This window comes from Schistocerca gregaria, chromosome 4 (genome assembly GCF_023897955.1).
Source record: "Schistocerca gregaria isolate iqSchGreg1 chromosome 4, iqSchGreg1.2, whole genome shotgun sequence".
Classification (NCBI taxonomy): Eukaryota; Metazoa; Arthropoda; class Insecta; order Orthoptera; family Acrididae; genus Schistocerca; species Schistocerca gregaria.
The window spans coordinates 515,955,241-516,027,329 of NC_064923.1; the positions used below are offsets into that span (position 1 = coordinate 515,955,241).

Here is a 72,089-nt window from a genome sequence, read left to right on the forward strand (position 1 = left end):
ACCATAACCAGTTGAAGCCTCTTCCTGATTGTATGCAGTAGGCATACCAAATTTAGTGAATGCTGAGTACCACGTCTCAACCGCTATTCCAAGTACGAACCCGGGCTGGAGAGTAATGCTTCCTAATTTCTTTCAAGAACACTCTTAAAGCATTTTTTAAAGTTTTTAACGTCCTACACCTTTATTCTTCCTTTCAACATATTTATTTCTCATCATAGTCGCACTGGCGACAAAAAAATTTCTCCCAAAGAGAGACCAGTTTGCTGATGCCGTCACCGCAGAATGTATGATTATGTTGACGTAGTCACAACCTCAACTCTGCTGTCGTCACTTCATAATATCAAAGTGAAGTCCTCGACTAGTGTTCTTTAAGGTATAGAAACAGAAAAAATTCGGATGGGTTCCAAGTTGGTACTACGTGCAAGAAGATCGATGACAGTGAATCCAAGGCGTAGAACTGTTGCAGATGTCGCAGCGTTCGTGTGTGGTCTGCCATTATCATGATGAAGGGAAGGGTGCTCCACTTTAGAATTAACTCTATGTCTACAAAACTCGATTACAGCACACTACGTATCATGCACCGACATAGTTACGTTACCCACCGCCATGTTACACGTTGCAATTCGTAGCCACCTAGGGGTAGAGGGCTGTAAATATGTAGACACGGAGAATGCATGTGCTGAATGTTAATTACTTTTGTTTTATTTAAAAATCTTCAGGAGATTTCACATAATAATTAGGAGACATTACACTTCAGCAGGCCCTCCTAGTTTCAGACATTTTCCATCAGATTCCTATTGAGTGTTTTATCGGAAAAGTTGAGGATGGATAGGGTGCCTGAGTGTTCGTGGAGCCAGGAACGTACGCTTGCAGTACTGTACCATGGCTGTTGTCATCTTGGAAATCGGTAGAATCCAAAGTGTACACAACAGGAAGATTTGGAATAATTGACACTGGACTATAGAAAAATAAGTAACTGAATAAACCAAAATGAGATGGACTACGAGGCTCCAGAAGCAAAATCTGGTAAATGAAAGGGGGCAACAAATGTAGCATAATGGACGTTGTTGCCTGCTGCAATACTGACACTACAGTGTCACATGGAAATTATGTATCAGACGGTGACAACCTGATCAGCAGTATTTAAAAAATAAAAAAATCTGTTTCCTTCACGTCTTTTCCAAGTAGTGTGGTTTCATGAAATACTTGCAGCTAAGTTACCCCCGTTCTGCTTTGTTCTCATGGCTGTATGACTGAAATAGCTAGCGTTTACTCATTCGGGAGGACGACTGTTCAAACCCGCATCCGGCCATCCTGATTTAGGTTTTCCGCGATGTCCTTAAATCGCTTAGGGCAAATGCCGGGATGGTTAATTTGATAGGGCATGGCCGACTTCCTACCACATCCTTCCCTAACCCGATGGGACCCATGACCTCGATGTTTGGTCCCCTCCCCCAAAATCAGATGACCTCGATGTTTGGTCCCCTTCCCCAAAATCAATCAACTTGGCCCGCCTTTACCTGCAGTTCTAGCAAGCTCAATTCGGAACGGAATTTTTTGTTTCTCGTTTACGTTATACAACAAAAATCTAGTGGCACAGCCCATAATGATATGAGTTCGCTTATAAACAATATTGCCTGTGGCACACTGTGTAATAGAGAGAGCAACGAGCAACGAGAACGGTGGAAGTGTACAGGTTGGCAAGAGAGAGCCAACTGAGACGGCTGCCCCTTAGGAACAACAGAATGGAAACCAACACTAGACACGACAAGAACGTGCTTCAGTGCAGGTGCCAGGTCATTCCTTGCGAACTCTAAGAATTAGATTTTGCAGTGCCTGTGTTACTCTGAATTACGATGAAATGTTCCTTTGGACTTGAATCGTAATTCGAAGTAATGTAGGCACTGAAATATCGTATTTATCCCCCGACATCGGGCAAGCGATTTTCAAGTTAAATGTCCGGGGAATATACATAATGGATGTACGAGTACAGATTCTAGACACATGGTTGACGACGTACGGAAGTTTTGGTCTGACCGTGAATAGTTTTCGGATAGGCTAATGGTAAGGCGATCGCTCGTGATAAGCGGAAAATCCGATTTCGAGTCCCGGTCCGGCACGAGTTTTCATTGTTTCATTCCATTCTACAGCTGATGGTTGTCCATATTCGAAATTTCGAATACATTCAATTCATAGACCATACAGGGTAATTCAGCTAGCCCTATGGCTCTCATTTTTTGCAAACCACAATCTTATATATAAATTTCAAAAACCACGAACGAGATTTTCATATTACCTCACTCGCTTCGCGCAACTTATTGGTCTTACAGAAAAAAATGAGCAGGACCTTTTAAGCAGGAAATTGGATGTAGTTAAATTTTGTCCAGAATACGTATTCCCTAAAGGCCGCAGTTTTCGAGTTGTTCAAGACAAATGTACACAAGTGACGTTCAAACGGACCCCTATCCCACACTCAGCCCCCACAGTTCAGAACGTCTAGTACGTTGTTCATGGCACGCCATCATAACACTGTCGAAAAATTTGTTACCGCATTAGGCTTCTGCGGTCTTCAGTGACTGGCGTTATTATGGCACCGACTTAATTGAGCTCTAACAAATTGTAAAATTGACTTTAGTGTAAATTTTAACTCGTGCGCGACCGCTACGGTCGCAGGTTCGAATCCTGCCTCGGGCATGGATGTGTGTGATGTCCTTAGGTTAGTTATGTTTCAGTAGTTCTAAGTATAGAGGACTGATAACCTCAGATGTTAAGTCCCATAGTGCTCAGAGCCATTTGAACCATTTTTTTAACTCGCAATTTTATGAAAATTAAGGTCATAAAATAAATAATTACATCATTATATTTGCCAGGCATTCTAATTACAAAAGTATTTTTACTTTAATTACACTGACGGGCACGTTTCATAATGTTATCTATACTGATGGCGTAGTATTCCGATCAACAGAGACCAAAAAGGTCAAATACTGCGAATAGTTGCGATTTTAGTCTTTCTCGGCGTATTCCACTGATGAATTCTTCTCGGATCACTTCACCAGAAGATGGTGGGTACGGAACTGATTGAAACGTAGCAACAAGACGACGACACCATTCGGCTGATAATCCGAGAATAATTCATCATTGAGATTATTCCTGTAGTCGGAAATTGTTGCACAGTGGTAGGAAGGGGATTACCACAAAAATATACTAGAAATCCTGACCGGTGAGGGATTAATGTTGGTGTGGCGTTGGAGGTGTGTTTGAAGCTCATTTTTATACGTTTTTCTTGAATAACTCAAAAACCATGATCGCCAGCGAAAACATATCGCAGTAAATATTTTAACTACATTAAATTTCCCTCAAAAAGGGTCCTGTTCGTTGTTTTACGTAGAACGAATAATTTGCAAGTTGTGAGCGAGAGAATACGAAAATCTCGCATGCGGCTGTGTATAATACTGGGGGTTGGATAAAACGAAAGCGGTAGGGGCAACTGAATCAATGTGTATTAATTACGCAGAGATGAAAAAGTTACCACAAAAGGGAAAGAGACTGTGGCGGGCAATTAAGATTAGTTATCCGATATTCATGATGCGTGCGAAGTGAATCATAACATGAATTAGTTAGTTAAAATAACATGGGGTCTATAACTGACTGGGCTATAGGCAGCACATTCGTGGCGCTCCCGGCAGCAGGAAATGTTTTGTCGCGAATGCCGTAGGGCAGCGGTCGGAGGCCACGAGATGGGCGGCAGGAGACCGCAGGAGGGGATCGAGAGGTGCGGCGAGCGAGGCGGGCTGAAAGACAGCAGGTAATTAGATCCCGCGGCGAGGCGCTGGGAATTAAATCTCTGGCGGCTGCGGGCCGCGCCGTGCCCCGTGACCGACATGCTGCGCCCGGAATTAGCCGGACTGCGCTCTGGGGCCGGCCCGGCCCGGCCCTCTAATCGAGTTACCAGGGGGCAAAACGGCGGTCGCGCACCACGCGGTCCCCGCTCCTCCGCGAGAGCCGAGCACAAGCCACGGCGGCTCACCCACTGTCTGGGCTTGTCCTCGCATCGGCAGTAATTCATCCGCTCTTTACAGATATCGTACAAGATCTTCCAAGTCACGTCTTGATAACCCGTTCGAGAACCCCTTCCTCCATGAGATGCACAGTGCTGTAGACATAGGCCCTTTGGCTGATGTCGTGTTCATCGACTTCGGGAAGCCAAAACTGTCGTTTAGTTGAAAAAGAAATTAGAAGCTTCACCGTGTATCGGGACAGGTCGGTAAAATGTAAATGTCGTGTGACTAGGGTCTCCCGCCGGTTAGACCGTTCGCCGGGTGCAAGTCTTTTGATTTGACGCCACTTCGGCGACTTGCACGTTGATGGGGATGAAATGATGATGATTAGGACAATACAACACCTCTGTCCCTGAGAACAGAAAATCTCCGACCCAGCCGGGAATCGAACCCAGTTTTTTTTTTTTTTTTTTTTTTTTTTTTTTGGAAGATCTCATTTTACTCTACAAATTGTTCAAATGGTCCGAGCACTACATGACTTAACTTCTGAGGTCATCAGTCCCGTAGAACTTAGTAGAACTTAAAACTACTTAAACGTAACTAACCTAAAGGGCATCACACACATCCATGCCCGAGGCAGGATTTCAACCTGCGACCGTAGCGGTCGCTTGGTTCCAGACTGCAGCGCGTAGAACCGGCCGGCTTTGCTCTACATTCATCGTTGGATTTGCTCAGGGCGGACTTCTGATGACACCCGTTCAGGCTCTGCGTTGATCTGTTCACTCAGTTTTTTTATTACAGAGGGTAGCTAGCCCTCCGACCGAGCACGCTGAGCTACCGTGCCGGCATCCCTTAGGATTGACATTCTGTCACGCTGATCACACAGCGACCTGGGGCCGACATCAGGTCGGTGACTGAAGGGAAGACCTCAACACAACACAATCGACATAAGTACACGTAATTTCAGGAGTACTCTAACGAAGTGTGTTAATTCACTTACTGTTCACAATACAGAGTGTTAAGTTTTTCTGAGGGCAGTGTGCTGAACACCATTACACCAGTGTTCGCTTCATGTGCAGACTATTAATTCTATTAGAAATAGTATGTTTTTAGGTTGGTTAGTACTTCTAAGTACCTGTGGCAAGAGCAAGCTATTAATACCTGTTTTCCCATGGGCAGCAGGTAGGGTACTGAAGTGTCGATGCGTGGACGCAAAACAGTCACTCTTGGCAGGCAGGCGTAGTCCAGTTACTGATGCAGCTACGACCGTGTGGAAAAAGTTAAGTAGTAAATTGTGTTACTTTTTTCATGGCTGACTGTAAGCACTGTGGGATGTAACATCTGAGGTCATCAGTCCCCTACACTTAGAACTACTTAAACCTAACTAACCTAAGCGCATCACACACATCCATGCCCGAGGCAGGATTCGAGTCTGCGACCTTAACAGCAGCGTGGTTCCGGAATGAAGCGCCTAGAACCACTCGGCCACAGCGGCCGGCGACGTGTTTGCTGGGAGACTGCTAGACACAAAGAAAAAGCGACTAACATATTGAAGTGGCAACTTGTAAACGTACCAATGGTAACAATATCTGCACTTGCACCCCTAACATCCTGTTTATATAAATGTCGAGTTAATATACTCGGGCCGGCCGTCGGGGCCGAGCGGTTCTAGGGGTTTCAGTCTGGGACCACGCGACCACTACGGTCGCAGGTTCGAATCCTGCCTCGAGAATGGATGTGTGTGATGTCCTTAGGTTAGTTAGGTTTAAGTAGTTCTAAGTTCTAGGGCACAGATGACCTCAGATGTTAGGTCCCATAGTTCTCAAAGCCATTTGAACCAATATATTGGGAAGTTCCATCAGTCTGTTCCTAGATTACGCCGTTGTCAGTGAGGAGATCATAAGACAGTAACAAACTGCAGGAAGACCTCTAGAATGAAATTTTCACTCTACAGCGGAGTGTGCGCTGATATGAATCTTCCTGGCAGATTAAAACTGTGTGCCGGACCGAGAAGACCTGCAGATCATTAGTGAATGGGGTAGGGACTGACAGTTCAGCCTGAACGTAAATAAATGAAAGTAATGTCGACGCATAGTGAAAGAAATTCGCAAAAGGACAATTACGCTAATGGCGAGAAATTGCCTGAAAAAGGAAAATTTATGCATTCAGCAATTTCACGTTCATTATTAGTTTTATTTAGACGGAACCGGATATAAGTAACAAATGTTCATCGCCGTTGATCTGCATATTGCGCTGTAAAGAGGCAATTGAGATGTGATGTTCCAGAAGAACGTTGACAGTTAATTGAAGTGATAGAGAAAAGAATGAGGAATCTTTCCTAATAAATGGCGATGAAGCTAATATATAGGAAACATTATCGAAAGAAAGGGGCATGGTGATAAGACGTCTGTTAAGACTTAATGCTAGAGGTAACTCTTTAGTTTAACAATACCGTTTCTTTGATAAACGTGAAACGACAAAGAGCCATTGGAAATTTTATTGCCATCAAATGTCTAGGAAAAGCTTTAAATTGTTGAAATTCTTATTTATGCAGTGACTGAATCACACTCTTAGTTTCGGGTAGTATCCGCATTTGTTTCCGTCGTTTCCTGAAAACAAGAGTGTCATTATACCGAGGCGAAGGGCCCACCAAAACCAATGATTTATCTTCTGCAAATAGTAAGATTAGGTTCTGGATGTAACACTGAAAATTATTCTTCCCCATGTTTCCAAATTTTGCTACGTCGATTACAAGGTTTTTGCAAGTAAATAGTTCTTTTCTGTAATTTTTGCTCCTGACTTGGCATGGTGTTCCTGAAAACAGATATGAACCTGGAGAAGCAGTAATCCAATGATGCATGTCACTTGCATTGTTATATAAGACTGACTACCTTTTTTTCACTTTAAATCATAAATTGTGGTCTGCATGCATTTCTTACAAGAAACCTGAATGGTTCGCTTTATACACAACATTTTGGGAGATAACAAGAGATTTCAGCATCACATTAGCTATAAATTTCATTATAGTACTACCTAATGAAGAAGTAAACGTGGAAATTTCGTGACTTCGTTTCTGAACAATTTACTGAATCTGTTGAAAGATTGAAGAACCTAGAAACCACTAATGTTCGCATCACTTCAGTTCAGATCGCCCATTCTTGTAGATCTCTCCTCAGTAACAGTGCACTGACTCTTAGAAGCAGTTCTAAATATTTCGAATAGTTTTCCTCTAACACTTTTGTGACTTTCATTTTGGCACATATTTAGTACTTCAAGTAAATTTTTCTTCCATTTACACAATTCATATTCAGATTTTACGAAATGGCTGTTCAAGTTTAAGTATTACCTTTCTTCTGCGTTGAACTAAGAAATTTACAGGTTTTTCTTTGTCACTGAAAAATATTAATGTACATGTTTTCTTTGGGCTAGCAAAATAGTCTATCTTTGATCTAGACTTTAACTAACTAGAACGTCGTCGTTCAAACCATAATCCTCGAAATTTTCAGAGTTATTTCCTGTTTCTTCTTATGTTTCTGCAATTTCAACGAGACGTCGACATCATTCAAATGAATGTTTAGGAAGTTAATTAATCAGTAACATTTTTTAGAAGTAAGTGGTTTCAATTGTATACCATGTCCTTTACATTTTATCTGTGCTAGGTTGGAAAAATTTTTTGGATTCCATATTCCTGTGAAACTCTTGAACATGCACAGAGACAGATGTTATTAGCAGGCACATATGAAAATATCACAAAGGAAATTAATTTCGTTTTACCTCCATTGTTAACACTCAAAGACACCGCAGTGGCACCTGCTAGTTCTTATGAATATCTAAAAGTTGTTAAAAGTTGCAGATTCGAGCGAACTCACAGCTTTACTTCTGCCAGTACCTCGTCTCCTACCTTCCAAACTTTTCAGAAGCTCTCCTGCGAACCTTGCAGGAGCGACGTGGGTTAGCCACAGCCTGGGGGATGTTTCCAGAATGAAATTTTCACTCTGCAGCGGAGTGTGCGCTGATATGAAACTTCCTGGCAGATTAGAAATGTGTGCCCAACCGAGACTCGAACTCTGGACCTTTGCCTTTCGCGGGCAAGTGCTCTACCAACTTGCCCGAGAAAGGCAAAGGTCCCGAGTTCGAGTCTCGGTCGGGCACACAGTTTTAATCTGCCAGGAAGTTTCACTTGCCTTGTGTCTTAGCAGCTAATATGATGACATTGTGTTTCTTTCGGCGTGTTCTTCTTATATAAAATGTTTCAGAGCAGGTTTCGACTTGTCGAATCGTATTGTTTCCCTTGAACATCGGAGAGGCGACTACTTACAAAGTAGATGGAATTTGTCGATAATGCTGCAAAGAAAACAGTTTTGCTTTTTGCTGTAATTTCCATTTTATTAGTGATGGGAGCTTGGAAACAAATGTTGCCCTGGTAATAGGAAAAGCCGATGCCAGACTGAAATTTATAGCAAATACCTCAAGAAAATGTAACTGATAGACGAAAGAAGTGGCTTACAAACAACTGTTCGCACGATCCTTGATTGCTGCTTATAAGTCTGGGACTTTTTATCATGTTGGATTAATACAAGAGTTACACAAGGTCCAACGAGGAACGCTGCAGTTCGTCACGGGATCGTTTAACTGGCGCGAGAGCATTACAAACTTTCTCAATAAATTCCAGTGGCAGACGCTACAGGAGGGTAAATATCCATCGTAGAGAGGTTTGCTACTGAACTTCCGAGAGAGTACCTACCGCGAAGAATCGAACAACCTATTAATTTTACCCAAGCACGTTTCGCGAAATAACCACAACGAGAATATTCGAGAAATTAGAGCTAACACGATCTACCAACAATAATTCTTATTACGCACCATTCGCAAATGGAACAGGGGGGTCAGTTAGCGCTACCAGAAGAACACACCACCACGCATCGGCAGGTGGCTTTTAGAGTATAGATGTAGATGATTGAGACGAATGAATCTCTCTCTCTCCAGTGGAATGTCGTAGATCATTAGCCTTCTGAATCGTTTGACGTGGCTTAACACCACTTGCTCTCACATACCAACCTCTGTAATCCAGAATGACACTCACACCCAACGTCCTCGGTTATTTGCTGCACGAATAGAATTCCAGTGCGATTAGTGAGAGCACCTAAACTGAGTACCACGAAGCAGACGAAGTGTTTAAATTATGCTACCTTGGAAGCAAAATAACACATGACGGACCAAGCAAAAGCAATGACGAGAGAAATGTGCGGTAAATACTGACGAGACGGAGAGACAGGATGGCAGGAAATTTCTGAGGACAATATGATGCTAGAGGAAGCTTCAGAGGGAGAAAAACGTAGGAGAAGAGTGAGATTTTAATGTGTCCATCACATAAATGAGGATGTTGAATTCGAGGACCTCTTCATTTCTATTTTCTTCCAGAGCATTGCTCCAAATGTACATTCATACATGTTTCTTCATCAGACTAAGGCGTCTGATAGTATACCTTTATTAGTGACGTTGCGTTCTCGCTTCCCGAGCACGGGGTCCCGTGTTCGATTCCCGGCGGGCTCAGGGATTTTCACCTGCCTCGAGATGACTGGGTGTTTGTGTTGTCCTCATCATTTCATCATCATCCAGGAAAGTAGCGAAATTGGGCTGAGCAAAGGTTGGGAAATTGTACGGCCACTGATAACCGCGCAGTTGAGAGGCCCACATCAACTTCATCATCTTTGTATAGTGACGAATGCAGTTCTTTTTTGTGCTAGTACGATTCTTTCATCCTCTGCGTTATTTTACTTTCGAGGATAGAATCCATTCCATTACATGGTTCCTATTTTCAATAGTACGTTAATTACTAATCTTATATCTGATTCTCATCACTATTGTCGTCTTTTTTTATTGCTGTCACTTCGTATCCTGTGCTCATTTGATTTTTCATTCAGACTAAAGGGTCCCCTAATTCTTTCTTACTTTTACTGGCAATAGCAATGTCATCAGCCTGTCTTAGCACCTGTATCCTTTCATTCTGAAATTATGTCTTATTTCTAAAGCTAATAGCTTGCCGGCCGCTGTGGCCGAAACGTTCTACGCGCTTCAGTCCGGACCCACCGTGCTGTTACGGTCGCAGTTTCGAATCCTGCCTCGGGCATGGATGTGTGTGACGTCCTTAGGTTAGTTAGGTTTAAGTAATTATAAGTCTAGGGAACTGAAGACCTCAGATGCTAATTCCCATAGCGCTTAGATCTATTTGAACGAATTTAATTTATATTTCCTACTGTGCTTCTTCAGTGTTCTGGTAGAAAATTGAAGTAGAAAGGAGAATGCTTCTTTTATCTGGTCGCTTCCCTGTTACTCTTTCTGTCGTATGATTCCCTCTCAGTCGATGTACGTATTGTTTATTACCCATTTTTCTCTATAGCTTATTGTACATTACTTTTACTGCTCGACTGATAAAACTTATGAAGATGATTTTTCTTACGAAGAAGGCTTTTCGTAAGTTTTCTCTTATCAAGCAGAATGTCATAAATGTCTCTCTTGGATATTTATCTTTCCAAAAGACAAATTGAGAGCCTTCTGATAGCTACTCACTTTCTTTTTCCGTACTTCTGTTTATTATTCGTGTCAGCAACTTGGATCAAAGAACTGCTTAACTGGTTCTGCTATATTTCAGGCATTTATCTGCCAATCTTCCTCTATCTCGTCGAATTTATTCGCTACGTACAAAATATGTCGATTCACACCATTATAAAGAACTCGAGAATAAGGCAGAGTGCATGTGCTTTCAAACTTTCAACAGATTTCAGCTGTGTATCTGCCCAGGACATAAATCCAGAACCTTGCATTTCGAGAGCAATGCTAGGATACAGCAGTCTTCAGAGTCTCATTTCTGCCTGCCGTCACCGCACGATCCATCTGCATTATTACTAAAAAGTAAATAATAAGTTCTAAGTCATTGGAATCTGTACTTTGGCGTTTCTTCGATGGGCAATCAAACTCTGGCGTATCACCACCCAGAATGAGCAAATGGGTTTCCACGAGCAAGGCACCTAACGGTGAACCCAAGGAGTGGCTGAAAAAAGGTTTCACGGCATATACTGTCTCAGCTGGTCACAGAAAAGAGGTCATTGTAGTAACACACCAACAATTACAATCAAACTTGGTAAAAGATAAATAGTAGCTTGAGGTGAGAGCAGACGACACAGGAAAACAATAATACTAAAACGTGGTAGATAAAGTAGGCACCATGGTGGATAGCCACTGTGCAAGTGACTAGCGCTTTATTTGCAGAACAATCCATCTGCCCATGATTTTGTATCTAACCTCCAGCACACACGCGGTACAGCTCTAGAAGTGGAAACAGCTACTTTTAGTTGAGATTTATAATGCAGATGTGGTCGATTGAAAATTTATCATTTGTGCGGAGTGATACGCTATAGCAGTGTTCGAACTTGTTTCTGCCACCTATCCTGAGCCACATTTTTGTATCCTCTACAATTTGTGAGATGTCTGCGCATTGACTTACTACGAGACGTATTTTTACGTTGCAGCGTTATTAAATAGTCTGTTCATTAATCCAATATGCATATCAAACTAGTGCATCATGTCAAATCACTAATGCTGTTTGAAAACTGGAATGCTAATGATTGCAAATCTAATGTAACTCTGTCATTTCCTTTTGGTGCGTTGAAAAAGCCCGGTAATTATGTCAGCCTTGGGGCCTTTACCTGTGTGGTGAAACGAAGAGTCGCCAGTGGGAACCACACGCGTTGTAAAGATGTTTCTGCGGAAAGACAGAGTCTCGAGCAGGTGGAACCCACGGGATAGCGGTCTGGCTGCCGAGCATAGTAGAAGCAACTACCGGGCGCGACGAGTCCGTCGTAAGGATTCATTGTGTGCAAAGTGAAACGGATAACTTTCAACAGACGTAAAAATCTAAAAGACAGTTGAAAACACATGGTCCCAAGCATGGGACCAGCCGTTATGTCCAGAGGAGGCAATCTGAAATTGTTCAAATATTAGTAACGACTTCTCGAAATGACTTACAGAAATTATTTTGGTGACATGGAACGGTTCCCACAGGGGTATACGTGGACACCTTCGCAATGGACTTAAGTACAAATCTGCTTTTTGGTGGGAGAGACTTCCTGCGTTTTTTCTCATGACAAGGCAGAAATATACTTCATTGGTAAACACGTCCAAATTAGTAACAGTAGGGATTTTATTTGGTGTTTATTAAATTAACATTCATCAGAACTCTCAAGGTCTGTTGCAATTGTCCATCTAGAATCCAACGCTGGCGAAACGAGCTAAGTTTTTTTGAGGAGAATCTGGAGACACTTCTCCTTAGGGCGACGAAAGGAGCACTTCCCGTAAGGATTGCGTAGAAGATACTTACTCCACGACTTGAGGCAGTATGTTTCGTCTTAGGGCTGTGGATATGTCTCTGACTGATAGCATAACTCCAATTCCGATGCTGAACTTCGAGTTCTCAGCCGTTTTTAGCTCTCGTACATCTTAAGAGTGGTAAGCAAGGCAGTTAGTGGCATCCACCGAAACGAGGTGAAAGCGAAGTCATTTAATTTGCATCAGGGTTTAGTTTCACTGGTCTAATTCTCCCAGCCTTCTAGCTGCAACTTACGAAAGAGTACTCTTTTCCGGGACCTTTTCTTTAACTCATTAACTTTTTACGTAACCATACCCGCAATTATATCATTCTATCATGTATCCACTCTCCTACGTAAGGATATGGTACGTTACTTTGGTCTCCTGCCTACTTAATGATTGGTTGCATTCTTGTTCCGTTGATAAAACGTTTTTGATGTCTATTGGTGGTAAAACAGATTGAGCCCTTTGTTTCCTTTTTTAGTTTGATGAATCCCATTATCAATATGTCCGTGTGAGTTGGGTACTCATTATTTCATGCTTAATTGGGCCACGCGTACTAATTCGTTGCGTGACTTTACTTTGTTTTAATTCGCGTGATCTCATGGGGAACGGTCTATGTCTTGTCGCTGGTGTTAGAATCCATAGCATCTCAGGGGTATGCTACACTCCTGGAAATGGAAAAAAGAACACATTGACACTGGTGTGTCAGACCCACCATATTTGCTCCGGACACTGCGAGAGGGCTGTACAAGCAATGATCACACGCACGGCACAGCGGACACACCAGGAACCGCGGTGTTGGCCGTCGAATGGCGCTACCTGCGCAGCATTTGTGCACCGCCGCCGTCAGTGTCAGCCAGTTTGCCGTGGCATACGGAGCTCCATCGCAGTCTTTAACACTGGTAGCATGCCGCGACAGCGTGGACGTGAACCGTATGTGCAGTTGACGGACTTTGAGCGAGGGCGTATAGTGGGCATGCGGGAGGCCGGGTGGACGTACCGCCGAATTGCTCAACACGTGGGGCGTGAGGACTCCACAGTACATCGATGTTGTCGCCAGTGGTCGGCGGAAGGTGCACGTGCCCGTCGACCTGGGACCGGACCGCAGCGACGCACGGATGCACGCCAAGACCGTAGGATCCTACGCAGTGCCGCAGGGGACCGCACCGCCACTTCCCAGCAAATTAGGGACACTGTTGCTCCTGGGGTATCGGCGAGGACCATTCGCAACCATCTCCATGAAGCTGGGCTACGGTCCCGCACACCGTTAGGCCGTCTTCCGCTCACGCCCCAACATCGTGCAGCCCGCCTCCAGTGGTGTCGCGACAGGCGTGAATGGAGGGACGAATGGAGACGTGTCGTCTTCAGCGATGAGAGTCGCTTCTGCATTGGTGCCAATGATGGTCGTATGCGTGTTTGGCGCCGTGCAGGTAAGCGCCACAATCAGGACTGCATACGACCGAGGCACACAGGGCCAACACGCGGCATCATGGAGTGGGGAGCGATCTCCTACACTGGCCGTACACCTCTGGTGATCGTCGAGGGGACACTGAATAGTGCACGGTACATCCAAACCGTCATCGAACCCATCGTTCTACCATTTCTAGACCGGCAAGGGAACTTGCTGTTCCAACAGGACAATTCACGTCCGCATGTATCCCGTGCCACCCTACGTGCTCTAGAAGGTGTAAGTCAACTACCCTGGCCAGCAAGATCTCCCCCATTGAGCATGTTTGGGACTGGATGAAGCGTCGTCTCACGCGGTCTGCACGTCCAGCACGAACGCTGGTCCAACTGAGGCGCCAGGTGGAAATGGCATGGCAAGCCGTTCCACAGGACTACATCCAGCATCTCTACGATCGTCTCCATGGGAGAATAGCAGCCTGCATTGCTGCGAAAGGTGGATATACACTGTAGTAGTGCCGACATTGTGCATGCTCTGTTGCCTGTGTCTATGTGCCTGTGGTTCTGTCAGTGTGATCATGTGATGTATCTGACCCCAGGAATGTGTCAATAAAGTTTCCTCTTCCTGGGACAATGAATTCACGGTGTTCTTATTTCAATTTCCAGGAGTGTATTTGCTCAACCGACACCTCACTGTTTTGTGACCAGCAAGCTACTAGACATGAGATCTTATGTAATGATGTGATATTAAAACTTTATCACTGTTACAATAAAAAAATGTTATTTTATGTGATTACATATTTAAGTTGAGTGTTTATCCTCATGATTACCCGGTTGTGGTATAGCTGTAATTGTCGTATCTGTGGGCATCTTTCTCTCGTTACCTCTCAGCCGAAGCTTAGATAGGCCAACCGACACGTAATGAGATGGTCTCACGCAGCAGGTCCACCCGACGAATGCCACGCGCATTTCTCCCGTACCAGCTGAATGGACGCGATAAGAGCAGACCGTTTCACGTAGCTGGATAGCTCAGTCTGTGACAGCATTTTTCATGAAAGATCACCACTTGGTTCAAGTCCCAGCCCCCCTCAAAAATTTTAATCGCCAAACCAAGTCTGACACAAAACGAGGTAATGGCAGGGAAAATACAAAAGAAATATGAGTAACAGGGAACACACTGTTTATTACGTTGAAGGACGGAGATCGTAAGGCCTATAAGCAAAGATTAACAGATAGTAATGACCGTAAGAAGGACAGGCTGAAGCTGAGATCTATTCGCACTGCAAACAACGTAGTCGCTTTGGAGACTGAAACCAAAATGACTCCAAGCGGATGTTCTAAGAAGCAAGCACATTCGCGAATTTTAAGTGCGAGGCAAGCTACATGATTCTCCCTTTGTTGGTTTTATACCTTGTTTTAAAATGCGTGACTAAAAACGATATTCTACAAACATCGTTTTTATTAGGGGATTTGGCAGACGCGTTAGAAAATGATGTTTTCTTACAGGAAGCTTGAACTAAGGTTCCATGCCGCACCCAGAAGTAAAGAGACTGTGCAAACTCTAACAGATTTTCCAAGAGTATGTGTAACTCTTCTCGGTCTACCCAAGGTCTCAATGCGTTGCAGATTACAGACGATTTCGTAGTGACAAGGATCTGTAAATGCTGCGTCTTGATCTTACAACAAAATGTTGTGCAACTGAGGGAGAGCTGTACTCTCAGTGAGATGAAGTTGATAACGAGAGACATAGCTGGAAGCACATAAAGAATGATTTCAAACGTATTTCTTGTTCGAGAAGAGTTGAAAAGTGTTGTCGGCCAAGTACGAACTGTGGTAAGTACAATTTATTGCTGGAAGGGGATATTGCTTGAAATGAAACCATCTAACTCTTCTACAATGATAACAGAAGCGACTGGAGAAGCACAAGTTACTGAATGCGACAGTTCTTTTAAATCTAGAAGAAACGTAACCGCAAATCGTTTTGTATTTGACTGTGGAGCTGGCGCCACAGTGTCGCGTGGTGAGAGCAGTTGGGTCTAAGACACCATAAAAAGACCGTAGAAACATACAAGTTTATAACACCACTAAATCCATCATGTCAAATTAGGTAAGAAAATATATTCCCCGGGGCACTGCTTCGGTGTCAGTTAATGGACTTGAAACTATGCTCAATTTTGTTTGTGTAGACCGGAACCACATTTTTCGCACCAAGAACATATGGATTAAAAAAAAAGATAGACTTTCGGAAACATACCGATGTATAGCACATAAGTGAGCAGTAAGAAGAATTGTTAAAAACAAGAAAAAATTTCGTGAAAGGATCTGGATCTTTTAATCCTGCTAAAGAGTAACCGCCATGGCAAAAAGGTGCGTCGGAATTTGGAGTGAGATGTATTTCTGCTAAATTCTACTTCCACTGACGACCACTGCAGGCCAGGTTTCAAAACCTCATGAATTTCATCACAACTCAAGAAGACTTGAGATAGAGAAGCAGGCACGTCTTGAAAGATCTTGATCTTGATGTCACCCCATACGTGACTTAATTGTCCAGCTGCATGGCCCACGAAATGTTTACAGTAAAATGGATTCAAATCTAGTTTTGTATAATCTTATTCATCTCGTGCCCCACAACTGATTTATGTTAAAATTAATAAGAACGTCTACAGAGGTACTAGGGTGAGGACACATAAAACCACACACACACACACACACACACATAAGACCACGCAGACACCCAAAAGCACTCTTCAGCGGACACAGCAAGAAATGATTTTAGGTATGATTTAAACGTGCTTTGCTACTTGTCAGACGTTTTATGGTATTCGGGAAATGGTCAGAAATTTTTGTTACTGAAACGCCTTTCTGAACCACTGAAAAAGAAGCGTCATAATTTCCTGTAGTGTTGTAGGTATGGATATTACTAGGTTTCTCAAATTGTGATGGGTTATTAATGACGAAGAGATGAATGTATTGTGACTTTACAGCTAAAATACCCATTTCGTGAAAGCACATACATGACGACCGCAGGTGAACACCACACATTAACCTTACCACTCGCTTTCGTGCAATGAGTACTTTCTATGTAAGTTGCGAGTTACCCATAAAATTATTCCGTAAGACATTGTCAAAAATTCAAAATAGGACAAGAGATCAATTCTTATATTTCCAAGACTAGCAATTATACGAAGAGCGTAAGAATCTGAAATTAATTGTTTGAGAAGCTCAGTAATATATTTATTCCAATTCAAGTTTCCATAAATATGTACACCCCAAAGTTTGTAGCACTCTACCGTATCTTCCGACATTCTCTTATATAAGGAGTAGGAATGGAATCAAGAGTCGACCCTGCGGGACTTCCTTTACGATTTCTCCCTCGTCACTAAAATTCTTTATCCATCCAACATGTTTTAAGCTACTCAGCACAAATGTATACATTCTGTTTGTTAAATATGATTCAAAACAGATGAGCAGCACTTCGGATTGTTTTATATGATTAGTCCTCGGCATATTAGGGAATTTAGAATTTCAAAAGGGCTTGAAATTTCCGGAAAGCGTTTTACACAGTGCCGTATTGCACACTGTTAACCAAGGTCCCATGCCGAATGTTGATCAGGGACGATTGTATCCTCAAGAGTGCCCCAGGGAAATGCGATAGGACCTTTGTTGTTGTCATGTAGACTACATAAACGGTCTGACCGAAAATGAGCTAAATACACGGGGGCCCCTGCTGGTGATGTAGCATACCAGACTGTAGTCTGTGGCTATGTGACAAGGCGGATAAATTTTACATTTTGTTTGAAGAACGGTAGGGTGTTCTAACTGTAGAAAAACGTAAGATAACACAAATGAGTTGGGACCATAATCCTTTAGAGTTCGGATATGTCTGTTAAAAATGTTGGCGTAATGTTGCAAAATGAGACGAAATGAAACGACCAGGTGAGATATGTGGTGGAAAGGCTGAATGGTTGACTTCAGTTCATTGAGAGGAATCTAGGAAAGTGTAGTACGTCTATAAAGAAAACAGTGTACAGAGAACTTACGGAACTCATTCCTAAGTATTGTTTGATTTGTGGTACCCTGAATTTATCGGATTAATCCAAAACATCGGACAAATTCAGGGCCATGCTGCTACATTAATTATCGGTAGGTTCAGTCAACTCGAGAGTATCACGAGAAAGCTCCTTGAAGTAAAACTGGAATCGCTGGAGAGGAGAAGGCACTCTTCTCGCGAAACACTATCACAGAAAGTTTATACAACTGCCACTTGCAGCTGACTACAGAACGATCCTACTGCCAACAATATAAATCTCAAGTAAGTACCGCAAATGCTAGAGAAGATAAATTAGGCTGGGGTCGTAGCATACAGACAGTCGTTTCCGCTTCGCTCCATTTCCGAGTAGAACACATATAAGGTGCCTGCTGTGTTTTTTATGTTTGCTGAAATGGAGTAATCTGATCATAAACTAGTATTTCTGGTTGAAAATAGCCATAAATGTCACATAATACCGTTAATATATGATTTCCGTTGCTCGTTTAACCCATCCACTGATGGTGGTGTCATACCCCATACGTACAATGGCTACATCCCCGTAATTAAAGTAGTACAGTACAGTATGATCTTACTGGAGACAAGCACAATATTTAGCTGTACCTAGTATATTTCTTTATCTACTGCCTGATACATCTGAAAATGATCTGGGAAGGTTAAAGTAAGAGAGTGAATTCAAACCTTTGGATTTATTAACATTTCCTTTTACATGAGGGAAATTTGAACTACGTAACAAGCAATGTTCTTACATGCTGCTACCCCTTATGAAATGAAGAACTGACCATAACTTAACAAACATGATCAGCACGGAGAAAGGCGGGGGGGGGGGGGGGGGTTGAAACAAGGGAATGAATTTTATAAGCGTGACCGCGATCCAACGTGCTGCAAGCGAATTACGTATTTCTGAGGGCAGAGAAGAAGAGGGAATGTTCACCGATTTGCGCAGGACAAGAGCAGAGCAGAGAGAGAGAAAAACGAATGGCAGTTACAGTTATTGAAAGAAGAGAACGAACGTACTGTTCATCCTAAAACAGGGTGGTGTACAGAATTTAGCTTACGACGCCCTTGGAAAAACATTCAGTAATTCGGAAAGATATTGGTACAAAGCTCTGATTTCTGACCTAACTACAGTACGGCAGCAAGAAGAGGCATTAGGTCTCACCATCATTGCCACGTGGAACAGCTGCACAGGGTGTTCCCACTGGCCAGCAGAATCTCCATCACGCCCAAACTGCAGCTCTTCCCGTCTTCAACCGACGCCGATTCGCTTCTCAACACCCCCTGGAGTACGTACTTTTCAGGTGTACAAACTAGCCAATCAAGGGCCTAGCTTCCGAGCGCAATACGACGGCCCAATAGGCTCGCGTCAAAAAGCGTGCGCAACGGACCCCTTGTTCGCCCGTTTTAACTGACAGATTGTCTCGAAAAGTCTTCAGGCTTCTACCGCGAACTTCCAGCAACGAATGGAACACTCCCCCACGAATTAGGAGCCTAAGATAGTTCCACACAGAAGGCTGGGGCCTTCGGCCACCATTTTTCTCCTTTTCCTTCTACATCTACATCTACATATATACTCCGCAAGCCACCGTGCTGGGCGTGGCGGAGGGGTACCGTGTACCATTAGTAGCCACTTCCTTTTCTGTTCCACTCGCAAAAGCGAGGGAAAAACGACTGTTTATATGCCTCCGTATGATCCCTAATTTCTTGTATCTTGTCTTCGTGGTCCCTATACGCAGTGGATATTGGATATTGGGTGCAGTAGAATAGTTTGGAAATCAGGCACAAATGGCGGTCCTCTAAATTTTCTCAAATTTTCTCCAAATGAACATCGCCTTCCTTCCAGGGATTCCCATTTAAGCTTCCAAACCATCTGTATAACACTTGTGATCCAGAATGAGATTTTCACTCTGCAGCGGAGTGTGCGCTGATATGAAACTTCCTGACAGATTAAAACTGTGTGCCCGACCGAGACTCGAACTCGGGACCTTTGCCTTTCGCGGGCAAGTGCTCTACCAACTGAGCTACCGAAGCACGACTCACGTCCGGTACTCACAGCTTTACTTCTGCCAGTATCCGTCTCCTACCTTCCAAACTTTACAGAAGCTCTTCTGCGAACCTTGCAGAACTAGCACTCCTGAAAGAAAGGATATTGCGGAGACATGGCTTAGCACTGGTAGAGCACTTGCCCGCGAAAGGCAAAGGTCCCGAGTTCGAGTCTCGGTCGGGCACACAGTTTTAATCTGTCAGGAAGTTTCATATCAGCGCACACTCCGCTGCAGAGTGAAAATCTCATTCTGGAAACATCCCCCAGGCTGTGGCTAAGCCATGTCTCCGCAATATCCTTTCTTTCAGGAGTGCTAGTTCTGCAAGGTTCGCAGAAGAGCTTCTGTAAAGTTTGGAAGGTAGGAGACGGATACTGGCTGAAGTAAAGCTGTGAGTACCGGACGTGAGTCGTGCTTCGGTAGCTCAGTTGGTAGAGCACTTGCCCGCGAAAGGCAAAGGTCCCGAGTTCGAGTCTCGGTCGGGCACACAGTTTTAATCTGTCAGGAAGTTTCATATCAGCGCACACTCCGCTGCAGAGTGAAAATCTCATTCTGGAAACATCCCCCAGGCTGTGGCTAAGCAATGTCTCCGCAATATCCTTTCTTTCAGGAGTGCTAGTTCTGCAAGGTTCGCAGAAGAGCTTCTGTAAAGTTTGGAAGGTAGGAGACGGATACTGGCAGAAGTAAAGCTGTGAGTACCGGACGTGAGTCGTGCTTCGGTAGCTCAGTTGGTAGAGCACTTGCCCGCGAAAGGCAAAGGTCCCGAGTTCGAGTCTCGGTCGGGCACACAGTTTTAATCTGTCAGGAAGTTTCATATCAGCGCACACTCCGCTGCAGAGTGAAAATCTCATTCTGGAAACATCCCCCAGGCTGTGGCTAAGCAATGTCTCCGCAATATCCTTTCTTTCAGGAGTGCTAGTTCTGCAAGGTTCGCAGAAGAGCTTCTGTAAAGTTTGGAAGGTAGGAGACGGATACTGGCAGAAGTAAAGCTGTGAGTACCGGACGTGAGTCGTGCTTCGGTAGCTCAGTTGGTAGAGCACTTGCCCGCGAAAGGCAAAGGTCCCGAGTTCGAGTCTCGGTCGGGCACACAGTTTTAATCTGTCAGGAAGTTTCATATCAGCGCACACTCCGCTGCAGAGTGAAAGTCTCATTCTGGAAACATCCCCCAGGCTGTGGCTAAGCCATGTCTCCGCAATATCCTTTCTTTCAGGAGTGCTAGTTCTGCAAGGTTCGCAGAAGAGCTTCTGTAAAGTTTGGAAGGTAGGAGACGGATACTGGCAGAAGTAAAGCTGTGAGTACCGGACGTGAGTCGTGCTTCGGTAGCTCAGTTGGTAGAGCACTTGCCCGCGAAAGGCAAAGGTCCCGAGTTCGAGTCTCGGTCGGGCACACAGTTTTAATCTGTCAGGAAGTTTCATATCAGCGCACACTCCGCTGCAGAGTGAAAATCTCATTCTGGAAACATCCCCCAGGCTGTGGCTAAGCAATGTCTCCGCAATATCCTTTCTTTCAGGAGTGCTAGTTCTGCAAGGTTCGCAGAAGAGCTTCTGTAAAGTTTGGAAGGTAGGAGACGGATACTGGCAGAAGTAAAGCTGTGAGTACCGGACGTGAGTCGTGCTTCGGTAGCTCAGTTGGTAGAGCACTTGCCCGCGAAAGGCAAAGGTCCCGAGTTCGAGTCTCGGTCGGGCACACAGTTTTAATCTGTCAGGAAGTTTCATATCAGCGCACACTCCGCTGCAGAGTGAAAATCTCATTCTGGAAACATCCCCCAGGCTGTGGCTAAGCCATGTCTCCGCAATATCCTTTCTTTCAGGAGTGCTAGTTCTGCAAGGTTCGCAGAAGAGCTTCTGTAAAGTTTGGAAGGTAGGAGACGGATACTGGCAGAAGTAAAGCTGTGAGTACCGGACGTGAGTCGTGCTTCGGTAGCTCAGTTGGTAGAGCACTTGCCCGCGAAAGGCAAAGGTCCCGAGTTCGAGTCTCGGTCGGGCACACAGTTTTAATCTGTCAGGAAGTTTCAACACTTGTGATGTTCATAGCTACTGGTAACGAATCTAGCACCCCGCTTCTAAATTGCTTCGATGTCTTCCTTCAATTAGATCTGGTATGGATCCCAAAAGCGCAAGCAGTATTCGAATAGGTCGCACCAGCGGATAAGCGGTCTCCCTTACAGGTGAACCACGCTTATCTAAAAATCCTCTCAACAGGCCGAAGTCGACCTTTGGCCTTCTCTGCCACAGTTCACACATGCTCGTTTCACCTCATGTCGCTTCCAACGTTACTCCCAGATACTTAATCGATTGATTGTGTCAATCAGGACCGTTGAAATACCTTATCCGAACATTACAGGTCTGTTCTTCTTTCTTATACGCATTACCTTACATTTTCTCCGTTTAGAGCTAGTTGCCATTGATCAAATCAACTAGAAATTTTGTCGTCCTCGACGGCAGGTATTCATCAGACTCAAGGTATCGTCAGGAGTACACCAGGGAAGTATGATAGTACCGCACAAATGATTTGGTGCAAAGGATACTGTGCCAAACGTTTTCCGAAAATCTACGGACATGGAATCTTGCGTTGCCCTTCATTCATACTTCGCAGCGTATCATACGAGAAAAGGACAAGTTGAGCTTCACACGGACGATCCTTTCTAAAACTATTGTGATTCGTAGACATACGCTTCTTAGACTCGAGAAAGTCTAATATTTATTCCAACTGAGAACATGTCGAACGATTCTGCAGCAAACCGTTAGGGGTAATGGACTATAATTTCAATTTTCTCTCTGTAATTGTCCTACGTATTCCAACGTTCAGATCCCTATTTGTAAGTTCGGAAAGAGCAAACAGTTCACTTCAGTCCACAGCCAAATTAACCAAATTAACAGAATGGATTTCACAAAAGACACGGAATATTCATGAAATACATGCTGCTGATTATAAAGGTAAAGCCAGGATTAAATGAAGCACACACCCCTCAGATTCGTTTCTATAGGCAATGGTCCGAGCAGAAGATGATTAAAAATGATAAAGATGGAGTTTGAAAGTGATAAAACACGTAATTAGTTTATAGGATATACTCTGATGAAAGATGTAGTGAAATAAACGTCTTTCACAGAAAAGGAAATGACTAACATCATACATGTCAATCGGCGCAGTATTTATGCAAACGCAGATACACTGAAGTGCCAACGAAACTGGTATAGGCATGCGTATTGAAATACAGAGATATGTAAACAGGCTATACACGGCGCTACGGTTGGCAACGCCTACGCAAGATGACAAGTTCAAAAATGGTTCAAATGGCTCTGAGCACTATGGGACTTAACTTCTGAGGTCATCAGTCCCCTAGAACTTACAGCTACTTAAACCTAACTAACCTAAAGACATCACACACATCCATGCCCGACGCAGGATTCGAACCTGCGACCGTAGCGGTCGTGCGGTTCCAGACTGAAGCGGCTAGAACCGCTCGGCTAGCCCGGCCGGCTAAGACAACAAGTGTCTAGCGCAGTTGTTAGATCGGTTACTGCTGCTACACTGGCAGGTTTTCAAGAATTCAGTGAGTTTGAACGTCGTGTTCCATTGGACACAACATCTCCGGCGTACCTATGAAGTGGAGATTTTGCCGTCCAACCATTTCAGGAGTATGCCCCGAATTTCAGGGTACCGGAGATACTTCATATTTCCGACAACGCTGCGAACGGAAAAGATCCTGCGAGGACGGGACCGACGACTCAAGAGAATCGTTCAACGGGACGGAAGTGCAAGTCTTCCGCAAATTGCTGCAAATTTTGATGCTGGTCCATCAACAAATGTCAGCGTGCGAAAAATCCAACAAACATCATCGCTATGGGTTATCGGAATAAAAGGCCCACGGGTGTATCCTTCATGGACACAAAGCTTTACGCCTCACCTGGGCCGTCAACACCGACGTTAGACTCTTGATGACTGCAAACATATTGCGTGGTCGGACGAGTCTCGTTTCAAACTGCATCGAGCGGATGAAAGTGTACGGATATGGAGAGAAACTCATGGTTCCATGGATCCTGCATGTCAGCAGGGTACTAAGGCCGTGTGCAGTTAAATGGTTCAAATGGCTCTGAGCACTATGGGACGTAACTGGTGAGGTCATCAGTCTCCTAGAACTTAGAATTACTTAAACCTAACTAACGTCACACACATCCACGCCCGAGGCAGGATTCGAACATGCGACCGTAGCGATCGCACAGTTCCAGACTGTAGCGCCTAGAACCTCTCGGCCACCCCGGCCGGCTTGTGTGCAGTCAGAATGATACGGTACCGCTTACACGTCTATATACGTCTCTGACAGTGACACGTAGGTAAGCATCCTGTCTGACCACCTGCATCTATTAATGTCCATACGCATTCCGACGGACTTTGGCAACTCCTGCAGGACAATGCGACACCACGCTAGTCCAGTATTTCTACAGAGTGGGTCCAGGAACATTCTTTTGAGTTTAAACACTTCCTTTGTCTGCCAAGCTCCAAAGATATTAACATTATTGAGCGTATCTGGGATGCCTGGCAATGTGCCGTTCGGAAAAGATTCCACGCTGTCGTACTCTTACGGTATTTATGGTCAGCCCTGCACGATTGATAGTGCCAATACCGTGCAGCACTACTTCAGACAGCCGGCGGGAGTGGCCGAGCGGTTCTAGGCGCTACAGTCTGGAACCGCGCTATCGCTACGGCCGCAAGTTCGAATCCTGCCTCGGGCATGGACTGTGTGATATCTTTAGGTTAGTTAGGTAGAAGTAGTTCTAAGTTCTACGGGACTTATGACCACAGCAGTTCGATAGTGCTCAGAGCCATTTTTGAACTGCTTCAGACACTAGTCGAGTCCATGCCACGTCGTGTTGCGGCACTTTTGCGTGCTGGCGGGGGCCCTACAACACATTAGGCAGGAGTACCAGTTTCTTTGGCTCATCAGACTATTACATGCGTTGACTTTTGGATGTTAAGAGTTTGGTTTGTAGAAACTCTGGAATAGAATACATTGTCTTTAGGCCCTGGGAATCACTAAAAAATAGAATAGCAAAAAAAATACCGTCAGTATTCGACGCAGGGAAACCGTCTAATTGGCTCTCGTAGTGAAACAGGTTTCAGTTTTGTGGCGAGTTACGATGCATGTGGGCGCCGTGTTTAATTTTATTCTCAAACGGAATGTGCGCGAGAAGTAGCTGTTCTGTTCCGGGAAAGAGGGAGAAGGGCAGTATCGACACCGTCGCAGCGGTGAGCCCGGCAGAGCCCTATGTTAATGAGACGGCGGCCGGGAAGAGGCGGCCAGAAGAGAAGCGAGCCCGCGCCACTTAGGCGGCGCCGGATTACGGCACGGGCCGTGTAATGGCCGGCACGACGCCCGCCGGGTTATTCAGGAAACGGGGCTCCGTTCGGAAAAGAAGTGCGCTCCGTGGCTTAACAGCGGCGCACGGCTCCGGCGGGGGCGGGCCGCCGTCCGGGCAGAACGGGCTGCTCGCTCATCCGGCCGCTCCCAGACCCTGCCCGCGCCTCAGCCAGGGCGGACGGATTTCCGGGGAACAGCTCCGCTCGGTTCGCCTCGCAGCGTCGTCATCCGCCGGAAGAAGCAGCGCCGCTTACCGCGCCAAACTTGCGGGCACGGCCGGAATGAATCCCGTCCTCATTCCGTCGCAATCTCATTCCATACATCTAGACTACCGCAGCTGCGGAGCGCTGCTTCCTTCCACTCCGCGTTCGTATATTCATCTGGTCAAAGTCTCTCACAGACAGTGTTACACTCGGGACTTGTCACCAGTAAACTTACAGATTGCTAATAGTTAATCAGGAGGTCATCGCTGGATAAAATGCGCTTGTACAAAATTTCGTTCGCAATTCTGAGAGAAATAGGGGTAAGCTGTAGGGAAAGACAGGTAATACACAATCTACACAAGAAACGAGAGGAAATAATAAGAGTGAGACATCAAGAACGAATTCCTTGGATTAGAAAGGGTGTAAGACAGGGATTGTACTGTTTCTCCTGGGTGGGCTTGGGTTTAAAAAAATTGTAAACTAAATATTACGATAAATTTTATAAATAATCGACAAGTACGCCAAAGAAGAAGAGATAGAACTGCAATGGACATGTTATTTCATGGACTCTTGCGCTTCTATGCATGAACTATCTTACCTTTGTCAATCGCTTATTTTATCTGCTTGTATTCGGACCTAAGAGGGCGTTCTTGTCTAAAGCTCATCTTGCTGCAGCAGCTGAAAATGTAAGTTGTACTTAAAACCGACAAATATAACGGTTATTTTGTCAAAAGAATTAGTGTATGTGGTCAATCTGTTGTGAGCCTGACACCTATGTTGCCTTAAGTAGATATGTTCCTTAACAAAGAATTTTCATTTTTACGCGCCATCTTGGAAAAATCTTTAACATTTTTCTTTTAGCTATCTACGAGACGTGCCGTCTGTTAGGACATTTAACTTTATTTCAGATCTCACGTGACCGGATGCAGGTAATAATAATTTAACAATTTTATTTACAGATTTTCTTTATACAACGAGATAACATCCCAGGCAGAAAAGGACTGGTCACAGGATTTCAGTTCCATAATAGGATTTCATTTGTAGATGTTACTCTTTCTATCTTATATTGGAGAACCGGAAAGAAACTACGATAAGTTACGTATTACAGTGGTGTTCATCGAACAGACTTGGAAAATATTCTCTGGTATAATAAGCACATCGGTAGTGTTGGGAAATAAGAAAAGGACAATTAATTATCGACTATTACGTAACTACCCTGAGAACTGAGCTAGTTACTGAGTGCTTATACACGTCGGCCTATATTAAACAACATATTACACTATTAATAATATTCCTACATTAGTTATTTCCCTATTATTCTGAGCCATTGCAGTAATGTGTGTTTCTTTTTTTATATAAGACACAGCTCTTATTTTATTTTATTACATTACACTAATAGTCACAAAATGATAAAAAAAATTATTTTATTACATTACAGGTTGTAGCCTTTTGCCCCTACTGTTCAATCTGTACATCGAAGAAGCAATGACGGAAAAAAAGAAATATTAAAGAGTGGAATTAAAATTCAAGACGAAAGGATTTTAGTGGTAAGATTAACTATCCTCAATGAAAGTGAATAAGAATTGCATGATCTGCAGAATGGCATGAACAGTCTGATGTGTATAGAATGTAGATTCCTTTCCACTTGCTGCTTTTCTATATTGACCCAGCGTCCGATTGTCTTATGATGGGTCTTTATGCTTCTATTTATTTCATCCTCTTAGCCACAGCGACAGGCTGCTGGATCCGACAGTGGTCCCTGTCTGGTCCAGGCCAGTTCCCGCCCCTGCCGCACCAGTGCCCGGGCCTGCCACGTGGAGGGGGGCTATTGTTGCTTTTTGTTTTTTATTGCAACATTTTAAAAATTCTAAATTTGAGTTAAGTGGAAAAGGAAATTGGAATACAAATTCTTATTCTCTTAAGAAGAATGAAGAAAATGGAGATAGCAAAGAAGAGGGTGGAGAAATTACCGTCACCTGGTTGTGGGTGGCGGCCAGGGTCTCGGAAATGTTTTTCAAGTCGCTAACCGTCACCCACAATTCCCTGTCTATGTCTACATTATCAATACGTAAGACGAATATTTTGATATTTGCTGCTTAGTGCTGGATGACTGTAGATGTAATTTTGGCATTGACACCTTTCTTGGCGTGTACTGTTGCTGATGGTGTGTGATGTGTTCCTAGGTACCACTATGGATAATCAACGTGGGATACCTCTGGTACCACGTTATTAAAAGGGTAATTTCATTGTTTGATTCGTTGTAGAATATGGATTGAGACTAAATCGAAGATCGAACTGGCGCAGTGGTTATCACACTGTACTCGCATTCTGGAGAACAACAGTTCAAAGCCGAGTCGGCCATCCTCATTTAGGTTTTCCGTGATTTCCCTTAATCCAAATTAAGCCAAATGCCTGTATGGTTCCTTTGAAAGGACGTGGTCGACTACCTACCCAATCCTCCTTGAATCCGAATAGACCGATGACCTCGCTGTCTGTTCCATTCCCCCAATCAACCAACCAACTAAACTGAAGAAATACGTAAATAGCGATAAACGTCAGAAATGAGAACAGAAAGAAACTTAATATCGGAACTGCCGATCATGAAGTAGGTGAAGTTAAGCAATTCTACTGCCTAGGCAGAAGGATGCTGGAAATTAGATTGACTGATAAGGTAAGGAATGAGGAAGTTCTCTGTGGAATTGGCACAAATAGGAACATATGGAAAAACTAACAAGAAGAGGAGGACTGATAAGATATCTATTAAGACATCAGGAAAGAACTTCCACGGCACAGATGGAGCTGCAGAGGGTAAAATCTGTAAAAGATTGGAGTAAAAAAATGGTTCATATGGCTCTGAGCACTATGGGACTCAACTTCCCCTATGGGACTCAACTTCCCCTAGAACTACTTAAACCTAACTAACCTAAGGACATCACACACATCCGTGCCCGAGGCAGGATTCGAACCTGCGACCGTAGCGGTCACGCGGTACCAGACTGAAGCTCCTAGAATCGCACGGCCACAACGGTCGGCAAAGATTAGAAGACATCCATCAAATAATTGAGTACATAGGTTCCAAGTGCAACTCTGAGAAGAAGAGGGTGGCACAGCAGAGGAATTCGTGGTTGGCCGCAACAGACCAGTCAAACGGATGTTGAATAAGAAAATAAAAAATAAAATAAAATGAAAAAGAGATCGAATTAACCCGAATATTAACATCTGTATCTACATGACTACCATGCAGTTCAGTTCACACTTATGTGCCCGGCAGAGTGTTCTTCGAATCATCATCACTCTTCCTTCACCACTCCATTCTCTAACCTCGTATGGGAAAAATGAACACTTAAATTCTTCTGTGCGAGGTCGGATTGTTCTTATTTCATTAATATTATCATTTCTGCCTACGTAGCCAGGTGATAGTAAAGTATTTTCACACTCAGTGGAGAAAGTTGGTGACTGAAATTTTGTGAAAAGCCTTCGTGATAACGAAAAACGTTTTGTTTCAATAATCGCCACCGCCAATTAGCTTGTCATATCCGTGACACTCTGTCCTCAATTTCGCGAAAATACAAAATGAGCTGCCTTTCTTTGGGTTTTCTCCATGATCTTCGTTAATTCATTAGGATAAGGGTTCTATACCTCACGAAAATATTCCAGCAGAGGACGGGCAGGTGTAGTGTAGGCATGTTCTTTGGTAGAACTATTACGTCTCCTAAGTGTTCTTTAAAAATAACAGTCTTTGGTTTGTCTCGACAGTAACATTACCTATGTGATAGTTTCAATTTAATTTGTTCGTAAATGTAATTCTTTGTGCCTCAGTTGAATTAACAGTCTTTAAATTTGTGTGATTTATCGTGTACTCGAAGTTAAAGGGACTTCCTTTCGTATTCATGGGATAACTTCACACTTTTTATTATTTAGATTCAATTTCCCAGTAGGTTGTGGTCATTTGGAGACTTTACTACACATTCAATGACGACAACATGCGCCAACAACCTAAGAGGGCTGCTCAGCTTGTCTCCTAAATGGTTTATATAGGATAGGAATAGCAGCATACTTATAAAACTTTCTTGGTGAACGCCAGATAACGCTCTTCTTTTACTCGATGGTCTTCTATCGATTACCATGTACTGTAAGCTTGTTGAAGAAAGTTACAAATTCAGTCACACAACTGATGCGATATTACATAGGAACGCAATTTGATAACATATGTCTTGGGAGGAGCGTTGTCTAAAGCATTCTGGATATCTAGAAATACAATATCAATCTGAGATCCCTTGCCGATAGCGCTCATTACTTCATGCAAAGGAAGACCTAGATCTGTGCCACAAGAATGATATTTTCAGAATCCGTGCTGATCTTGTGTCAATATATCTTCGAGATAGATCATAATGTTCGAACACACTTTACGTTCGAAAAACCTACTGCCAGTCAACGTTGATAATATGGGCCTGTAATTCAGTGGATTACTCCTACGTCATTTTTTGAGTTTTGGAGAGACCTGTGCCACATTCCAGTCTTTAGGTCGCTGTATATGAATGCTAAGGATGGGGTTAAAGTACTGGCGTATCCTGTAAGGAAATTCAATGTTGTGCTATTTGCATCAAAACCTTGCTTTTGTTAAGCTATTTAAGCTGCTTTGCCACACCGAAGGTATCTAGTCCTACGTTTATCATGTTGGCAGTTATTCTTGATTCGAATTCTGAATACTGACCTCGTCTCCTTTAATGAACGAATTTAGGAAAACCACATTTAATAACTCCGCCTTAGTGGCGGTGTCATCGGTATTATTATCATTGTTATCACACAGTGAAAGTGATGATAATGTCCTGAAAATGATGTACTTTACAAACGACCAGAATCTCTTTGGATTTTCTGTCAGATGTCGAGAAAGAGTTTTGTTGTGGATGCTATTAAAAAATTCTCGTATTCAAGTTGGAGTTAAATTTGGAGCTTCAGTATAACATTGCCAATTTAGGAGACCTTTTAAGAATTCCGTTAAATTTGGAACGCTTTTCTCATTGTTTCTGCAGCAGTGTTCTGACCTGTTTGGTGAACCATAGGGGGATCAGTACCATCTTTTAGTAATTTGGTATAAATTTCTCAACTGACTAAGATATTATTTCCTTGAATTTAAACAACATCTGGCCTCCACCCACGCAGTTTGTTGAGAAGGAATGGAGAACCTCTCTAATGGACTGCAAGTGAAACTTTATCCTTTTTTTTTACGCTTTAACTATCATCTGGTGTCTGGGACTAGTTTGTGAAATTTATTATTTTGTCTGTTAGTAGCTAAACATTTTGTTTTTATGAAATTTTTAGATTGTTCCTAATTTGTATTGTTTTTCACAATTCTGGAAAATAATTATAAAGATTTGCATATAGCTTTTTATTACAATATTGGCTCACGTTTCCTCCTGTAGCGTCGGCGCGAGCCCGTGCGGTTAATTAGCAAGTTTTAAACAACCATATGTCCGCTAGTGTTGAATCGTGTTATTATCCTTCCAGTGTTCAACAATCCTCCCTGTGATGCCCACATTTTTATATGCGTACATTATTTCGTAACGTTATCTGCGCTACTGAGTGAAAATGCTACGGAGGAGAGGACTGTAATGGTATTGTTGGAGCAGTCTTCTGATTATGTAAGCCCAGCTAGCGAATTTGAATTTTCTGGTGATAATGAGAGTGGGATAGACATCTCTGAAAACTCGGAACAACACTAAGTTAATGATGATCAAGAAAAGTTCCTTTACGAAGAAGCAGAAAATCAGTTTAATGTAAATTAAACGTATTGAATGTGACATATTGTTCTCTCATAATTGGAATGAAATATGAGCCACAGCTCTTCAGGCTGGGATCCGGAGCTAAAAGCATGTATTGAAAAAAGACCTGGGACTTACAAGGCATTCGATTAGGAGTTATTGTGATGAAGAATCTTGTATTATATCGTTCTTTCGTGTACCACTGATTGAGAAAGTGTTTATGTGGGCCAATAAGGAAGGTCGAATCATTATCAAAGACAGTGTGCTCATACATTCGCATGCAATGAAAAGTTTCTGGGGGATGTGATATGGGCAGGTGTTTACAACCCAAGAAATGAATATACACTACCAGTGTTAAAGACTGCGATGGAGCTCCGTATGCCACGGCAAACTGGATGACACTGACGGTGGCGGTGGACAAATGCTGCGCAGCTAGCGCCATTCGACGGCCAACACCGCGGTTCCTGGTGTGTCCGCTGTGCCGTGCGTGTGATCATTGCTTGTACAGCCCTCTCGCAGTGTCCGGAGCAAGTATGGTGGGTCTGACACACCGGTGTCAATGTGTTCTTTTTTCCATTTCGAGGAGTGTATCAGCCAACTTTGAAGTGTTGAGAATGGTCGACCAGTGTTCGACGAAATTATGTCCCCCTACCGCTTATATGCTATTCTGAGGGTAACAGTGCTGCAGCCTGACGTGTACGTAGCTCAAATGATAAGCCGTCAAGAACCATGAAACTTTCTGAGATCAGGGAATCTACCCTGAAGGATGCCTCCACTTCAGGATTGTGCGTTATCGTGGAGGAACCGTTGGTCACACTTCGAGGTCGCTGTCCATTTCGACAATACATGCGACCAAAACCTGATAGACACAGATAAATCTCTGAGCAGTATCTGACGGTGCAACAAGGTACTACCGGATGATGGAAGTGTGTTTAGGGATGGAGGAAGAAACCAGAGCCGTGCGGTTTGGAGAGACAGTTGAGCAAACCCTCGTGACTGAATTTGAGAAGTATGTGATCTTGTTATATATCGTCTGTGATATAGTTTTGTAAGTAGGCTGTTTAGGTTTTCTTATTGGTAACGCCACATAGCGCTCTGTATGAAAAATCACTGTCTGTGCTGTGCGCAGTCTGTGTTTAGTTTGCATTGTTGTCTGCCATTGTAGTGTTGAGCAGCGGCAGCTGGATGCTAACAGCGCGTAGCGTTGCGCAGTTGGAGGTGAGCCGCCAGCAGTGGTGGACGTGGGGAGAGAAAGTTTTGAAATTTGTAAGAATTGGTGTCATGAACTGATATATATATTATGACTATAAAGGTAAATACATGGTTTGTTCCCTATTAAAATCTTTCATTTGCTACCTGTGCCTATCAGTAGTTAGTGACTTCCGTAGTTTGAATCTTTTAGTTAGCTGGCAGTAGTGGCGCTTACTGTATTGCAGTAGTTCGAGTAACGAAGATTTTTGTGAGGTAAGTGATTTGTGAAACATATAGGTTAATGCTAGTCAGGGCCATTCATTCGTAGGGATTTTTGGAAGTCAGATTGCGTTGCGCTAAAGATATTGTGTGTCAGTTTAAGCACAGTCTTCTATAAATTTTTCTAAGGGTACGTTTCAGTTTATATATATACACTCCTGGAAATTGAAATAAGAACACCGTGAATTCATTGTCCCAGGAAGGGGAAACTTTATTGACACATTCCTGGGGTCAGATACATCACATGATCACAATGACAGAACCACAGGCACATAGACACAGGCAACAGAGCATGCACAATGTCGGCATTAGTACAGTGTATATCCACCTTTCGCAGCAATGCAGGCTGCTATACTTCCATGGAGATGATCGTAGAGATGCTGGATGTAGTCCTGTGGAACGGCTTGCCATGCCATTTCCACCTGGCGCCTCAGTTGGACCAGCGTTTGTGCTGGACGTGCAGACCGCGTGAGACGACGCTTCATCCAGTCCCAAACATGCTCAATGGGGGACAGATCCGGAGATCTTGCTGGCCAGGGTAGTTGACTTACACCTTCTAGAGCACGTTGGGTGGCACGGAATACATGCGGACGTGCATTTTCCTGTTGGAACAGCAAGTTCCCTTGCCGGTCTAGGAATGGTAGAACGATGGGTTCGATGACGGTTTGGATGTACCGTGTACTATTCAGTGTCAACTCGACGATCATCAGAGGTGTACGGCCAGTGTAGGAGATCGCTCCCCACACGATGATGCCGGGTGTTGGCCCTGTGTGCCTCGGTCGTATGCACTCCTGATTGTGGCGCTCACCTGCACGGTGCCAAACACGCATACGACCATCATTGGCACCAAGGCAGAAGCGACTCTCATCACTGAAGACGACACGTCTCCATTCGTCCCTCCATTCACGCCTGTCGCGACACCACTGGAGGCGGGCTGCACGATGTTGGGGCGTGAGCGGAAGACGGTCTAACGGTGTGCGGGACCGTAGCCCAGCTTCATGGAGACGGTTGCGAATGTTCCTCGCCGATACCCCAGGAGCAACAGTGTCCCTAATTTGCTGGGAAGTAGCCGTGCGGTCCCCTACGGCACTGCGAAGGATCCTACGGTCTTGGCGTGCATCCGTGCGTCGCTGCGGTCCGGTCCCAGGTCAACGGGCACGTGCACCTTCCGCCGACCACTGGCGACAACATCGATGTACTGTGGAGACCTCACGCCCCACGTGTTGAGCAATTCGGCGGTACGTCCACCCGGCCTCCCGCATGCCCACTATACGCCCTCGCTCAAAGTCCGTCAGCTGCACATACGGTTCACGTCCACGCTGTCGCGGCATGCTACCAGTGTTAAAGACTGCGATGGAGCTCCGTATGCCACGGCAAACTGGCTGACACTGACGGCGGCGGTGCACAAATGCTGCGCAGCTAGCGCCATTCGACGGCCAACACCGCGGTTCCTGGTGTGTCCGCTGTGCCGTGCGTGTGATCGTTGCTTGTACAGCCCTCTCGCAGTGTCCGGAGCAAGTATGGTGGGTCTGACACACCGGTGTCAATATGTTCTTTTTTCCATTTCCAGGAGTGTATTTTTTCCATTTAGCCCGCTATTTCCGGTCATAAGATCTGACACTAGTCGGTACTAACCGAAGAAACAAAGTTGAACTGCCTGCCGATTTTATTACACCTAAATGATGTGCACTCTTCATTATTTGGTTTTTAACGAGATGTGATAATAACCGCTCATATTCCTAAGAAGAACAAAGCTCTTAACATCCTTAGCTCTTTTGATGAGTGTGATGTATCACCAACTGAAGTAAAGAAACCTGAAGCTATAATGACATGCAATCTGAAGTTATAATGACATGCAGTGTACTAAAGGTGACGAAACTATGGACAACAAGACGCCTTACTACAGTACGAAGAGAAAAAGAAGCACTGAACATTGGTGGTCTTCTTCACATGATCGGTATAAGTATAATGAACTGGTACGTCATTTGGATAACGCTGTCCGCAAATTAAAAATGAAACTTCGGACTTTCATCATCAGTTTGGGAAAGCAACTAGCAGTTTTAGGAGGTTTCCACATCTTATTGAGGGAATATCGGGCTGGAACCAAGGTACCGCCTCAGTTACATTTTTCGCAAACATTTAGAAAACTTTCACACGTTCATACGAATAATACCACCTGCACATAATTAGGGTACATATATTCTATTCGATGGGGAAGGTGGTGCCATGTGGCGCATAAAACACAGTCATACTACCGGAAGGGTAATAGCGCAGGTAACTAATTTTTCAGAACTCTGTAATACAGAGCACCTGCTAATTTTCTAAAGTGTATAGCCCCTTAAATATGTCACCGACAGTTGAATCAGTAAGTGCAGAAACCACTTCTATCGCAAAATGCTAAATTTTTCTGGAAAGGGTAAAAACGCCATAGCTCCTCCAAATTATCAGATATTTTAACCTTTTTTTCCTCTGTTGTAACATGCTTTTATCTTGCGGTCGTGATAATATTTACTAATTTCGGTATAAATTAGGCTCACGAAAATTTAAAATTTGATCTGTACTTATGCTGTTTCTGATCTCAACTGGTTTTTACAGACATCTGAAAACTTGGAAAAGGTAAGAATTCATTTAAAGGCTATTTTTTCATATTATATCTAAATCAAGTAACAGTATTGCAAAGTTATCGGAAAACAGGAATATAACAAAGCAAAACGCACTTAACGTAGATCATTGTCGATAGTTGTATGATTGTCATGTGCATTGGCTGGCCAGGTAAATAATGCATCATAAAAAACTTTGAAGTTTTCTTGATGTTGGTTGGAACTTTCCCTGGTGGTTAGGCTGCAATACCTGAAGGAAAATCAATACCTACGTTCCGGGAAGCAGGTTTCAGGAGGTGAAAGCTGTGCTTTTGTAATCTATCAGCGGAAGTGTATGCTGCGATTACCCCGTTTTCTTTAGAGTTATAGCGCAACTCTGTACATCGAGTGGGACCAAACTTGAATTTTGCTTCTTTTGGCACACTCCTCCCTCGGCATTCTCTGGGTAATGGTTTTTTTTGTGTAGTATTCCTTCCACCAATCATCAAAATCTTTTACGTCAGTGGGAGCAGATTGGCAATGTGAAAGTTGTTACTGGAATGGGCACACAACTCTTCATATTCATTCTACATCTACATCTACATGACTACTCTGCAATTCACATTTAAGTGCTTGGCAGAGGGTTCATCGAACCACAATCATACTATCTCTCTACTATTCCACTCCCGAACAGCGAGCGGGAAAAACGAACACCTAAACCTCTCTGTTCGAGCTCTGATTTCTCTTATTTTATTTTGATGATCATTCCTACCTATGTAGGTTGGGCTCAACAAAATATTTTCGCATTCGGAAGAGAAAGTTGGTGACTGAAATTTCGTAAAAAGGTCTCGCCGCGACGAAAAACGTCTATGCTGTAATGACTTCCATCCCAACTCGTGTATCATATCTGCCACACTCTCTCCCCTATAACGCGATAATACAAAACGAGCTGCCCTTCTTTGCACCCTCTCGATGTCCTCCGTCAATCCCACCTGGTAAGGATCCCACACCGCGCAGCAATATTCTAACAGAGGACGAACGAGTGTAGTGTAAGCTGTCTCTTTAGTGGACTTGTTGCATCTTCTAAGTGTCCTGCCAATGAAACGCAACCTTTGGCTCGCCTTCCCGACAATATTATCCATGTGGTCCTTCCAACTGAAGTTGTTTGTAATTTTAACACCCAGGTACTTAGTTGAATTGACAGCCTTGAGAATTGTACTATTTATCGAGTAATCGAATTCCAACGGATTTCTTTTGGAACTCATGTGGATCATCTCACACTTTTCGTTATTTAGCGTCAACTGCCACCTGACACACCATACAGCAATCTTTTCTAAATCGCTTTGCAGCTGATACTGGTCTTCGGATGACCTTACTAGACGGTAAATTACAGCATCATCTGCGAACAACCTAAGAGAACTGCTCAGATTGCCACCCAGGTCATTTATATAGATCAGGAACAGTAGAGGTCCCAGGACGCTTCCCTGGGGAACACCTGATATCACTTCAGTTTTACTCGATGATTTGCCGTCTATTACTACGAACTGCGACCTTCCTGACAGGAAATCACGAATCCAGTCGCACAACTGAGACGATACCCCATAGCTCCGCAGCTTGATTAGAAGTCGCTTGTGAGGAACGGTGTCAAAAGCTTTCCGGAAATCTAGAAATACGGAATCAACTTGAGATCCCCTGTCGATAGCGGCCATTACTTCGTGCGAATAAAGAGCTAGCTGCGTTGCACAAGAGCGATGTTTTCTGAAGCCATGCTGATTACGTGTCAATAGATCGTTCCCTTCGAGGTGATTCATAATGTTTGAATACAGTATATGCTCCAAAACCCTACTGCAAACCGACGTCAATGATATAGGTCTGTAGTTAAATGGATTACTCCTACTACCCTTCTTGAACACTGGTGCGACCTGCGCAATTTTCCAATCTGTAGGTACAGATCTATCGGTGAGCGAGCGGTTGTATATGAGTGCTAAGTAGGGAGCTATAGTATCAGCGTAATCTGAAAGGAACCTAATCGGTATACAATCTGGACCTGAAGACTTGCCCGTATCAAGCGATTTGAGTTGCTTCGCAACCCCTGAGGTATCTACTTCTAAGACACTCATGCTAGCAGATGTTCGTGTTTCAAATTCTGGAATATTCCATTCGTCTTCCCTGGTGAAGGAATTTCGGAAAACTGCGTTCAATAACTCCGCTTTAGCGGCGCAGTCGTCGATAACAGTACCATCGGCACTGCGCAGCGAAGGTATTGACTGCGTCTTGCCGCTTGTGTACTTTACATACGACCAGAATTTCTTCGGATTTTCTACCAAAGTTCGAGACAATGTTTCGTTGTGGAACCTATTAAAGGCATCTCGCATCGAAGTACGTGCCAAATTTCGCGCGTCTGTAAATTTTAGCCCATCTTCAGGATTTCGCGTTCTTCTGAACTTCGCATGCTTTTTCCGTTGCCTCTGCAACAGCGTTCGGACCTTTTTTGTGTACCACGGGGGATCCGTTCCATCTCTTACCAATTTATGAGGTATGAATATCTCAATTGCTGTTGCTACTATATCTTTGAATTTGAGCCACATCTCGTCTACATTCGCATAGTCAGTTCGGAAGGAATGGAAATTGTCTTTTAGGAAGGCTTCTAGTGGTACTTTATCCGCTTTTTTAAATAAAATTATTTTGCGTTTGTTTCTGATGGATTTGGAAGAAATGGTATTGAGCCTAGCTACAATGACCTTGTGATCACTAATCCCTGTATCAGTCATGATGCTCTCTATCAGCTCTGGATTGTTTGTGGCCAAGAGGTCAAGTGTGTTTTCGCAACCATTTACAATTCGCGTGGGTTCGTGGACTAACTGCTCTAAATAATTTTCGGAGAATGCATTTAGGACAATCTCGGAAGACGTTTCATTAGGTGTATATATCCGATAATTTTACGTCTCATCCCCTAAATAGTACCAAAAGATATAGAAGATATGAATGGCTTCCGACCGAAAAGTAACGAAACCTTTGCTCAAAACGCCCTGTATCTGCAAGAGCAAGGCAGAATCTTATCTTGGTGTGATTCTGATTCTGTCTGCAGGTGCCATCAGAAAAGAAATACCGATTTTTAACATTTGATGGAATATTAGTGTCAATGTATTTCAAGAGCATGCTGTATATCTCATTGGCTCCTTTGCGGGCAACTCCTTCGTGGTAAGGGAATTTTCGAGATGTAATTGTTTTTGGGTTTATTATACCGAAACATTTCACCCAAAGTTGCCTCAAGTAAGGTATGTCCTGAACTGGGATCGCTTTAAGGGGGAGATTTTGCGTGCAACTGTGTCTTCACATTCCGCACTTAACTTGGTGACGCTTCGAAGTTTATTGTAAAGTTTCTTGGCTCTTCTTTTGTGGATACTAAGTTCAGCAAGAGCAGCCCTTTTAGCTGTATCACCAATAGAGAAGCTCTTGATTTTTGCATCAAGTTCTTCACATTTTATGGAAGTATCTACCTGCGGACGTCCGAACTGTAATGAAAAATGGTCATGAAAATATCCAATACCAAACTCATATTTTACATCCAAATGAAGGTACTTTTCTTTAAAAAAGGAATGAATTTTTTAACATCAAGGCGGGCATCAAGACAACTAATATCTTTCGTGCATAGTGGGTAATCTTGGTGAGGAATGATGAAATATGCTTATGTACTTTAAAACAAACTTTGGCAAAAATCGTGTTCTTCTTGAGATTATTATCTCGGTTATCTTGAGCTGATTTACCCTCTATGAAGAGATCGAACCCTGCCCTAAGTAATGCCTGAGAATGAAATAAACGCTTTGTTACATCTTCTTTTTCTTTTCTCCTCTGTACTGTAGGAAATATTCGAAACTGGCTGCTGTTTGTCTAGGCTGTTCAGAACGAGGCCTACTGTGCTTAATTGTGTGTTTTTCAATCAGTTGATGTAAGAAAATGTCTTGCTCGTCTTTTGACTTCAACTGATTCAAATTAGCAACAAATCCAGATTTTTCATTATCATAAAACTTTGTGAAGCATTATAATTTACATTTACGAGCAGCACCTGTTGTTCTAGATGGGATGAGACGCCCTTTCCGGTTGATGTGTTCAATCCTACAAACTTTAGAGGTTCTAATGACATTTATTTGATGTTTTTCTTCTTTTCTCCTCCTCTTCGTAGGAGCTGTTTCATGGTCACTTTCACTGCTTGTAGTACTCACAGACACATTGAACATAGAACAGGAAATGTTAAGCACGAACTTGGAACACGTTGAAAACATTCCACAAAACAAAAACTTCTATAAGTGCATCTGTTTAAACTGGTAAACACATGGCACATGCTCCATAAAAGAGGAATGCGATCTAGAGGTGGGAGCAGAAACCACGTCAGTCACTGACTCATGTTATTTCTGCGCTTAGCGTTCGAAAATGACACCCTCTATCTATGGATCAGCCCAACAGACTAACGTGGTTGTTACGCTCAACACGCATCTTGCCTTTCTAAGCATCTTTTCATCTAAAAGGTTTTTTCACATTTTTTGTGACGGAAGTGGTTTCTGCACTCACCGATTCAATTCCTCCCTATACTTTGATACTAAAGCGATTCTAATCCCTTGCCTGTTCGAGGATTTACATCTGAAGAGACATACGTATTGTGGTAACTTAGTATACCATCTCTTGATGCCCTTCAGGACAGAGTAATACACATTAGTCGCCACATGTGAAATGGCCCGCCGGCCGGAGTGGCCGTGCGGTTCTAGGCGCTACAGTCTGGAACCGAGCTACCGCTACGGTCACAGGTTCGAATCCTGCCTCGGGCATGGATGTGTGTGATGTCCTTAGGTTAGTTAGGTTTAATTAGTTCTAAGTTCTAGGCGACTGATGACCTCAGAAGTTAAGTCGCATAGTGCTCAGAGCCATTTGAACCATTTAAAATGGCTCGAGTCTCATCAGATATTGATTTCCGAACATATAATTACAGGAAAATCCTTTCTAATATTGTCTCGTATAGGAACACGAGAAACTTTTTTTAAATGTCCGGAATTTGTTCCAGCAAAAAATTTGCTTCCCAGAGCATACAGGATCAGCAATATCCTATTTCCACGTCGTATTGAGACATACAGAGTTGTTCACTGGTGTAGAAGCACCCTCCACCTAAAACAAAGACAGACATATAAACAGAAGTTTAAACTCGATTAGTATCACATGAGAGGAAGCAAATCTTTGATCTACGTTAACAAGATGGCAGCCGTTATAGAAAACGCCATTTTGGAAGCTCTCGTAATTTCCAAATACACAGTAGATTATATATCAATGTGATAATGACACAGATAATTACACGAGAAACTGAATAGTAACTTTCATTTCACCAGTCACCGTCCTGGCATCGTTCAGTCAGAGTCAATCTCGCCAGAAACATCATTAAGAATTTTGGCCGCATCCCCAGTTTCTCTACAGACGGATATGTCTTAGAGATCCTGTACAGCGGCCACCACATGCCGACAAGTTCTATTTATTGGTACAAGTGAAGGCAATTGTGTATGCCGTGAATATCAGAGAACTTGCATTCTAGAAAGAGTAGAGGTTAAAGTCCATGAGGTGTGGGTGAAGTGGATGTCAGCATACTTAAAACTTGCTGCACTATACTTTGAGCACATTCTGTAGCATTTATATCGTCACTAGCAGAACTATTGAAGCTAAACTCAAATGAAATACACTATTGTATTTCTCATATATTCCTCTGTTTCGTATGTCAAATGGCACCATTTGAAAATCCATAATGGCGATTTCCACAATGGCTGTTTTGTTCGTAGTACAGCCTCACAGGTTTTTCCCTCACTCATGTCCTACTATATGAATAGAAATTCATCTCGTTATTATTTCAGGACCACTCTGTGCTGTAGGGTTTACGAACTATAACAGCAATTTAGAAAGCCATATCCAGCAGTTCACGGCTGTCAAGTATGTATATCGACGGGTCTAAATACACGGAATCCAATGGCTGTGCCTATACTGATGTTAAAAACAACAAGAGAGAACTATTTCGTCTACAGAAATAGGAATGAATTTACACGCCTAAAGGCATAATCGTTCACAGAGCACAAAGCTATGGCATAATAATAACAGCAGACCATTTTGTCATATTCACGGACTTGCTTCCCACAGTGAAAGCAATTACTTCAATTGGTAAGGACAAATATAGGTATTACCTTAGGCACCAACAAGCTGCTGATGGTACCAAACAGTAAAGGTGGTCTCATTTATGTGCTAGGATTGTCGGGAATCGAAAATCCGACCAATTTGCTACGGACTTGACGATAACTAGCATTTCTTTGGAAAATCTCATTTTTGTTATTAGAAACTTGACCAGAAGTGACTGGAACAGGGCACCTGGTATCAGCGAATGTATCTTCATTTAACGAAGGCTCAATAATGTACTGCAGAGGCGGCTCTGAACCGCAGCTTACCAGAAAGAGGACCGAGCGAGGTGGCACACTGGACTCGCATTCGGGAGGGCGACGATTCAAACCCGCGTCCGGCTATCCTGATATAGGTATTCCGTGATTTCCTTAAATCGCTTCAGGCGAAGCCGGGATGGTTCCTTTGAAGGCGCACGGTCGATTTCCTTCCCCATCTTTCCATAATCCGAGCTTCTGATCCATCTCTAATGCCCTCATTGTCGACGGGACGTTAACCACTAATCCCCTACTCTTCTCCGGAAAGAGGGACCGCAACCCAGTTCGTGAGGATCACTGCCAGGTTGAAATGCAACCACGTTCTCCGCCGACAACGTCTTTATAGGCTACTCTTCCTATCATCGCAATATTGAGACTGAGGAATCTCTGAAGCTCTACAGCTGCTTTCGATAGATAAGGGTGTCCGACTGGCTGCTTACTAAACAGGTCCGCATGCATCAACCACCTCCTTTTCAGGTGTTAACCCTCTTGTGGAGGAAGAATTTAGGTATTCGTGAACTGTTAATGGTGTTTGGTATAAAAGTCCAAATAATATATGTCACTGTTGCGTTTGGGTTTGTGTCGTGTGTGTTTATGTGTGTGTGTGTGTATAAAGGTGTTCTTCTGCACTGTTTGAAACCTGGTGTTGAACTTGGAGGGCTCATGTATAATTTCAGTATTATCCTAAGACGTTGTATGTTTGGACAGGCTGTGTGGCTGCAACCGAAAGCCAATACATAAGCAACACACACAAAAGAAACTGAGTAGCACAAAAGGGCGATATCGTTTTCTTATTTGAAAACGTTTTATGTATCACGCCGGAATGTTGTCGAAATGCTGGGAGTCTTTGGTACTGACAGTTCAGTAATGTGTTTGCTGAACAGGCGACCGCAGCAAATCGCCTAACAGCGGACGGCGCTTGAGCAAGTGGGACGAGCCTTGTTGGCCCGTTGCAAAACAAATGCGCTCGTGTGTTTAAGGAAACAGTGAGTTCATTGTGTGTAAAAAGATACTGTCGTTTCGCTTCGTCTGGTTAGAAGTATAGTTTCTATTTTATTCCGTTTATCATGTTTTAATTGTTTGTCAACTTCTATTTCATTGTAATCTATTTCGGTGTGACACTAGGTGTTAACCTATCATGGCAAATACATTAATGGAAAAAAACGCTTCGCCAAGAAGGAGTTGTGCGACATAAACTAAAGTTTGTAGGCGTGTTTCTAGATGCAAAACATGATGTCTATTGAGATTTCACGCCATTCGCGTAAGAATGGCGCCAGTAACGACACTATTAGGACGCAATTCAGGTTTACTTTAAACTCGTACTGTAACGCCTTTGAGTTAGTTACCTTCAAGACTGGACATAGTGAGCTGATATTCGTCAAGAACGCTCTTAAGGGGACAAAGACGCCATTATCAGCACCTCACTGATTTTGAACGAGGTCGTGTAATAGGGCCACGAGAAGCTGGCTGTTCTTTCTGAGGTATTGCAGAAAGGCTTGGTAGGAATGTAGCCACTGTACGTGATTGGTGGTAGCGGTCACGAGACTGCACGGTCGCAAGAAGGCTGAGCTCCAGACGGCCACGGGGAACTACTGAGTGTGAAGACTATAGCGTTAGTCGTATTTTTTCCCAGGCGCATCGTACTGTATCTGCAAAAACAATCTGAGCAGCAGGTGGCACCTCAGTGACACAACGAACTGTTACAAATCGATTACTTCAAGTACAGCTCCGAGCCAGACCTTCTGTATCGTGCATTCCTATATCGCCAACAACCGCCATTTTCCACTTCAGGGGTGTAAAGCGAGACCTCACTAGAGGGCAGGTTGGAGGTCTGTAGTGTTCATAGCGGAAGCTGGTTCTTCCTCGTGCCAGTGATGGGCATGTATTGATTAGAAGGAGGCCAGTTAAGGGTCTGCAACAAACCTGTCTGTGTGCTGGACACACACCTAGAGCTATGGTCCAGGGTGCGATTTCGTGTAAGAGCGGGAGCACTCTCGTGTTTACGCCACGCTCTAAAAAATGGTTCAAATGGCTCTGAGCACATTGGGACTCAACATCTTAGGTCATAAGTCCCCTTGAACTTAGAACTACTTAAACCTAACTAACCTAAGGACATCACACACACCCATGCCCGATGCAGGATTCGAATATGCGACCGTAGCAGCCCCGCGGTTCCGGACTGCAGCGCCAGAACCGCACGGCCACCGCGGTCGGCGCCACGCTCTCTGCCTACATATTTGTTCGTCAGTCTGGTGATTCGACCTGGTCTGCTACCATCCATGAACAGCATTCCAGAGGGCGTTTTTCAACAGAATACAGACTTGCCCTCCTACCGTTTATGTAATCCAACAAGCTGTAGTGTTGAAATGTTGCCTTGGCCTGGTTGATCATCAGATTTGTCTCCAATGGAGCACATATACCACAACGTCGGACGACTTCTGGTGTGTCATCCACAAACAGCATCAACCGTTAGTGTTTTGACCGACCAAGTGCAACACACATGTAACTCCATCCTAACATTCGGCACCTGTAAAACATAATGCATGTACGTTTACATGCTTGCATTCAACACTCTGGCGAAAACCTTTTTTACTAATGTACGAGCATTTCACGTATACAAAAGCGTATCTATTGCTTACGTTAAGGTGTGATCGTGGAATGTTTATCACTTAAACCTGTTACCAAGACAAATATATACTAGAAGTTTCATTTCACAGCATTAATTTTTTTGTGTTCCGACTTTTTTCAGTCGGTGTATAACAAAGGAAGAAAATATACTACATACCCAAGCCAGCAAATCTGCGAGCTCAGTGAGGAAGTTTTTGAGAAAGAAAACGAACGAGGCCGGCTCTTATTTCCTGTTGTTCAGATCGTAAAGAGGATTGCAACAACACTGAGAGGAAACAAAAATACTGTTATAACGATAGAATGAGAACAATGCAATGGAGATTGAGATTATAGTGGCAAAGCAAGACAATAGACAGCAGCGAAATAGTGGCGGAGATATACGCCATTGAACGTCGGACGATTTTCGCAAGGACGCCGTCTGTCGTTCTATACACAACTGTTATAAGCGAAGAGAATAGTCCATGCTACAGAAGTAGCTCATGTAGTTCAGAAAGACGATATTTTTTTAAAGACAACAAATTTTCATTACCTAAGGAAGTGCTGAAAGACAAAGGTTTGAGCTATTAAGTTATTAACGAAAAGAACAGATGTTGTATTATGGAGGTGCAGAGTTCTTGGGAAGTTCATGTGTGTGATATTCTAAAGTTTTGTGCTGTTAGATGAAACTTGGGTAACTACGAGGGATAGCTCGATCAGTGCAAATAAAAACAATTGAAATCAAATTCGGATAGCAATGTAAGTGCCGTTTTTACATTACCGCAACTACAGCACATTCTGAAATTTAAGAGGAGAGCATGCTACCGATCGATAATCGTATGTGAATGTCTCTCGTGATATTAACAGCAAATATATCGATAAATTATTCTGTTACTCGTTGTAGAAAAGATAATTATGCAAATATTCAACAACAAAAAGGAACACTGTGAATGTTCGGCGATATTATACACATAGTTTGCATTTGTATTGTGAATTACAGTAAATAAGCTTGAGATACACTCGAAGAGAAAATAAAAAGAAAAAAACCTCACCCCGAAGGAATTACCAGAATTGAACGAAAATCGGTATATGTGACTTACATGTACGTGTACTGTCTATCTATATCCGGATCCCGCTCCAGCTACTGCAGGGTCTGGGTGCTGACGAGTCCTCTCCATTTGGCTCGGTCCTCCCACCACTTTTCTTCCTCCACTTGCTGCCAGGTCACACCTCTCCTTTCCACAGATATTCTCATTCCAATTTTCCACCGCGTTCTTGGACACCCTCTAGGTCTTTTCCCACCCATCTTTAGTTCTTCCATAATTTTTGGGAGTCTCTGCCCACACATCCTCCTCACATGCCCATTCCATTTTAATCTCTTTTTTTCAATTTCTTCTCTTATATTTTCTTGTTTAAGGTCCTTTCTAATCTGTACATTCCTTATTCTGTTCATTCTTGTTTTTCCCTTAACTGCTCTGAGAAATTTCATTTGCCGTGTTTGCAGTCTACTCCAGTCCCTTTCTGTCATTGTCCATGTTTCTCCACCTTAGGTGACAATAGGGAAGTAATAATTATTATACATAAGGAGTTTTGCGTTTTCTGAAACTTCCTTATCCCAAATCAGGTGTTTTATTGTTTGGTAGAAATTGCCTCCCTTCTGTAACCTCCTATTAATTTTGTTAGTTATTCTTCCATCCGTAGATATTTCACTCCCTAAATGTACGTGTACAAACAAACAAATGATAACGATTTCTGAAAAATTCGATTATTCATTCAAGGAAAAGAATTTCACAGATTGAGCAAGTCAATAACCCGTAGACCCACCTCTGGCCATTATGTAAGCTGTTATTCGGCTTAGCGTTGATTGAGTTTCTGGTTATCCTCCTGAGGAATATAGTGCCTAACTCTGTGTGACTGGCGAGTTAAATGGTCGAAGTCCTGATCTGGTTGGATGACCTTATCCGTAATGATGCAAACTTTCTCAGCTGGGGAGAGGCACGGCGATTTTGTTAGCCAAAGAAGGGTTTGGTAAGTATGAAGACAATCAAAAGAAACTCTCGTATGTGGAAGCGGTTATTATCTTGCTAAAATGAAAGCCCAAGATGGCTTTCCATGAAGGCCAACAAAGTGGGGTGTAGAATGTCGTCGACGTACTGCTATGCTGTAAGGGCGCCGCGGATGACAACTAAAGGGGTCTCCTTATGAAATGAAATGCTACACGACACAATCACTCCTGGTCGGTCATATGACGATGGAGGTCAGGTTAGTATCCCACCGCTGTATGGGGCTTCTCCAGACAAATCTACGTTGGTAGTCGGGGCTTTTGAAGCAGGACTCATCACTGAAGACAACTATAGTCCAGTTAATGAGAATCTAGGCCGATGACGTGTCTGGAGACGCCTTGAACAGTGGTGGAAAACGAACCTGACTGTCGCCCACCACACGGCCTGGCAATAAAGGGTGATAGTCTGGGGTGCCGCTTCTTTTCATAATTGGTCTCTTTTGCTCGTCATCCGCGGCAGGACAGTGATACGTCAACGTTATTCTAAGACAAGCCATCCGGGACTTAAAATTCAGCAATATAATGCCCAACCGCACGCATGACACTTTATACTGTTACCTTCCATGCTTGCCACACTTTACTTTGGCCACCAAGGTGCCAGATTTCTCACCAATTGAGAACGACTAGAACATTATTGGCAGGGCCCTACAACCACCTCCGGATTTCGACGCTCTAAGGCTCCAGCCGTACAGAATTTGACACGATATCCCTGTGGAACCCTCTGTCGGTCAATGCCAATCTGAGTAATTCTTTGCGTCTGTTTACTGGAAGCCAAAAAAGACTTGAAGGGAAAAAAGAAGGGTATCCCATCTATGTTTCACACCTGCATTAATGAGAGCTTCGAGATTTATGTTTCAGCTGGTATTTTATTATATTTATCACACTTCCAATCTTTTAGTAATTTAACTGGAAGTCTGCTCGTCACATCCACAAAAATTCTACTTTTCTATTTCTCCATGCGTAATTCTTTTTCACATTTTACGTGTCTTTGATACCACTGGGTTTTCACTAATGAGCTACGTTTCCATAAACTTTGTATAATAATTGGTTTGATCACGTTCAACACTTTTTCATACTGATATTCTTTTGTCTATGACAATACGATTCTGTTGACATGTGTCCTGTTTTAGTTTTAGAGATTGGCTGTGCCCTGTGTGCTTTCATTTAAGAAATATTCCGAACTATTTAAATGTGTTGTGTAAACTTGAATTTAATATCTCTGATTGTAAATTATTTCTGTTACTTCTATACATTATCGTAAAGACCTTTTACCCAGCGATTTGCAGCTTGACCTACTTTTAAAAATACTATTTTAGAAATCTGATGATAGATTTGGAAATAAAAAACTGTGAAATTTAAGACTCATACTTTCCTGACGTTAGTAAGAAAGTTATTGGATTCTCGGTGGCGTCACCACTGTGGAACTGTTCCATTGATTAAACTTCGTGGATAAGAGTAGGGTGTTATACTCGTAATTAATGGCAATGAGTCAGTTGTTACTGCAGCTCTCCATTCTGGTTCTGCACTGAGAAATAACTCGGAAATTTTCTGGGTGGGGTTGGTGTTCACCCTGCATACTTCACGCGTGGAAAGATTGCAGGTAACCCTTCCAAACTAATTGCATTCACTGTCAACATTCTGTTATGGAGTAAGGAATCTAGAGAAGACTTTGAGGGAACAAGAGTCGGGGTGGAATCTTAGAGCGAATGAACAGTGGGAGAGACCCCAGCATCTCGATCTTAAGCCTTGAATGTGAGGCGTAAATTAGTTCTTCCAAAGCTTTTTTGCTGGCGGTTGCCCGTCGACTTATCATAACTTCTAAACACCGTCGCACTTAAGTAAGACTTGCAGGTCCTCAGTAAAACGGCTTACATATTCTGCAAGCCACTGTGCAGTACATGGTGCACTGTCTTTAGTGCTTATATCAGGAATGTCAAGATCCAGTTGAAGTTCACTAAGAGTGTGGATACTCGGATAAGGAACTCACGAGTCGGTAGTTCAGGTGAAGAAGAGTGGATGTCATTAAAAAGGGCAGTCATAGATGTTCGATAGACAAACACAGGTACAAGAAACGAAATGGCGTAGAAACTTTGGGTAACAGGAGAAATACTTCAGTTTATCGGTAAAAAAAGGAAGTAGAAATATACGTCAATATAATCTCAAATCCCTTAGGAAATATATAAATAGAAAATACAGGATAGTCAAAGTGAAATGCTACAGGAAAGATGTGAAGAAATCAAAAAGGAAATATCTTCGGGAAGAGCGATGCAGCGTATAGAAAACTAGAAACCCTCTTTGATGAATTTAAAATTATGGGTGGTAACATTAAGAATGCAATGAGAATTCCACTGCTGAACACGGGAAACAGAGGTCAGATAGGTGTAAAGAATACATTGAAGATCCCTATGTTACAGAGGACTTACCTGAGATGTATTAGAAGAAGAATTTGTAGTTGACAGGGATGATGTAGATGATATAGGTGATCCACTATGGGAGTCAGAATTTAAAAGAGCTTTGGTTGACTTGAGATCAAATAATGCACTTGGGAGAAAACAACATTTCATCAGAATTTCTAAAGTCATTGGGAGAAGAGGCAAAAAACCCGTTATTGAATCTGGCGTGTAAACTCTACGAGACTGGCCACGTACCATCAGTCTTTTCACATAATTCCAAGGATATCAAGGGCAGGTAAGTGCGAAAACTATCGCACAGTCAGCTTAACACCTCATGCATCTCAGCTACTGACAAGAATAGTATACAGGAAATGGAAAAGAAAATTGGCGAAGAGTTAGATGGCGATCAGTTAGGTTTTAGGAAGGTAAAGGCACCAGAGATGCTGTTCTCATGTTGCACTTGATAACGAAAACTAGCCTGAAGAAAAATCAAGACGTGCCCATAGCATTCGTCTACACAGAAAAAGGATTCAACAACATACGTTGGTGCAGAATGGTCGAAATTTTGACAAAAGTAGCCGGCCGCTGTGGCTTAGCAGTTCTAGGCGCTTCAGTGAAGAACCGCGCTGCTGCTACGGTCTCAGGTTCGAATCCACCCTTGGGCATGGATGTGTGTGTTGTCCTTAGGTTAGTTAGGTTTAAGTAGTTCTAGGTCTAGGGGACTGATGACCTCAGATGTTAAGTCCCATAGTGCTTAGAGCCATTTGAACCATCTGATTCTAGATAAGTACGTGTAAGCTGTAGGGGTTATCAGATAACATACAATACGTACAAGAACCATGATTGAAGAATAAGAGTGAAAGACAGAGAACAGAGTGCTCCTATCAAGAAGTCTGTAAGATAGGAATGCAGGTTATGGTGCATGCTGCAGCAATGACAGAAACAAGAGAATGGTTCAACCGTTGGTTTAATATTGCGAATAAAAGTGTGTCAGTGAGAAGGTTCGCTGACAACATTGGTGTCCTCGGCGACTGTGATGAAGAGAAGCAGGATCTTTTGAATGAAGTGAATACAGAATATAGTTTGAGAGTAAGTCGAAGAAAGACGAAACTAATGAGAAGAAGCAGAAACGAGAGTAGCGAGAAACGTTACACTATTCAGATCGTGGACTACGAATTAGATGAAGTTAAAGAATTCTGCAAACTTGGAAGCCCAAAATAAGCATGACGGACGAAGCAAGGAGGACATCAAAAAGCGGTCTAGCACAGGCAAACTGCGTATTGCCGACCAAGTGGAGTCCAATGGTGTCAAACGTTAGCAACAATATGAAGAAGAAATTTCTAAGAATGTACGTTAGCAGCACAGCACTGTATGGATTGAATGATAGATGGGGAGAAAACTAAAACAGAAGAGATTCGAGACGTATTAGTTTTGGTGTTACTGAGAAATGTTGAAAATCAGATGACTAATATGGCAGGAATTGAGGTTTGCCGCAGAATCTGCGAGTGAAGAAACAAGTAGGAAATACTGACAAGAAGAAAGAACAGTGTGGTAAAATATGAGTTACGATGTCCGAGAATAACCTCCATGATACTACAGGGAATAGTAAAGGTCCAAATGGCTGTGAGCACTATGGAACTTAACATCTTAGGTCATAAGTTCCCTAGAACTTAGAACTACTTAAACCTAACTATCCTAACGACATCACACACATCCATGCCCGAGGTGGGATTCGAACCTGTGACCGCAGCAGTCCCGCGGTTCCGGACTGCAGCGCCTAGAGCCGCACAGCCACCTCGGCCGGCGGAATAGAAAAAGGTAAAACCTTTAGGGGAAGACAGAGATTTGAATGTAACCAATAAATAGTTAAGGACGTAGAGCGCAAGTGCTACGCTGAGGGCAGGTGAGTAATTAGTTGTGGGCCGCAACAAAGCATTCAGAAAACGGATGATTAAAACAATAATAGTAGTCTGTGGAGCACCTAACAGTTTTGAGCCCGCAACAACGGACAAATGACTGCCTATACGTTTCAGTGTGCAATTCGCATCATACCTACGGGAGATAAACATTGCCATCAAATGTCTGCGGCCGCCCCTATGGAATGTGCAGTCAGCCAACAGGGGCGGGGAGTATTGTGTTCTTGCTAGAGAAGCGGTAACAGAAGAGCGTGTCGGCCAGGGGACCCCAGCAATCTAGAACATGGACTAGTCACTAAATATGATCTGAGTAAAAAAATCACTATGGTCACTTCAGTCCTTCGAAAGTTAACTGTTGGTGTGACCGTGAAGTGGAAACGTGAAGGAACAACACTGAAACCAAGACCTTATGTACTGACAGACAGGGACGAAACATTACAGAGGGTGACTATACAAACTCGCATGATATCAGCGGAAGACATCACTTGTGAGTTACAAAGTGCAATCAGCGGTCCACTTGCACAATGTGCGTAGGAAACCAATAAGAATGAGGTACAGTAGCCGACTAGCGACTCAAAAGCCATATGAAAGCGACACTTGACTCGGCGTGAAGAGCGACGTCGGTGGAGAGTTAATGATTTGAAACGAGTGTTTTCGACTGATGAAACACTCTGTAGCCCGTAACAATTCGACGAAAGGATTTGGGTTTCGGTGAATGCTTGGGGAGCGTAAGCTGTCACCATGTTTAGTGCTAACAGTGAACTACGGAGATGCTGGTGTTACGGTGTGGAGGTGTTTTCCATAGTTAAGATAAAGTACCCATAACCTGCTCAAGAAAGAGCTATTTGCAGAATGATACGAACACATTTTAAAGTATAGTGCACTGCGTAAAGTGAAGGAGCAGTCCAGAAACGACAATTGTATCATCATGATAACGCGGAATGAGATTTTCACTCTGCATCGGTGTTTGCGCTGATACGAAACTCCCTGACGGATTAAAACTGTGTGCCGGACCGAGAATCGAACTCGGGACTTTTGCCTTTTGTGGGCAAGTACAAAATTGAAGCTGTGAGGGAGGGGGGAGGGGTCGTGAGTCGTGCTTGGGTAGCTCAGTTCTCAGTTGGTAGAACAACCGCACGCGAAAGGCAAAGGTCCCGATGTCGAGTCTCGGCACACAGTTTTAATCTGTCAGGAAGTTTCATATCATTCTGGAAATATCCACTAGGCTGTGGCTAAGCCATGTCACCGCAAGATTCTTTCTTTCAGGAGTGCTAGTTCTGCAAGCTTTGCAGAAGAGCTTCTGTGAAGTTTGAAAGGTAGGAGATGAGGTACTGGCAGAACTGAAGCTGTGAGGGCGGATCGTGAGTTGTGCTTGATGGCACAACTTTGCGATGACTTAAAACATCCAGTGGAGCCCTGGTTTGCAGCATCCAACGTCACTACCTTACCTGGTTTCGGCTTTTGAGAAAAAACTGGCCGCTATTCCTCCACAGACATTCAGACAGCTCAGTGAATATTTTTGCTGCAGAGTTAAATCCGACATAAAGGTGAAGGGCGGACACACCCCATTTTAATGTCCACTGGTATTTATTTGGTTTATTTTAATCAGGTTGTGTACGAACGAGGCGGTACATTTGTGCACGGTATTCTTCGAAAGTCTGTTCCTTAAATTTACTCAAGATGATTTCGCAAGAACAATGGAAGCTTTCTTGAATACATTGGTGTTCATGTGTCATGAACAAATTCGTTATACTACTTTATGTACTGTATTGTACGTATTATACTTTATTGTACAAACCTCCGAATTTGTTCAATGCCTAATGGAGTATTATTTTAATATTTTTCTTTACAGTCTATTGCTGGATTTACCTTAATACTGATTACTGATATTTTTTTTAAAATTCGATCTTCTTTAGATCTATTGAAACAAAGACACGCTAAGTTAGAGCGCTCATAAATATTTTGAAACACACTTGTGATAAATAGAAAAGTATACACGATGCGAATTGTAGCTGCACAGCATCTCTTCACTTTCCCATAGTCCGTCCAAAAGATTTCGAGAATGATTTTATTGCTGGCTTATGAACTATGTCAGCTCTGTAACCATGGTGACATTTTAAAGTAACAACTGTAAACAACAGATGTGCAGTTTAGGAGATTTAATTTACCGTTGTGGAGGTCAACAGAATAACTGGTCCAGGTCTAGCGACCTATTCAGCTTTGATATAAGTTCTTTCAAGTTGCCGCCAAGGCCGTAGACCTCCTACGCAACTTCATGTCGCACCTTAATTTAAAAGATGTTCATTCGAACAGTCAGCTGTGTGTTGGCTGTGTTAACTAGTGGACGTGCAATAATAGCGTATGAACATTGTTGTGTCACAAATTTATAATGGAGGGGCTCTAAATCAATTGTTCTAGACATTCTCCAGAACGTTTTGAAGAAGTGAAAAGTGTGTACAAGATTTCTCGCGCACACGTCGACGCGCGAACACAAAGCGTTGAAATGTAAAGATGTAGCAATTATTTTCTGTACAAAATCATAACGGCGACGAGCTTTGATGTTATCAGCACGAACCAATCACAAAACGACAAAGTGCAGAAGCTCACATGGCAGATCAACACTTTGACGACATTGCCGACACATGGTTGTATGACCGATGAATGTTCTGTGCGTATTAGTCAAACTGGGGGAGTCACTCGAAGCATTAAAACCAGCACGTTAACATTTCAGAGTTTCTCATTCTCGAAACTTTTTAGGCTAACGACATTGTGCGCATCTTCCATAAGTTTCCAAAAACATGCACTGCAAACTCAAGGATTTTAATGGAGAATGGCAATATTACTGAAATAATACTCTAGAAATGTTCGTACTCGAGCTTGAATGCTGTTTCTCTTACAGGTGCGCAGCTGTTTCTCAGAACCCTCTCCACAAACAAAATATTTCTTTAACTTTTCACGTCGCCTCATTGCGTAAACAACAAGATATATAAACCATGGAACAGGCTCCGGTAGTTTATTAATTTTGTACTCGACACAATAGGGTGCAGGAATTTTATTGTAGACAGTATCTTGCATTTTTACACAGATTCTAAAGAAGTTATCATTCAATATGTTAAGAAGAAAGTCTTAATCGTTTTGCAGCTGATACCTGAATGTACAAGAAGCCACTTGTGGTTATACGCGCCATTCTTAGACTTCACTAATGACTTCGCATAAACTGCGTGAGAGTTGTAGTTTCTGGTGATTCTACGTCCCTCGACCTACGTTTTGCAGATATATTTGGTAGTTGCTTATTGGCAACCCTATAGGAATGAGGTTACTACATTCTTTACGTCACAGCTTCTTTACTGTATCGTAATTAGTGTATTCTTCTTATTTGAAACGTATTTGATATTACTAACTTTTCAAAGTTCTAAAATTAAATACAATGTGTAGGATCCCCTTCTTCTATTTGATTTCCTTCTTCTCCAAATAGATCCGTTTCAAAGTTGAGGCTTCACTGCAGTGATATTGTACACAAGGGTCTACTCAGTTCAGGGACTACCGACACTAAATAAAATATACAGCAAATTTTTTTGTACATCTGCAAAAATTGAGAAACTGTGATCTTGAAAGAAGTTTTCTTTTTTTATTTTCATTTGCTTTATTTCTGATATGTACTTACCGGCGATGACATCAGGACAGCAACACAAGATCCTGTAAGAGGAGAAACAATGCAGTGTTAGGTACTTGGCATGAAGTGTCCATTTACTACAAACAAGTATGGTTCATTCTCTTCTTGCAATACATATTAACTGGACAACTGAAAAGATTCTGTCACTTATTAATAAATTTTAAAATCCAGTTTGGACTAGAAACAGAATAGGATACATGTTTTCATGAATATTAATTCTAAAACTGTAATATACTGAAATATGGCCAGTTTTATCTAGGTACGGTTGTATTTCATGTCATTTTCTTGGTGAAGTCAGAATGTTGTTTGTTTCATTGCTTCTAATACTCATAATTTTGTCTTATTAATTGATTATGTAATGAGATAAACGAGGTGGATCTATTAACGTTTAAAGAGCAGCATTCACGATTGTATAACTCACTACACCAGTGCATAGAGTGAATCTCAGTAATTCTGATACTCGGTTGCAGAAATTTAAATCTTGTGCTCTCAACACTAAAGTGACTATGCATATTACGGACTCTCGAGTAAGGAAGGAATTGTGTAGGGTAAAACGTGTGAAAAAACAACATATTTCTATGGAAATTGACTGATTGGAATAATATGTAAGGTATGTTAAATATTTATTACAATGTGTTTCCACATAGTTGCTGAATTCAGTTTGTTCACCAGTGCTTAACTCATATTTTAGACCCAAAGAATATGCTAAAGAAATACAGCCACTGTGACACATATTAATAGGTCGAAGTTTTATATTCTCCATTGCCATTGCTCTGTACACGTGTTAAAGTTTTATTCAGACAATACAGAAAATCATAGATACAAAATCGAAAAAAGAGTTACAGAAATTTGCGCCATGTTGCAACAACGTTTGAACAATGGTGATTATCACGCAGTGTGTCATAAAAGCTTTCAGCGTACATCAAGTTCATTGGATCTAATTTGGAAAGGAGAAATGAGGGCTGGAAATTAGGAAAGGGGGTATTCCGTTGACATCGAAGTCGTTATAAAAGGAATGGATACTCTCCTGGACCTAGAAATCGGGAGGGAAGGTGTGGGAATTGATCACCTCATAATGAGCCAAGTTAGGCAATCAGGCAAACTTAAATCGTGACGGGTACTGAAACATAAGTTCTTCGTTATTGGATCATCTTTGAACTTACATTCCCTATTTTGAGATATATGAATCAGTCACGGTATGAGGTTTCTTAATTTTACAAAATGTAGAAAAAATAATTAAACTAAAGGTTCTATTAATGTTCATGACACAAACACATTTCCAGTACGAACCCAATGATTAACACACTGGATTCGCATTCGGAAGGGTGACGGTTCAAATGTCCGTCAGCCCATCCTGATTTAGGTTGTCCATGTTTTTCATAATTTTCTCAAGGCAAATACTTAGATGGTTCCTTTGAAACCACTCAGTCGAGTTCCTTCATCGTCCTTACCTAACTCGTGTTTGTGCTCCGTCCCTAATGACCACGATATCGGCGGGAAGTTAAGGTCCTTTCTTTATCCCTTCACTGCCAATCGATTTAGTAATAGTGAACGGCTCCAAACTAACGTTGAAACAGTTTCTTTAGTATCCATGTGAAGGAAGTAATCACAGAAAAGTAAACATTTTTATGAATAACTTCTGTCTATGACAATTTCTGGTTTACAGTTTCGAGGCAGGAAACGCAGGTTATACTCTGTTTCTGAATCATAGACCGAACTTTCACCTGCCACACCTATTTATTTCCCATAGGTGACGAGATTACTGCATAGAATATATAGATGCTGTTAATTTAGTTAATGTATGTAAAAAAAATCACTAGCTTCTTGCATAACCCAACACATAAGGGCAACTGTTTAAGCTAGAAAATAAAAAAATAGAAAATTGATAATATATTTATTGATTAATATTCCCAAAATTAAAAAATATTCGTATGTGCTGTCAAGGACATGAGAATAATTTAAAAATTATTTAGTGTAGATGTTTATGTGAAAAACGCTTCTCAATAGTTGATTACTAGGTAGAGCTATGACATTGACCACAATTTTTACAGTAAATATGGTTGTCTGTTGCTGAGTAAGCATAACATAAACTATGCGTTAAGTAATTAATCAAATTCACATTAACATCGTTTGGTTGCGGATGACAAGCTACCAGTACATGATAATGTATATAGGGTCCTACATAAGCGTATAATGTAAAATTAAGGTAATTACAGAGATAATAACTGTTCTATAGACCCAGTTTTTGTATATTAGTTATCATTTTAGAAATCTCAATAATGGAAACCTATTGATGATGGCACAGAGGTGCTAAAAGGTTTGGATCGCATGAAAAAATATGTTTTCCATAACAGGTGGACCTTATATCCAGTTATATGAACATAGTTCTTTACAGTAGCATGGCTATCAAAATTTATAAACATGATAGCAGTACTTACGCCAACGAGATTTTCGATACTACATAGTCTGTCCAAAATGTTCTGAGACTCAGTTTATTCCTGGCGTATAAGTGACATCAGAGCAGTAAATGCAGCTTGAACTAACAACTGTAAATAACCGATGTACAGAATGACAGTTATTGAACTACATAAAAACATAAATTATCTACAAGCTAGGGCTTGCACGCACTTTATTCAGCATGTCAACTTCACTACAGATATTCGGATTCGGGTTATGACAGGTTCTGTATGCCTGCCATGATTGGTGATGATATAGCTAGGACGAATAATGAAATTATGCTTGACCCGCTGCAGCATCGGAACATCGATGCTGTGGATAACCTCCTGAATGGCTGTTTTCACCTCAGCAATGGTTTGGGGTTAGTGGAGTGCACCTTGTTTTTAATACAGTCCCACAAAAAGGAGTCGCATGTGTTGAGTTCCGAAGAATATGACGGCCAATCTAGACCCATGCCAGTGGCCTCTGGGTACCCCAGAGCCAGAATGCGGTACCCAGACTGCTCCTGCAGGACACCAAACACTTTCATGCTCCGGTGGGGTCAAACTCCGTCTTGCATGAGCCACATCTTGTCGGAATCAGGGTCACTTTGGATAATGGGGATGAAATCGTCTTTCAAAACTTTCACGTACCGTTCACTAGTCACCGTACCACCAAGGAACATCGCACCGATTATTCCGTTACTGCAAACCGTTGAGGATGAAGAGCCATCTTGATCACGAAATGCGAATTCTCGTCTCTCAAATGCGCCAGTTTTGCTTATCGACAAACCCATAAAAATGAAAATGGGCTTCGTCGCTAAACGAAACCATATGATTAACATCATGCCCCCTGGTCAACCGTGCAGTTTAAAAGTTCTAACACAAACTGCTCAGAAGTTATGACGATTTTATTTCATGTAGTTCAATAATTTGGCTCTGAGCAGTATGGGACTTATCATCGGAGGTCATCAGTCCCCTAATCGGGCATGGATGTGTGTGATGTCCTTAGGTTAGTTAGGTTTAAGTAGTTCTAAGGTCTAGGGGATTTATGACCTCTGCAGGTAAGTCCCATTGTGCTCAGAGACATCAGTCCCATAAACTTAGAACTAATTAAACCTAACTAACCGAAGGACATCACACACATCCTTGCCCGAGGCAGGATTCGAACCTGCGACCGTGGCAGTCACGCGGTTCAATAATTGTCTCCATGTACTTGTGGGCAGTAAGTTGTGAGCTTCTGTGTTGTAGTCGATGTACGACCAGAGTGTGTCTACGTTGTTGTGTCACAAATCACAGTTGAGCAACATATCTAAGTGTACCAGACATTCTCCACAATGTTATGAAGGAGAGAAAAGTGTGCAAGGTGTTTATCCAGAACGGGGACAGTTCTTTTGTGGAAAAATCATCACCTATGAGGAAACTTAGTGTTATAAGTAACAACATACCACAAAACGAGAATGCGCAGAATTTCCCATGACGGATTAAAGCTTTGGCGTCAGCGTGACGTGCGAGTTGAATGACGCCCCAAAGAAGCACTTTTATGATAGTTTCAGGTGGTTGTATGAATATTTGATGCATTACACTCAGGTGATGGGGGACTATGTAGAAATTTACCTGTTTTTAATTTACCCAGTCTAGAAACTTTTTGGCTGACAGGGCACACAACACAGGAAATTTAGTCCGCGTCATCTGAAATTCTTTACAATGGTTCGAATGAAATGGAAAGCGCTTGTGATGATTGTCATAGGAAGACGAATAGTCGACTTCGTCTTATTCAGATAATTCTAGAAAAGGGTGATTCATGATATCGCTTATAGGACGCTAGCACGACCTATCCTTGAGTACTGCTAGACTCTTTGGGGTCCTTAGCAGGTCGAGTTATGAGAAGAGGTGGTTTGCAAGATTCGTAACCAGTAGGTACTAGCAACACGAAATTGCTACGCTGATGCTTCGTGAACTCAAATGGAAAGACGACATTCTTTACGAGGAACACTATTTAGAAAATTTAGGGAACCGTCATTTGAATGTGAACGCAGAACGAGTGTACTGCCGGCAACATGCATTTCGCTTAAGAACGACGAAGAAAAGTTACAAGAAATTAGGGCCAATACGGAGGCATATAAACAGTCGTTTCTCCCCCGCCCAGTTTGCCAGTTAAACCGAACAGGAAATGACTAGTTGTGGTGCAGGGTACCGTCCACCAAGCGCAGTATGGTGGTTTGTGGAAAATGTATGTGGGTTTAGATATAGCTTTAAAAAGTTGTCTTCCACAACGCATAGTAACTTAGTACTAAGTAATGGAGAAACAGATGAGAGTTCAGACAAATTCACTGAATTTAAGAATACAATCCTATGATTAATAATAACATGTTCTTGGATGCACCAAGTTCCACCACAATCGTCTAAGGGATTGGCTTGTTGTTGATGAGGAGATAATTGATGTTTTTTGATTTTATGCATCCTGGATGAGAGGTTGCGGTCAATGTCAATGTTAAAAAAATATATCGGCTCAACCTCTTGTTTATAGTGTAAAACACTAAGACTGACGCGTTTCGGAAGTCAAGCTTCCATCATCAGGTTCATTTACTTTTTATTATTCTGATGATGCAAGCTTGACTTCCGAGACGCGTCAGTCTTAGCGTTTTACACTATAAACAAGTGGTTGAGCCGATATATTTTTTTAACGTTGATAATTGATGTTTTTTTTTTTTTAGGATACCAAGAGCAAAGTGGCGTACGCTGTCAGCCTTGTCTGCGCCAGCGTCTCCCACGGGCGTCGGGCAGACGTGTTGCTTCACGGCGTGTCATAATTACGGCGCTGCCACTCCTGCGGCCTCCGCCGCAGCGCCCCATCTGCGGCAGACGCCACCCCTCCCCACCCCGGCGCTGGAGTATTGGGTTCCAGTAAACAAGCGCCGACATCCGACCCCGACGCTGAAGCAGCTCTCTTTCCCCGCCTCTCACCCTTCTGCGCGGCTCCGAGGGACGCCAAACAAGTGACGATCGACGGTCGCAAAGGTGCGGCGTCGGCGTCGAGGCGGCGTCGACTCAAAGGCGTCTCCCACCTCCGCCCCTGGGCGCCTCGCGCCGCAGAGGAGCGCCGGCCGCGACGGCAGCGCCGCGTGTGGCGTCGGGTGACACCAGTGTGGACTCAGTCACTCCCCCCCCCCCCCCCCCCCCCCCACCGGCCAGTCCTAATGAGGCAGCGGGTCCTCCGCCTGTAACAAGCCTCCGCGTTGCCACGGCGACCACGGCTTCCGTCGCACCGCCCAGACGCCCACCTTTGCGCTGACATTTCCAACGTTTGACGCAGCTTTCGTAATAATAGCCAGCCAACGTCGCTACCAACTTCTTCACCTTTGGTCGTGCCATCCGTCGTCCGAATAACTTATACAGGAGCTGGAAGACGCTATAGGACCGTCATTAATCGTAATATGTGATGAAATTTCAAGAGACCCTGCTACACGAAATTATCATTTGTGATCAAAGTGGATTGCGTAAGCAGAGAAGTTGCTAAACACAGCTCGCTCTTATAAATACGTAGGTTTCCGCGACTGGCCCCAGTCTGTTTAAAGTCCTTCCACCTTGTACTGCTGCGTCATCACATTTCCTGGCATGCTAAAGTACTAAAATATCTTAAGTATCGATCGCATTGCAGCGGCCGTCTTCAGTGTGTAGACTAATTAGCTGAGGAGTATATTTCGTTTCTAACGGTTTCACCTACACTGCCGGACAAGAAAGAACGACACGTGCATACCTGTGTCAACGTGCCTAAAATTTAAAACATACAATTTTTCTATTAAAAGAAAAGAGACGTTATAGTGACGGGACTTGATGTTATCAATAAGAACCGACTACAAAACAACAAACTACTGAAAATCACACAAAGGATCAATGCTTTGAAGACATACCCGATGTTGAAGTCAATGTGACGTGCGAATTAAACAACATTCCAAAGAATGATTTTTATGAGAGTTCGTGTGAACGTGGTGTACTCATGTGAAGGGCAGCTCTGTAGAACACCTGAAGTATCAAAACTTCTATATTAATTTTTCTCGACGTTTAGTCCAATCTGGTAACGTTTTGGACTGACGAGATATTAATGTATTAAATTTCCGAAAATCAAAGAAGAAGCGGCTTAAAAGCGGTGTGAATGGATATAGTTTTCAGTTGTAAAACGGAAAGTTGCTAATTTTAAAAAGAAATATGAGAATCAAAATTATATGGGATTTCAGGTGCTTTTTTTTACTTTAAACTTATCATTAGATTAGGGACCTATCTCATACTTTTGTAATATAAAAGAATAAGGACATAGCGTTTCCATTCACTCCACGGCGAGTCATGGATAGAAACAGCACTGTTAATCTCACTGGGTAGAAAGTGACTGCTCACACGTTAAAAACCAGTAAGTATATTGAGCCGTACGGGCTCGGCCTTCAGTCGAATTTGCCCCTCGTTGACAATATTTGTCTGGATAACTTTGGAAGTACACTAGTGGCGCGATCGGTGGGGACAAAAGCCGAGAAGAATGAAGGTTTTGGGGAGTTAGTGCCTGGTGTGCGAAGCAAGTCGGCGGGGATGGGAGAGGTTTGGAGTTCTGGATGGTACCGAGAGAACGAATCGGCTCCTTCGAAGGAGGCGAGTCTGGTTTTGACTGTGGGTTATCATTTTCCCTGCGAAACGGTTTCCGTGAGTGGGCTTGTTATTTTGAAAAACACGACAGCGACTTGGATGTTATTTGGTCGGTTCGGCGCTAGTGAAGACGGTCTTCTCTCTTGCGCACTTAAGGAGTGGAACGCGACGGCCATTCTGTGCAATTAACTTCCGTGAATGTCCTTTCCTCTTGACCCTCCTCTTCCCCTCCCTCCCCCACCCCCATACGCTTGGATTTATGCAACTATTATTCGCAATAATAGCAGCTGTTTAAAAGTCATTTGGTTAAAAACTGATAGGTGAATTTTGGAAAACCAGCTGCCTACTCAGTGACTATTATTTGTTTTCAAAATTCTGCATTCTGCTTTCTACTCAATCATAGTGGATTCATAATGAATGGCAGTTGTGTGTAACTCATTTGCTTAAATTCGATCAGTGATTTTGTCTAATTGTAACTGCATATTCAGTAACTGTTAACTGATTTTATGTTCTGTATTGGAAGTACGCTGTTTAGGTTTTTTTTATATTGGTAACGCCACATAGCGCTCTGTATGAAGATCACTGGCTGTGCTGTGTGCAGTCTGTGGCTGGTTGGCATTGTTGTAATACTCGCCACTGTAGCGTTGGGCAGATGGATGTGAACAGCGCGTAGCGTTGCGCAGTTGGAGGTGAGCCGCCAACAGTGTTGGATGTGGGGAGAGAAATGGCGGGGTTTTGAAATTTGTAAGACTGGATGTCATGAACTGCTATATATATTATGAGTTTTGATGATATTAAGGTAAATACATTGTTTGTTCTCTATTAAAATCTTCCATTTGCTAACTATCCCTATCAGTAGTTAGTACCTTCTGTAGTTTGAATCTTTTATTTAGCTGGTAGTAGTGGCGCTCGCTGTATTGCAGTAGTTCGAGTAACCAAGATTTTTGTGAGGTAATTGATTTGTGAAACGTATAGGTTAATGTTAGTCATGGCCATTCCTTGTAGCGATTACTGAAAGTCAGATTGCGTTGCGCTAAAAATATTTTGTGTCAGTTTAAGCACAGTCTTGCACAATTTTTCTAAGGGGACGTTTCATATGTCGACCCTTAGCCGAGGATACCTCACTCGAATCTTCTGATTTATTGTTGTAGTTTGTGTAATTAGTGTAGATTTTGTTTATTGGTAGCACGTAACTGCAGAGAGAATCTCCTTTGTAGTTGCAGTCTTTCATTTTTGTACAGTAAAACAGGTGTGGCACGCATGGAAATTTGCACCAAGTATTTCGCAGCTGCGCTTGGAATGAACTAGATATTATTTTCAGTGCTATGTTAATGTGTTCTCTAATTTTTGCTCTTCAAATTGTGTTTTTCAGTTTTGTCGTGTGAAATATTGTGACAATAATGGCGTGTAAAAACGTAATACTAGGCTCCAAAGTAAACTGAGAAATGACAGTGAAGAGGAAAGGAGTGTGTTAGCGCCACCATGTAATGAATCAACTAATGTTCAAAGTAGTAATTTAGTAATTGTGCATAGGGAAATGGAGCGGACTGCAAATAATGGCGTAGGCAGTGAAACAATTAGTGAAAAGGGAAGAATTATCGATCGATCGGTCGGCAACAGCTAGCCTCAGGATTCCGAAATGGCAGGACACAATCTTTCAAATACTGTAGATTCAGGGTTTGTGTCCTCACCGTTTTCTTAAATAAATCAAGACACATTTTCTGCTTTTCAAACTGCGAATATTGCCCGTTCAAATGCATTTCCGAATAGCACTGAGGAACATGTTTCAGACACCAGTGCACTGTTATTACAGTGAATGCAACAAATGGGACAAAGGCTACAAAAGTTAGACACAACGCTTGAACAAAATCAGAAAAAAATGGAACAAAATCAGAGACAAACACAGCAAGAGCTTCAGACGTTAGACACACTGGAACAAAATCAGACAAAAACACAGCAAAAGCTCCCAACATTAGACACAATGGAACAAAATCTTTGGAAGTTAGGCTCCACACTTGAACAAAAATGTCAAGATTTAACTACTGAGTTACATAACATTGAATCGAAATGTCAAAAAGTCTGTAATGACGTAAAAACAAAAATTTGTGAGCATTTCCAACCTATTTTTTCGCGGTATGAAAATACATTGCAGAATCACGAATTAGCCGTAAAGGAGCTGCAAACTATTTTTCATGAAAATCATGAGACCTTGCAAGCTAAAATTGACTCAGTTGCATCTACCCATTCAATTATGCAACTTGCAAAAACTCACGAAAACTTAAAGGACACAGTAGATACGATTTCAACACAAATGGACACTCTGAAACTTGGTTCAGAAAAAACACAATGAGGAAATCTGTTCACTATCGGAGAAAGTAGGCGAACTTTCGGATCAGTTCACTAACCTATCTACAAAGGTAGATGATGATCTGAATGACCCAAGACCTGTAGCCTTCACTGACACTGAAGAGTATGAACAAATGAGGAAATTCAAACAAAATCAAAATCAAATCAATACACAGTTCAAAAGAGAAATCCGGGAAGTACAAGATCAGCTGGCACCAGTAATACAAGAATTACATACTTCACAGGACACTCGCGCTTCTGTACTGGAAGGGGGACATAGAAATACGGTACAGCCACAAAATAGTAACACAGGGCACTTCGGATTATTATGAAAAAAATTGGCAAGGTACACCGAATTTTGAGATGGAACCACCGAAACGACGTAACAATGACCGACAAGCGACTCGCCGACACGATGATTTTGACTATAAGCTGTTCATCACTACACGTGAATTCAAAACACTTAAGAATTCTGGCAACGACATTCATCCACAAGCATGGCTGCATCAATTCTCTCATTGTTTTCCTCCCAACTGGTCATTGGAGCACAGATTAGAATTTATGTGTGGGTACTTAGAGGATGAACCAGCTGTAAGAATGCGTTCGGTCATACACGATTGTCACAGTGAAAGAGAATTTTATCATGCCTTCCTCTCAGCGTATTGGTGTCAAGCTACACAAGACCGAGTAAAACATAGCATCATAATGATGAAACGTTTCGAACAATCTGAATTTTCCAGTCTTATGAAATATTTTGAATAATAGTGGCCTATTACCTATCTGCATGTCAAGAGTCAGCACTGTCTTTCCGTTGGAAGGACAACACTACTTCTTCAAGAGTGCTTAGAAATCCACTACTTCCGAGTGCATTTTCTTTTATTGCTCAGTCTTTTAGAAAAACACTGCTTTTTTACTGTGATGAATGATCAGGACTGTCTTTATGGACAGTGAGCTTTTGACCAACATTGTATCAATAAGTGTGTGCATTTAATGTCTTTGTTATTGTAATCATAATTGTGAAAAATTGTAAGAAATACGTATTTGCCAGAGCCCAAAAAAAAATTGTAAAATTTTTTGTGGGGAACATGGGGGCTATGTAAGTAGGCTGTTTAGGTTTTTTTATGTTGGTAACGCCACATAAGCGCTCTGTATGAAGATCACTGGCTGTGCTGTGTGCAGTCTGTGGCTGGTTGGCATTGTTGTAATACTCGCCATTGTAGCGTTGGGCAGATGGATGTGAACAGCGCGTAGCGTTGCGCAGTTTGTGGTGAGCCGCCAGCAGTGGTGGATGTGGGAGAGAAATGGAGGAGTTTAGAAATTTGTAAGACTGGATGTCATGAACTGCTATATATATTATGACTTTTGATGATATTAAGGTAAATACATTGTTTGTTCTCTATTAAAATCGTTCATTTGCTAACTATCCCTATCAGTAGTTAGTGCCTTCTGGGGTTTGAATCTTTTATTTAGCTGACAGTAGTGGCGCTCGCTGTATTGCAGTAGTTCGAGTAACCAAGATTTTTGTGAGGTAAGTGATTTGTGAAACGTATAGGTTAATGTTAGTCAGGGCCATTCCTTGTAGCGATTACTGAAAGTCAGATTGCGTTGCGCTAAAAATATTTTGTGTCAGTTTAAGCACAGTCTTGCATAATTTTTCAAAGGGGATGTTTCAGTATTTTGCTCTCTACTGAAATACAGTGGCATCATAATTAAAAGCAGTTGTTTAAATGTAATTGGCTTAAAATCTGATCAGTCAGTTGTGGCTAACTGTAGTTGCTTATTAAATGAGTGTTAATTTTTTTCCCTTAATGTGTCGTTTATAGAATGACAATATGTTCATAATTAATAGCAGTTGTTTAAAAATAATTTGTGTAAAATCTGGTCAGAGGAATTTGTTAACTGTAGCTAAATATTCAGTGACAGTCTTTTTTTTAAATTCTGTACCTTTGCTGTCTACTGAATGACAGTGAGTTCAGAATTAATGGCAGCTGTTTAAAAGTAATTGAGTTAAATAAAACTGCTGAGTGAATTTTGCTAACTGTAGCTACTTCTTTCTAAAACTGCATTCTTTAGGTATATAGTTAATGCAAATAATTAAACGTCATTTTTCTAAAGTTTGCTCAGTCAATTTTACTGTTGATTGTTTTTGAAATTTGTTTGACTTTAATAAAGGCAAGTTATATACAAAAGATGATGAACTCTGAAGAAATTAAGTCCTTCCGTTAGGGTGACTCAATCCCAAATCGTCGAACCTGAATTGCTACTTGTCAACTGGTAACCCAGAACGTTGTTATTTCCTTTCGTGCAAAGGCCCACATGCGGAAGGGACGGGGGGGGGGGGGGGGGACCATCAGAATGAAAGCCAGTCTGTGCCCAGGATTAGGCTACCTCGGGAAATATCATCTTTTGTACGAGTGACGAATTAGACAGCAGCTGAGCGAAGAGCACAGTGCCTCAATTGGCTGCTTTTGCACGGCACCAAGGGGAAAGTCTTAGACCTCATCCTTGGCTCCCCTGCTGAGTTAGGCGTTGTGCTCACTGATGGTTCGGCGGGGTTGGCAGGAATGGCGGAAAATGTGAACTTCTTACGGGACAGTCAGCATACATGCAAACAAGAGTATAGGAGTCACGTGCTACCCGCTCATTGAGTGACTCGTCTTAGCAATTAAAGCAGACATCCCTGAAGTCCAACGAAAGTGCTGCCGTTGATATTTTGATTAGTCAATTTAGTGATCTACAGATAGATTTATGACTTTTCGCGTTAGACAGCCTGACTCGTGTAAGCGAGAGGGATGATGTAGGTGATAACCCGTGCCTTTAGGAATGTGGGCAGGAAACTGGGTGACCAGTAAATGTGATCCCCGCTATCGGTCTTCGCATTCGAACTCCTAGGTATCATAAATAAATAAAATAAAAAATATAAGAAATAAAATCAGCATAACCTCGGGATTAGAAATAAGAAATTTTACATACTTATAATCAAATCAGCATTCTTGTTTCATACTTTAATGATAGCATAATCTCCTGGGTAGAGGACAGTGTTAGGTGGTTCTTAATTACTGTCGAGTACTTGCTCTTCTCTTAAAGAAACACTGATGACTACTGTTCCTATTCACCTCACAAACCTATATTTTCAACTAGCCCAAACACAAAACAGATTAAAGAATACTATAAAACCAGGATTTTGGTAATGAAAACGGATGGAAGTTCCCAACCATGTACACAAAATTACATAATTTAGATTTATACTTAAAAATAAAGATCAAATTTAAGAAAATACAGCACAATATTCGGACTTTATCATTAATTAAACAAAACATTAATAGGCAGTGTCTTGAAAGTTGAAATTCATAATACCTGCTTAGAATAGTTGATTACCAATTTATACGAAAAAATCTGAATGATTTTTACATTTGTATGCCGACATGAGAATACATATCTTTTTTCGGAATGTTTTCTACCTCTTATTTCATTTTATGCTATGTGTTTCATCGGCTGAAATTTCTAGTTTGTATATTCCATAAGACAGTAATTCGTGGTCAGAGAACTCTTGTTGCCTAAACATTTGTTTAGGAGAGATACAATTTACAGTTACTGAATGTATCAGGATAGATCATCCTATATTTCTTCGGAGACGAATACACCAAACACGAGTCTGTGTACCAGTGTTGTTGTCTGGCGTCCCATCCCGTGTTTTGCAGCGCATATCCCAGTCCAGGATGCCCCCAGCCGGGTCTCTTTCCCTTCGCCAGCCCCTTCTGTGTCTCCCCACCGTCTGCGCCTTCGCCTCGGCCTGCTGTGCCACTATAGACTGGGCGGCTGCCGCGGTTGGCCATCGTCTGAATATGCAGTGCGCCTCCTGGGGCAGGCGACGGGTAAAGCAGCTGCGCAGACGTCAGCTGTCCCTGGCTGAGAGGCATCCAGTCCTGCTCCCCTCTGTCCTCCCCTTCCCTCCACCTTTCTGTGCTTTACAACTGACAGTGAAACAGCAGACAAATCCCTTATAGTATAAAAGCTGTATGGGTTATTTGCTCCGCCAACTTAAAATATTTTTAACGTCTGTCGAGGGGAGTTTATCTACGTCTACGTATATATTTCGCAAGCCAACATACTTTACATGGCAGGGGTTATCCTGTACCACTACTAGTAATTTCCTGTCATGCTTCGCTCCCAAACAGATCGAGGGAGGAAGGACCGTCCGTATGCCTCCGTACAGGCCCTTATTTCTCTCGACTTATCTTCGTGATCGTTACCCAGTATGTACGTGGGCGGCAGTACAGTCGCTATGCAGCCTGCTTCAAACTCCAGTTCAATAAATATTCTTCCCAACCCAGGTATCTCCACTAGAATTCCTGAAATATTTTTGTAATATTGATCTGATGGATTTACGATTTCCTTGCGACATATGACTGGCTGCTTTATCCTCAGTAGTGACAAAAGCTGAAGAAATGGATTAAAATTTGTGCCAAAGCTTTGACTTGAACCCAGGTCTTCTGTTTACTAGGCAAATGTGCTAAACATTACACCACCTGAGAAAGGTGGCGAACACAGCTGAATCCCCTAACTAACGCAAACCTCAGTTCACTCTTTCAGTCTATTTTCCCTTTCTTAAATCGTCAGTATTACAGCACCCTCTGGTACTGGAACAGCACCCCAGGTTTGAATGTAGCGCGGAAATCCTGCTGGACCTCAGGCGTACGTGATCTACTGATGTGGCATAATTACAGTTTCCTTGATCGTTAGCACATATGCCCAGAAAGCTGGGGCTCCAGTTTCAAGTACCAGCTGTAGCACAAATTTTATATCATTTCTCCAGCCTCTGTCATTATCGAAGATGAAGTTGAGTCTCATATCTCTCATAGAAATTGTAATTCCATTAGATTAGCAGATCAATTGCACCTGAGGTACAATAAGACATCCCCATTACGTACCAAGATTGGGTGCTACTTCAATCTTGGAGAGCCTTGGCAATGATGATGATTTAAGAAAGGTAAAATAAACTGAAAGCATGGTTTGAAACCTGTCTTGTGGAGGGCTTTGGACTAGAGTAGTCCATTCAGCTGTGTTAGCCATACTACAACAGTGGTGCAATGGGTACCACATCTCTCCAATAATAGGGGGAGACCTGGGTTCAAGTACTGTCCTTGGCATAGTTTTTAATTCACTTATTCAGCTATAATTTCCGTATTATGTGTATGTTGTTCGTACCTAGCAGTAACAAATCTGGCAGCCCGCCTCTCAACTGCTTTGATGTGTTCCTTTAACCCGAGCTGTTGTGTATCCAAAACACTAGAGCAGTACATAAGAATGTGTCATACTAGAGAGCTATATGCCGTCCCTTTTTACAGATGAACCACACTTTCCCGAAATTGTCCCAATTAGCCGAAGTCGACCACACGCCTTCCCCAATACAATCCGTGCAGGCTCGTTCTGTTCCATCACTTTGCGCCATTACCCCTGGGTATTTAATGGACGTGAATGTCAAGCTGCACACTACTAACGTTGGACTCAAACTTTACGGGTGTGTTTATCTACTCATTTGCATTAACACACTTTTTTTTAACATTTAGATCCACTGTAGCTACCATTCATCACACGAACTAGATATTTTATCTCAGTAATTTTGTGTCCTCCTCCCGTCACTCATCAACGACACATTTCTGTACATCTCAGCAATCAGCAAAATCAGATAACAGGTGCTGATACCTGCTGACCCCGTCCGCCAGATCGTTTACGTGTATAGAAAATAACAGCGGCGCTGTTGCATTTTCCTGCGGCTGATTAAAATCTCAAATAATAGTTTTTCTTGTAATATTATTTCTCTCTTGTGGTGTGAGAGCTCAGAGGGAAACCCAGTTCTAAGCAAAGGAGGGATAGCAGAAAGATGGATGGATTTTATAGAGGGTCTATACAAGGGAGATGTACTTGAGGACAATATTCTGGAAATGGAAGAGGATGTACAATAAGCTGAAATGGGAGATATGATACTGCGTGAAGAGTCTGACACAGAACTAAGAGACGTAACTCGAAACAAGGTTCTGGGAGTAGACAACATTCCATTAGAATTATTGACAGCCTTGGGAGAGCCAGCCCTGACAGAACTCTTCCATCTAGTGAGCAAGATGGATGAGACAGGTGAAATACCCTCAGACTTCAAGAAGAATATAATAATTCCAATACCAAGGAAAGCAGGTGTTGACAGACGTGAAAATTACCGAACTACCAGTTTAATAAGTCATGGTTGCAAAATACTAACGCGAATTCTTTACAGATGAATGGAAAAACTGGTAGAAGCTTACATCGGGAAAGATCAGTTTGGATCCCGTCGACATGTGAGGCAATACTGACCCGTCGACTTATCTTGGAAGATAGATTAAGGAAAGACAAACCTACGTTTCTAGCATTTGTAGACTTAGAGAAAGCTTTTGACAATGTTGCCTGGACTAATCTCTTTCAAATTCTGAAAGTGGCAGGGGTAAAATACAGGGACCGAAAGGCTATTTACAATTTGTACAAAAACCAGATTGCAGATATAAGGGTCGAGGGGCATGAAAGGGAAGTAGTGGTTGGGAAGGTAGTGAAACAGGGTTGTAGCCTATCCCCGACGTTATTCAATCTGTACATTGAGCAAACCGTAAAGGAAACAAAAGAAACATTCGGAGTAGGAATTAAAATCCATGGAGAAGAAATAAAAACTTTGAGGTTGGCCGATGACATTGCAATTTTGTCAGAGACAGGAAAGGACCTGGAAGAGAACTTGAACGGAATGGAAAGTGTCTTGAAAGGAGGCTACCAGATGAACATCAACAAAAGCAAAACGAGGATAATGGAATGTAGTCGAACTAAGTCGGGTGATGCTGAGGGATTTAGATTAGGAAATGACACACTCAAAGTGGTAAATGAGTTTTGCTATTTGGGGAGCAAAATAAATGATAATGGTCGAAGTGGAGAGGATATAAAATGTAGACTGGCAATGGCAAAGGAAAGCGTTTCTGAAGAAGAGAAATTTTTTAACATCGAGTATAGATTTAAGTGTCAGGAAGTCGTTTCTGAAAGTATTCGCATTGAGTGTAGCCTTGTATGGAAGTGAAACATGGACGATAAATAGTTTGGACAGGAAGAGAATAGAAGCTTTCGAAATGTGGTGCTACAGAAGAATGCTGAAGATTAGATGGGTACACTACATAACTAATGACGAAGGGTTGAATAGAATCGTGGAGAAGAGAAATTTGTGGCACAATTTGAAGAAGGGATCGGTTGGCAGGACATGTTCTGAGGCATCAAGGGATTACCAATTTAGTATTGCAGGGCAGCGTGCAGCGTAAAAATCGTAGAGGGAGATGAAGATGTGAATACAGTAAGAAGATTCAGAAGAATGGAGGTTGCAGTAGGTACTGAGAGATGAAGAAGCTTGCACAGGAAAGAGTAGCATGGAGAGCTGCATCAACCAGTCTCTGGACTGAAGATCACATCAACAACAACAAGATCTTGTGGTGACGCTTCACGATTTACTCCCATACATTACCTACATCTGAAATCATAAAGAATCCAATCAGGCACATTCTTCTGCCGATGTTCCTTACTGCTCACGTCTTTGGAATAAGTTGTTGTAACTCTCAAAGAACCATTTGTTTCATTGATTGCTGAATGGCAGTAGAGCAAAATTATGTAAAATGGGATTTGTCATAATAAATGTGAACGTCACATCTACCGACTTCAAACATATCTCATCTTCTTTTTTCATCTTATTCCTGGTGTTTATCCCACATGGTTACGGGGTCGATCTGTTACTTATTGTATGTGACAATGTTAAAATTATAGGGTGGCCTTATGCTCGTCCTATCGCCACCGATTTCCCTGCCAGTGGCGGGGTGTGTTCACTCTAGCAGTCTGCAGCAGGTGGCAGCCCATGTGAAGCGTGCGAACGCTTTCTAAATATTCGCCCATCATGTAACTGAGGCGGGGTGCTACTTCTATCCGAGTATTCACATAATCGGATATGGCGCACCATGTGCCCTCACCATTAATCCGCCGAGCTGATACGATCGAGTGCCGCCATGCTAATTAGAGCGGCAACCCGGGCGGATTTTAAGCGAGTGTGGTCTTTAGCTAAAATCCTATAGTCCTTCTCAACAAATTTCATCAGATAGGATTATTCATGTATTTACAATCACTAACATGATTCTATGTTCGGTTGGCTTGGGTTGTTTGTGGAAGAGACCAAACAGCGAGGTCATCGGACTAGGGAAGGAAGTCGGCCGTACCATTTCAAAGGAACGATCCCGGCATTTGATTGAAGCAATATAGGGAAATCACGGAAAACCTAAATAAGGAT

The 72,089-nt window shown here is 42.6% G+C and overlaps 7 non-coding genes across 7 annotated transcripts; 6 read left to right on the forward strand and 1 right to left on the reverse strand.

The window, feature by feature from the left end:
* Positions 1-19,774: 19,774 nt before the first annotated feature.
* Positions 19,775-19,849, reverse strand: Trnas-cga (transfer RNA serine (anticodon CGA)). The gene has a single exon. It is a non-coding gene; the product is annotated as a tRNA-Ser (tRNA).
* Positions 19,850-20,271: 422 nt separating this feature from the next.
* Positions 20,272-20,346, forward strand: Trnas-cga (transfer RNA serine (anticodon CGA)). The gene has a single exon. It is a non-coding gene; the product is annotated as a tRNA-Ser (tRNA).
* A 225-nt stretch (positions 20,347-20,571) lies between these two features.
* Positions 20,572-20,646, forward strand: Trnas-cga (transfer RNA serine (anticodon CGA)). The gene has a single exon. It is a non-coding gene; the product is annotated as a tRNA-Ser (tRNA).
* Positions 20,647-20,871: 225 nt separating this feature from the next.
* Positions 20,872-20,946, forward strand: Trnas-cga (transfer RNA serine (anticodon CGA)). The gene has a single exon. It is a non-coding gene; the product is annotated as a tRNA-Ser (tRNA).
* Positions 20,947-21,171: 225 nt separating this feature from the next.
* Positions 21,172-21,246, forward strand: Trnas-cga (transfer RNA serine (anticodon CGA)). Its single transcript has one exon. It is a non-coding gene; the product is annotated as a tRNA-Ser (tRNA).
* Positions 21,247-21,471: 225 nt separating this feature from the next.
* Positions 21,472-21,546, forward strand: Trnas-cga (transfer RNA serine (anticodon CGA)). Its single transcript has one exon. It is a non-coding gene; the product is annotated as a tRNA-Ser (tRNA).
* Positions 21,547-21,771: 225 nt separating this feature from the next.
* On the forward strand, positions 21,772-21,846 carry Trnas-cga (transfer RNA serine (anticodon CGA)). The gene has a single exon. It is a non-coding gene; the product is annotated as a tRNA-Ser (tRNA).
* The last annotated feature ends 50,243 nt before the right edge of the window (positions 21,847-72,089 follow it).